We start from the raw sequence: 70844 nt of genomic DNA, 5'->3' as shown, positions 1-70844 counted from the left end.
AAGGACGGAAGGAAGGAAGGAGATTATAATGAGAGAGAGAGAGAGGGCCTGAGGTAAATCCTGCCTTAGCTCTTGGGTACCAGCAGCCCTGCTGCCTTTCGCCATCCCCTTGTTCCCTCCTCCAGACCTCTCCTGGTGTTCTCCAATCCTATTGCTGAGGATGCTTTGGTTACAAAGCCAGGTCTCCTTGCAAGGAGAGGGAGTGGGCCTCCCTCTGACTCACACACTTTGCCCTCCCGCACACACCATGAGCAACCTGGTCAAGGAGAATGAGCGCAAAAGCAGTGGGAGCTGGCCACGCCTACTCCCCCCCAAAAAAGTCAACCATAACCCTGATGCAGCCCTCAATGAAATCGAGTTTGACACCCTTGCCATAGAAGGATCCACACTCGGGAGAAACCATATCAATAAAGGAAATGTGGGAAGAGGTTCAATAGAAATACAGGTTTAGGCCTGCAATTGAGCCCAAAATTCCGATAGCTAAGTGAAACACTTGTTAAGTGAATTGTGCTCCATTTCACAACTTTTTTTCTCACATTTGTTAAGTGAATCATTGCAGTTGTTAAATTAGTAACACTATTGTGAGGTGAATCTGGTTTTTTCAATGATTTTGCTGGTCAGAAGTTTACAAAACGTACATGACTCAGGGACATTGTAACCATTATAAATAGAGTCAGTTGCCAAACATCTGAAGTTTGAGCTGGTTACCATGAGGATACTGCAGTAGTCGTTAAGTGAGAAAGTTACTTTTTTCAGTGCTGGTGTAACTTTGAACAATCACTAAATGAACTGTTGTAAATTGAGGACTACATATAGTTGACTATAATCCCATACAAATACCATTTGAGTAATAAAATAAATACTAGCTTGCATAACTTGCCTTTCTTGTGGAAACCAGAACAAGATCGATCCCTCATCCTGCTTGTGCTTTTTCTAAGATCAAATCATCAATGGTCTTTTCTGCATATAGAAATATTCCTGATTGTTTTTTCATTATATTGTTTGAAATATTCCAAAATATCAAACCCAATTATCATATTCTTCAACAACTCTTTTAGGTAAAAGAAAGAAAACCACATATCTCCTATAAGAGTTGTGGAGACCTTTTATTTTGAAAAAAAACTCCAAGATACAAAAGTGAAACATACAAACCACATGTAAATCCTTCCTGTTTGTCCTCTTATACTAGATGTTTAGTATATTGATACTATACGATCTTATCTCTAATATACTATTTTATATTACATACTGGTGTACATCTATACTATATTAATGCTATTTGTACTGCAAGCATATTTTTAACTATTGCTACTATATTTAAGGAATGGAATGGAATTCTTTCTTGCCCAAGTGTGATTGGACACACAAAGAATATGTCTCTGGTGCATAAGCTCTCAGTGTACATACAATAAATGTATTCTGTAGCAGTATACAACTATTGTGGCCCTCCAGCAGCCTGCATGGATCATGGCTGATCCCGACGATGAGGAGGCTGGTGGGTTGTGCCAGCAGCCGGCGCTCGTGTCAGACAGCCAGGAGGCTGAAGAGGATGTGGTGCCAGAGGCAGAGACTCAGCCAGGGCCTTCAGAACCTCCAGAGGCTCCTTCAAGTGAAGAGAGCGAAGTGGAGGAGCCTCTCCTCAATGCTCGAGCATGCAGGGCTGCCGAAAGGTAGGAGTGGCTACTCAGGAGGAGGAGGTCTCCTCGAGAGTAAAGTTTGAGGATAATTGGCCACTCCCTTAGCCTATTTAAGTCTCACGCAGTTAGTAATTTCTTGCTGGAAACAACATGTAATTATTACAGAGCATTTTGGAGAGTAAGTGTCTTATCATATCTTGTTTTCTGGGCTGGTTGCCAAAGGACCGTTGGTGTGTGTCACAATCCTTGGGAATCCGGAGCTAGGGCAGAACAACAACAGTATTTTTATTCTTATAAACACTGGACTGTAATTCCTTTCTGGGGTTTCCTCTGTTGTTGTTGTTTTTTTATTAATGGACAGCAGGTAAAGCGCTGGCACCTTACCAATATTGGGCTTTTGCGATGTCACACTTTATGACCACATCACCTAGTAATGGAAGTTCTGATCCAAATTCTATTACTTAACCAAGAACTTCAAGTACAGGTGGTCCACAATATATGACCACAATTGAGGCAAGAATTTATGTTGCTAAGTGAGAAATTTGTTAAGTGAGGCTTGCCCCATTTTACCATTCCTCTTGCCAGACTTTTAAGTGAAGTCACTGTAATTTTGAAATTAGTAACATAGTTGTTACCATATTTTTTGGAGTATAAGATACACTGGACTATAAGACGCACCTTAGTTTTTGGCGAGGAAACTAGGAAAAAAAATTTGCCTACCAGGTATTCATCAGGCTAGTGTCCTTAGTCTGGTCAGCTTCAGCACATTAGTTCGCTGGTTTTGAGCATGCATGTGCACTACGCTTACACGTGCGCTACGCTTGCACGCACCAGATTGGGGATAAAAAACAGCTTCTAAAGCACAGCTGATCTTCGGAGAGAGAAGCAATGAGAAAAATAGGCTAAGCGATCGCTTCACTTGCCAGCGCCTTGTTAGGGCTGACAAAAAGCTCTGAAAAAGCTATATTCGGAGTATAAAACGCACCCAAATTTTCAGCCTCTTTGGGGGGGGGAGTGCGTCTTATACTCTGAAAAATACGATAAATTAATCTGGCTTCCCCATTGATTTTGCTTTTCAGGTCGAAAAAAGTTGATCACGTGGCCCTAGGACACTGCAATTGTCATAAATGTGAATCAGTTGTCAAGCATCCACGTGTAAATCATGTGACCATAATTCAAGTGTGAAAAATGGTCATCAGTCATTTTTTTCAAAGCTGTTGTAACTTCGAATGGTCACTAGACGAACTGTTCTAGGTTGAGGACTACCTGTCTGGGAATTCAACATAATTTAACCAAAAGTAATAGAACAAGATCACATATATATCAACGTATCATGTGAAAAGAATTTTGGGATGACGAATTCTTCTCACAAGAGACCAGAATGAGATGTGAAATCCCTGTTCAAAAACACTTTTTGAAGCATTAGAGCCATGGTGGTGCAGTGGTTAGAATGCAGTATTGCAAGCTAATTCTGCTGACTGCCAGGAGTTTAATTCTGACCCGCTCAAAGTTGAATGAATCTACCACTCTTCTGAGACCAGTAAAATGAGAACCCAGATTGTTGGAGACAATTCAATTTAAATAAATTGGGTTTAATTGAAATTAATTGGATTTTAATTAGACTGGAATAAAATTAATTGTGGATATAAATAAAATTAAATATCATTCATATGGTTGTCCATGAGAATTTTAAAATTCTTTTTAATGAATTAGCATTAAACCCACAGAAAAACTTTTGGAAGGATTTGGAAGGGGGAGGAATACTTCAGGTTTTCAGAGACTCGGGCTACTTTGAAGCTATTTATTTAAATATTGCTCACTCATAGTTCTGGATCAAACTGGCGAAAGGGCACCAATTTTGGTTTTGTAGCCATTATATTATGTTTTTCTATTATAGAAGACTGAGAAAAATGGGCTCAAAAGAACCAGGCTTTGGGCAAGAGAGAGGTGTTAATTCTATTCTTTTAAAATAGCTTCTTAGGTCTACTTCCCTGTTACTTTCATTAATGTTTTGTTGTCTTTGTTGTCCTTGCAGTGTCACCTTCAAATGCACACTAATCTCTTCAAACCATGGGAGTCTTCAACTGTTAGCTGGAAGAAAATTGGTACTTTGTTTAGTCTGGTTGACTGACATTATCTTTCAACATCTTCCTCATATTTCCTGAGCTGTCTTCCCGACTGAAAAACCGAGACGAAGCCATTTTTCTTTTTTACCTCATGGAATTTGAGCTTTATTTGCACTTATCAAGATTTGCCTTCCTGCATTTTGTAATTCCACTTTTCCTCCAGTCACCTATGAAACACCATTCATCTCCATCATGGCACCTTCTTTTGAGGTAAAATTGCTAAAACGTGCATGAGTTTGAGCTTTGTCTCCATTTTGGAACTTGTTTCCTTTTGATGCCTCCTTTTTCAAGCAAGATCGTTTCTTCTGGATTCTTCTCATTTTTGCTGCCATCACTTGCTGTTTTGAACTGCTGTTAACTGCCCAGAGGCATGGATTTGAAAAGGCAGCTGAAATAATGGAAATAAAACAGCAATACAAATCTCAATCCTTAGACTACTAAATCCCCTCCTGAAACCTTAACTCCAGTATAGATAACATAATACTTCTAATACTTAATGTTCATTCATAAGCTATTTGATATTTTCTTGTCTGATACTTATTTTGAATATAATCAATCCATCTTCTCCATTCCAATACGTATCTTTCTTGTGTATAGTCCTTCAAATACGCTGAGATTTTCGCCATTTCTGCTGTTCATTACTTTCAGTATCCACTCTTCAGTAGTAGACAAAGTGTCCTTCTTCCAGTATTGCGCAACCAACAGCCTAGCTGCTGATATTAAGTTCAAAATCAGTTTAGTCTCTAATGCTGTACAATCCGTCGTTATACCCAATAAAAACAATTGAGTAAATTTCTACCTTTTTTTCAAAATATTCTGCATCACCCACCAAATTTTTATCCAAAATGCCTTGATTTTCTTAAAAGTCCACCATATATGATAATAAGTTGCATCATCAATTCACATCTCCAACATTTAGCTTGCAAATTCGGATACATACATGATAATTTTTTGGGATCTAAGTGCCATCTATAAAACATTTTATAAAAATTCTCTCTCAAATTTTGTGCTTGTGTAAACTTAACATTTCTGACCCAAATCTTTTCCCATGTTTCCATCATCACTGGTTCCTGAAAGTTTTGTGCCCATTTTATCATACAATCCTTAACCAATTCCGTTTCTGAGTCTATTTCCAATAATACATTATACAATCTTTTAATATGCATTTGGCTTTCATCTCTAATCTGTTTTACCAAATTTTCCTCATTTTGCATGACACCAATTTTCTGATCTTCCCTCCATCTAGCTTGAAGTTGACCATACTGAAACCAAGTATAAATTATCCCTTCTTCTTTTAATACATCTAAAGATTTCAGTTAGAGATTACCCCTTTCCATAAAAAGAAGCTCTTTATATGTAATCACCTCTGTTTTTTGTTCTATACTTACATTTTCTATTGCATGTCTAGGATTTGCCCATATGGGTATCTTATAATTTAACTTATATTGATACTTTTTTCAGACCCTCAACAACGCATTTCTGAGTACCGTATTATCCGGCGTATAAGACAACTGGGCGTATAAGACGACCCCCGAATTTTCCTGTTAAAATATAGGGTTTGGGCTATACTCGCCGTATAAGACTACCCCTCTTCCAACGCACACCAAATAAAAATTAAAAAACATCAACTGGCTCACCCACAATGTAAAAGCAGCTGTGCTAGACTCAAAATGGCCTGTGCAACAAGCAGAAACCTCACACAGACACAAAAAGCCCAAAAAAACAACTTTCACACTTTACACACACACACAAAACAACACAACACAACACAACACAACTGGCTCACCCACAATGTAAAAGCAGCTGTGCTAGACCCAAAATGGCCCCTGAAACAAGCAGGAACCTCACACAGCCACAAAAAGCCCAAAAACCCAACTTTCACACTTTACACACACAAAATTCCACATACAGCTTTGTGAGATTTTGTGTGTTTTGTGTAGTTAGAGTGAAACACTACAAAAACATACTAAATCTCAGAAAGCTGCACAAATATTATTATTATTTTTATTTTTATTTTTATATGAAAGCTAAATGTAAAACTTCCTAAACTTGAAATGGCTAGGTCTAAAAAAGAACAACTAAAAAAAAACCCAATTAACTATTTTTTTTAAAGATCCCAAAGGGGAAAAAAACTTACCCAATAGAACAGGGGTCTCCAACCTTGGCAACTTTAAGACTTGTAGACTTCAACTCCCAGAATTCCTCAGCCAGCTTTGTTTTGCTGGCTGAGGAATTCTGGGAGTTGAAGTCCACAACTCCCTGCCTGCTTGATTGCAGGCAGGGAGTTGCTTGCTGATGGAATGGATTCAGGCAAGCAAAGCAAGGCAAGGCAAGCAGCTAAGGTAAGCAAGCTGGAGGGGGAAAACTTTTTCCCTTCTCCATGGCTCTGGTGATCCCAGCTGAGTTGCCTGATTAGCAGATCGTCAGGGCTTGGATCGTCAGAGCCATTTAAGGCTCGTCAGAGCCTTTCGGGCTGGTCTGCCTGGTTACAGGAGAACGACACCCGGCGTATAAGATGACCCCCAACTTTTGAGAAGATTTTCATGTGTTAAAAAGTCGTCTTATACGCCGGAAAATACGGTATATGACTCTTAAACACTTTATCCACTTTTTTTTCATATAACAGATAAGTATGCCATCCATATAATAAATCATAATCTTCTATATTTAACATTCTCTCTTCTGTTAAATTAAACCAATCACTAATTTGTGATAAAACAGCTGCTTCATAATACAATCTTAAATTAGGCATTTTAAGACCTCCTCTCTCACGTACATCTGTATAATTTTCAGTTTAACTCTTGGTTTCTTCCTGCCCCAAATAAAAGTATTAACCCCTTTCTGCCATTCCCTCAAATTTCCATCTTTCTTAAGCACTGGTATCATTTGAAACAAAAATAAAAACCTAGGTAATACGTTCATTTTTATTACTGCTATCCTTCCCAGTAGAGATAGTTGTAGTTTTTTCCAGTTTTCCATTTCTTTCTGCACTTTTTGCCAAAGAACTTCATAATTGTTTTTAAATAATTTAGTGTTTGAGGCTGCAATATATACTCCTAAATACTTAACCTTTTTAAATATTTCAAACCCCGTTATTCTCCCTAAATCTTTTCTTTGAGATATGGACATATTTTTAGTTATCATCTTTGTCTTGTGTTGATTTACTTTAAATCCAGATACCTTACCATATTGACCTATTATGTCCAACATATGTGTCAAACTGTATTTCATTGAGGGCCGAATCAGCATTGTGGTTGTCCTCCAGGGGTCGGGGGTGTTGGTCACAGCCCACTGGGTGTGGCCCAGGGGAAGGGCCAGCATTACATTGCTCTTGTGGGTGGTGCCTGCGGAAGCGGAGTTGGGGAGGGAATCCAGCAATCTCCAGTGGATGGGCAGGGAGCAGGAGAGTTGTCCTATGGGATCAGGTGAGGCAGGGCAGCTACCGCCAGTGTGCCTTCAGATGCTTTTGGCTCCACATCTTTTCCCACTCTGCCACCAGCCCTGAAGCACACAGCCCCCAGCCCTGGTATAACTCAGGTTGAGTAGATTGCTCCCTCCCCCCCCCCACTCTTACACACACACCGAGGTTGGATTGGATCGCTCTTGCTCTATCGCTCTGTTTCGCTGTGGCAACAATGGTGATACTTCAGTGCCTGGCCAGCAGGGTGCTTCTCACTCAGTCACTTTCCCTCTTTCATCACCCCGCTGCTCCTCCTCCTCCTTCAGACAAGAGCTGTGCTTTCGTCTGTCCATTGGAGCGCAGTGCCCAGGATTTACTTTGATAGCGGCGGGGCTTGGGGGATGGTTAATTCCTGTTCGTTGTGTGGCAAAGGTGGGAGGCAATTCCTCCGAGACCAGACCAGCGTAGTGGGCGTGGGGTGGGAAACCGAGCGGCACTGAAAGCAGCTCTCTCTCTCTCTCTCTCTCTCTCTCTCACACACACACACACACACACACACACAGGTTTGATCAGATCGTTCTCTCACTCTCACGAAACCTGATGGCAGCAGAACCAGCCATGTTCTTCATGGCGGCTGACACTTCATCCTCCATCCCACCATCCCCTCACTTCATTTGCCTTCATTCTTCGCCACTTCTCCTTGCTCACTGCTGTAACTCAGGAGGATGAGTGACAAATTGATGCGACGGCCACAAAGTAAGGTGGTGGATCGGTGGAAAACGAAGCAAGGCAGAGAGTGCAGAGCTGCCCCATGCACCGGCTTACCTGAGGGCCCTGCAGCCAGGCCATCAACATCCTGACAATTGTCTGGCCTTGTGGCGGAGGTTAAAAAACCCTTTCCAAGACCCCGCGTGGCCACCAGCCCTCTTCTCTTTACCGCCGCAATGGAGCGAGAGGCTGAGCAACACATGTGGAGTCCTGGACCGGACTGCTGGAGCTGCTGCAAGACGAGGCAGTTGTTAGGATGCTGATGGCCTGATTGCGGGGTGTTTAGGTAAGCCGATGCAGGGCATGGGGGGCAGCTCTGCATCCCCTGCCTTGCTTCATCCTCCACCCCACTGCCACTCTGTGGCCGTCGCACCAGTGCATTGTTCATCCTCCTGCTCCGTTATGGTAGTGAGCAAGAAGAAGTGGTGAAGAACGAAGACGAAGCAAGGTGATGAGGGGGGTGGAAGATAAAGCAAGGCACAGGGTGCAGAGTTGCACCACCATCCCCGCACCAGCTTACCTGAGGGCTCTTCAGCCAGGCCACCCATGCCAAACCCTCACACCCCCATCCAACCCCAGGGCAGCCACATCCCTTCACTAACCTGCTTTCCAGCTCCGTTCGCCTCCGCCACGTGCAGGGAAACAAAAGAAGTCTGTGGGACTATGGTAAAAAAATAGTTCAGAGCTTCCAACTACTCACGAAAAAGAAAAAGATCTCAAAAAGTTGGAAGATCTGAACTATTCTTTTTACTGTACTCCCACAGACTTCTTTTGTTACGCTGCACGCAGTGGTGGAGAACTGGGCCTGTGTGCCATGCACCCATCACCTCCTGTACCAGGATGATGCAGGCCGGCTCCTTAGGTTCAAGGATGGCCACACGCGCCGGATCTGACCTTATTGCGGGCCAGATCCGGCCCCCGAGCCTTGAGTTTGACACCCCTGCCTTCACTTCCCATCCTGTGACTCTGCCAGACCTCTTATCTTCCCTCACTTTAGGGCTGAATTTGCCAAAAACTACATGATACTACCTGGGCTTCAAAGAGACGCTTGATCCTTTTGATGCTACACAGAGATATTCTCAATATTTACAACATCACAGATCGTTCTTAGACATTTAAAAAAAGGAAAGTCTACAAATCGCTGCGTGCAATATCAGAGGGAGCCTTTCCTTCTACTCCAATGACCATCATCCCAGCCCTACGCCATGGCTGGGTCCATCTGGCGTTGCATGAAAGATCCACCAGGGGGCTCCCCAGGTAGCTGTTGGAAAGGCAGGGGCAGCGGTCGCCCGCTTCAGGAGGGAACTGAGCGTGTGCTCTTTCACCAGGTCCGAGACCCACGTGGGGCATTTTGCAGAGAAGACTGAAAGTGCGTCTGTCCTTTCTACGCTGCCCAATTCTGCTCCCACCCCCGCCCCTCCCTTGCTACAAGTCTTAGGCCAAGCCATTCCAGAAGTCCAGGAGGCTCCAAGGAAAACTTGCATGGAGAGAGATCAAAACCTGACTCCGGTGTTCAATAAGTGGGGAGGGACTTTTTCTTCCACGGGTTGGACCGTGCGTGCAGACACGCAAAATTTCATCAAATTCGGAGTCCTGGAAAGTAGGGAACCCATTGTCCCATGTTCCCCTGCCGCCTCTGTGCATACACTGGGCAGACAGGGAAGAAATCAAAAGCTATGGTCCCGCTGCATTGCCTCCAGGAGGAAAATTGGAATTGCCAGACAAGTCAGAGCCATTTATAATTAGGCTAAAAGTGAGAAACTTCTTTCCAGGAGATGCCTAAATCCAGAGAGTAGATGGAGACGTGGGTCGCTGGGTCCCCGATGGCCCTGAGCTGCTATAACGAAGACTGGATGGTTCCAAAGTGGGATGTTCCTTCTCTGAGATGTGCCCACTTGTGTACCAAGTTTGAGGTAACTGAGGGTGGGGGCTATTGCCATCCAGAAATTCCCCTTGGCTTTCAAAGATTCTGCTCTGCAGACAAGTGAGATTTAAATGAAGTTGGGGAGTTAGTGGCTATGTGGTTGACCTAGCATGATACCCTGGAACATGATGATGCCCTGCGTGTCCTCTGGCATCGCTCGCAGGATCCTCCAGGGGGCTCCCTCGGTAGCTGTTGGAAGACCCGGGCAGCGCCCCCCTCCCACTCCCGCTTTCGAAAAAAACTGAGCATGCGCATTCTTCTTTTCCCGTCACAAGTGCCCCCCCCACCCCGAAAAGGCTGGGAGCGCATCTGGCTTTTCTACCGTGTCCGATCCGGTTCCCCTTCGCTGTGAGCCTTGGGCTGAGTTTTTGTAGAAGTCTAAGAGTTTGCAGGGAAATCTTCCACGGATGGAGATCCAGACGTTGTTACTGGAGGCGTGCATCGCGACCTGCAAAACTTCATCAGGTTCGGGGTTATGGGAAAGGGAGATCCCGTGGTCCCATGTTCCCCTGCTCACCCGCACCCCCATCCCCCGGTCCATGCACGGGCCAGGCAGGAGAGACAGCAAAGCTCCGGACCATCGCGCTGCTCCTTTTGGGGGATCATGATCGCAGAAAGAAAGGGATCGATTTACCCTCCATTTCATTGGGAAAAATCCTGCAAGGGGGCGCGGAGGGGGGGAGGGTGAGAGAGATCGGCTCTGCAAAACAAATTTCTACTTTCAAATCAGTCTTGACTCCTGGACGATTTCCTGCAAATTTCTTGCCTTGTTTTCCGAAGGGGATTCCCCCTCCTCCTCTTTCCTAGGCTGAGAGAAGCGCCCTGCCGAAGTCGCTCCTGCTGGCTTTGCATGCAAGGCTGCAACTCCGTGTGCAAGAAATTGGATATAAGGTGTGCAAGGACTGGAACTCGGTTTCCTGGTTTCCAGCCCTTTCACCACCACCTGGTTCTTCCAGCACATCACAAGATCCTCCACATCATGTTAATACATTGAGATATTCGTTCTGTATGCCTAGGACAATGGTTTCTTCATTCTGCCTTCTGGAGTTTCCCCAGGAGTTTCAGCCCGGAGTTTAATGGGATTCTCATCTCAACTGCTGTTTGTGAACTAAGACATTTAAGATTTCAATTGTGCTGAAGGCAAATAATAATAATAATAATAATAATAATAATAATAATAATAATAATAATAATAATAATAATAATAATAATAATAATAGAATAGGTAGAATTAGTGGGACATAATATTAGTATCAGTAGAATTAGTTTAACTGCTCTTTCGTTTATATAAAAATAGTTTTGCTTCTGCCAGTAATAGAATTAAGCACCACTTCTGCTTCTTTTTCTGTACCGCCCTGTGCCTGGTACATGTCTCAAACAAGAAGGGGGTTGTGTCCCTGGCAGGCCAAATACCTGTGTTGCTAAGCACCCAGCCCCCCTGTAGTCAATCTTCCTAATAATATAACCCCTTTTCTTTCTTTTTTTTCTTTTTCTTTTTCTTTTTCTTTTTTTTTTTTTTTGGAGGAAGAGGTTAGTCTGTATTCAGATTTGTCATCTCACCATATTGAACAGGCTGTATTTTGCATTTCAGATATATAAATTGGAAATCTTTCCTGGTTCCTCTGCAGTCCAGACTATCTTGTGTTCAAAGAGGGCTGAATAGCCTTTAGGTGTTTGGCCAGACTTCATCTGATTAGTAACACTTGGGAAGATCCATCCATCCATTTTGGAGCTGGATTAGAGACCAGAGAGAAGATGGAGGGACAAAGCCCAGCAGATACAGGTATTGGAAAAGGCCCTGCACCTACTCAACCTTGGAGCTGGGGGAAGAATGGGGCAAATTCTGGGCAGAAGAGCCAAGAAGAGGAAGTCAACAGTTCAGAGATCCAATATTGTCACTTCAGGAAAGTTCAGTTCCAGGAGGGGAAGAGTCCCCGAGATGTTTGCAGTCAGCTTCACCATCTTTGCCGTCAATGGCTGCAGCCAGAAAAACATACAAAGGCTCAGATGCTGGACTTGGTGCTCCTGAAGCAGTTCCTGGCTGTCCTTCCCCCAGAGATGGAGAAATGGGTGCAGGAGTGTGGAGCGGAGACCAGTTCCCAGGCGGTGGCCCTGGCCGAAGGCTTCTTGCTGACCCAGGAGGAGGAAAAGAGGCAAAAAGACTTGCAGGTGTGTGAATGTAGTTTTAGCAGATCTAAAGAGGAGCTCTCTGAACTTGTGAATTCCTTTTTTGCAGAGCTTTCTGGGATTATTAACTCCTGCGGACTGTTGTTCCATTTTTCTTCAAGAAATGAACAGTGAGGTCTGCTGGTTTAAAGGTGCAGTATGATTAATTCATTAATACTCTTTCTTTCTTTCTTTCTTTCTCACCTCACTTGTTCTCCAGAAATCCTTGGAAGCTGTGACTGAGTATCCTAAGGGGAGGAAAGATTCATTCAGGTCTTCTCAAGAGCTGCTGTTCAGGGAGACTTTATACAAAGATCAAAGTCAGGACACTATGCCAGGTAAAAAAAGCTCTTTCTGTGTCATGTAACATTTAGCTGATTTTTTTGTTCCTCTTGACTGGAATCTCTCTCTTCATAACAAATCTGCCTCCACCATTTTTCCCTGCCTTACAGAGGGAAGAAAACTGTCCTTGGAAATTTTAGAATCTCCTCCTCTTTGTGGTGGGGCTGAAGGACTGGCTGAACCATTACTTCAGGTAAGAAGGAAAAAGATCAGAAAATGTCCATGAATCTTGGATGGATTTCATTTTGTTCTAGAGTTTATTGTAATAAATTGCTGTTTCTAAGCAGTATGAATCTGACATCTGCATTCAAAACCGATATGCAGCCTTGGCTATCTCTCCCTTCTGAGGGGATCCTTTGTGAGATGCTTTCTCCACCTCTTTCGCTTTGCCATCAGATTTCATTGACCAAATTGTTGTCATCATTCGGGCTCTTTCTTCTGTCTCTCAGGGTTGTTCTCACATACCATTAAAAAAAATACTTTTTTTCCTTTTTAAAAACATTTGGGACAACCGTGACCTGGTGACTGAGAATCTCCATAGACATATATTATTACAAGTTATGTCATTCTGAATTCTGCAGAAGATGCCTATTTTGTTCACTGGATCTCTCTCTGTTGGTGGAAGAAAACTGGAAAATCATTCTTGGGATTATCTGTTAAAAGGAAAACTTGTTTCCTTGTTCAGGGTGTTGTGTCTTTTGAGGATGTGGCTGTGCATTTCTCCAAGGAGGAGTGGTCTCAACTGGACGCTGACCAAAAAGCTCTCCACGGAGAAGTCATGCTGGAAAATTCCAAGAATCTGGCTTCTCTGGGTAAGACCCCTGTCTTTGCTCAGAAACATAGAAACGTCATGAGGTGGGGGGCTTAGATGTGATTACTAATAAAACATCACTTATTTTTTATATCCTGCCTTTATTTTTTGTAAATAATAATAAAGGCAGTCGACAAACCCAATATTCATTCCTCCTGCTGTTTTCCCTACAACAAGAACCTTGTGACGTAGGTTGAGCTAAGAGAGACTGGCCCAAAGTCACCCAGCCACCATTCATCCCTAAAGGCTGAACTAGGACTCACTGTTTCTAGCCTAGTGTGTTAAATGTTTCCCCAAACTGAATTTATAGAAGAATGAAATTTATTGAAAGAAAAATTGGAAAACCGCATAGCATTCCTTTTTACATAAAGGAATTGGTTTTTTCAATGCTTTCTGCTCATAAAATACAACATATCATGCCACTGAAGATATTAGTGAGAATCTGAGGGACAGACTACACGTAGGTATGATGGCAACTCTTGAGCAAGGTTCTATTTACTAGGGTTCAGTATTCATACCTGCACACCTTGTCACTGGCTCCCCGATGGGCCTGAGTTGCTATAACCAAGACTGGATGATTCCTGAGTGGGATGTCCCTTCTCTGAGATGCCCCATTTGTGTACCAAGTTTGGCATCAGCCTAATTGAGGGTGGGGGCTATTGCCATCCAGAAATTCCCCTTGGCTTTCAAAGATTCTGCTCTAGAGACAAGTGTGGATGAGACTTCCAATGAAGTTGGGGAGCTGGTAGGTATGTTGTTGACTGAGTATGATACCGTGTCCAATGGACTTCAGGAGTTTGTGGCATCATGGAATAGTCCCAGGTCAAAGCTTGGATCATGGTTGTGTCTTATATTCATTTATATGTTATATAAGGATCAGTATTGATCCACTTGGATATGGGTCCTTGCTAAAATCTTAGTTAGAATCTTCATGTTTGCCAACAAAGCAGCCAAAATATATTAATGATTCTTTGGCTGAATTTCAGAAGAAAAGGTTTGATTGTTCCCTTTCTAACTACATTTCATTTTCATTTTTCTTTTTGAAGGCTTTAATGGGCAAGAGAATAAGAATTGCAAGGAGGAATGCCAATCCATCCATCAGAAAAGGGAAAAGGGGAAATTTTCAACCAAAAAGCAACCAAAGAGTGATGAAACAAAGCAATCACAAAGTGGAATTAAAAATGGTTTTCCTCGGGTCAGTTGGCTTCCTAACCGTACAAACATCAATACAGGAGAAATACCATATCAATGCATGGAATCTGGAAAGAGCTTTAATAAATCCGATCATCTCATTTGTCATAAAAAGACACATTCAGAAAAGAAACCATATACCTGCAGGATGTGTGCAAAGACCTTCTGTAATAATGACTCTCTTAGAACTCACAAAAGGAATCACAAAGGAGAACAACTTTACAAATACATGGATTGTGGAAAGAAGTTTACTCATAACAGTAATCTTAATTCCCATAAGAGGATCCACACAGGAGAGAAACCATATAAGTGCATGGAGTGTGGAAAGAGCTTTAGTAGGAAATATGACATCATAAGACATCAAAGGATTCACAGAGGAGAAAGACCTTATAAATGCATGGAGTGTGGAGAGACCTTTACTTATAGGATTAATCTTAATTCCCATAAGAGGATCCACACAGGAGAGAAGCCATATCAATGCATAGAACGTGGAAAGACATTTACTTGTACCAGTGATCTTAATTCCCACAAGACAATCCACACAGAAGAGAAGCCATTTCAATGTGTGGAATGTGGAAAGAGATTTAAGTGGAATTCAGCTCTTATCTCTCACAAAAGGATCCATACAGGAGAGAAACCATATCAATGTAAGGAGTGTGGAAAGTGCTTTGCTGATAGCGGTCATCTTAATTCCCACAAAAAGATCCACTCAGGAGAGAAGCCATATCAATGCATGGAGTGTGGAAAGACCTTCTGTTATAATCATTCTCTCATAAGACATCAAAGGAGTCACAAAGGAGAAAGACCTTATAAATGCATGGAATGTGGAAAGACTTTTACTCGTAGCAGTAATCTTAATTCCCACAACTTGATCCACACAGGAGAGAAACCATATCAATGCATGGAGTGTGGAAAGACCTTTTCTCAAAGCAGTAGTCTTAATTCCCACAAGAGTGTCCACACAGGAGAGAAGCCTTATCAATGCATGGAGTGTGGAAAGACCTTTACTCGTAGCCGTAATCTTAATTCCCACAACTTGATCCACACAGGAGAGAAACCATATCAATGCACGGAGTGTGGAAAGACCTTTGCTCAAAGCAGTAGTCTTAATTCCCACAAGAGTGTCCACACAGGAGAGAAGCCTTATCAATGCATGGAGTGTGGAAAGACCTATACTCGTAACACTTCTCTTAATACACACAAGAGGATCCACACAGGAGAGAAACCATATGGATGCATGGAGTGTGGAAAGACCTTTGCTTTTACCAGTCGTCTTGATTCCCACAAGAAGACACACACAGGAGAGAAACCATATCAGTGCATGGAGTGTGGAAAGACCTTTGCTTTTACCAGTCGTCTTGATTCCCACAAGAAGACGCACATAGGAGAGAAACCATATCAGTGCATGGAGTGTGGAAAGACCTTTGCTTTTACCAGTCGTCTTGATTCCCACAAGAAGACCCACACAGGAGAGAAACCATATCAGTGCATGGAGTGTGGAAAGAGCTTTAGTAGCAAATATGCTCTGATTCACCATAAAAGCATTCATACAGAGGAGAAGGCATATCAATGCATGGAGTGCAGCAAAACTTTCTGTTATTATGAATCTCTTATAAAGCATCAAAGAAATCACAAAGGAGAAAGACCATATAAATGCATGGAGTGTGGAAAGACCTTTACTTGTAGTGGTCATCTTACTTCCCACAAAAGGATCCACACAGGAGAGAAGCCGTATAAATGTGTGGAATGTGGAAAGGGATTTAAGTGGAATTCTGCTCTTACCTCCCACAAAAGGATTCACACAGGAGAGAAACCATATCAATGTAAGGAGTGTGGAAAGAGCTTTAATCATAGCGGTCATCTTAATTCGCACAAGAGGATCCACACAGGTGAGAAGCCATATCAATGCATGGAGTGTGAAAAGAGTTGTGATCTCACTTCGCATGAAAGAATCCATATTTGGGGGGGACACCATATGGATGCATGGAATGTGGAGAGCTTTACAAGGAGTAACACTCTTTACTTGCCGTAGAAGGATCCACACAAGAGAAACCATATCAATAAAGGAAATGTGGGAAGAGGTTCAATAGAAATACAGGATTATGACTGCAGTTGAGCCCAAAATTCTCATTGCTAAGCAAAATGAGTGAGTTGTGCTTTATTTTACAGCTTTTCTTGCCACATTTGTTAAGTTAATTATTGCAGTAGGTAAGTTACTAACACTATTATTAAGTGAATCTGGCTTTTCAATTGATTATGCTTCTGATTCTGGTCAGATTCAGGTCTTCAGAAAGTTACAAAAGGTGATTATATGACCCCAGAACATAAATGTGAGTGATTTATCAAATATCTGAATGTAAATCCTGTGACCATGTTTCAACAGTCATAAGTGTGAAAAATGGTTGTAAGACACTTTCCAGTACAGTTCTAACTTTGAACAGTAGTAGACGAACTGTTCTAAGTTGAGGATTACTGTCTGGGAATTCAACATTCAACCAAATGCAATAGAACAAGATAATGTATATATCAACGTATCGTGTGAAAAGAATTTCAGAATGATGAATTCCTCCCACAAAAGAAACCAGAATGAGAAGTGAAATCCGTGTTCAAAGACACTTTTTGAAGCATTAGAGCCATGGTGGTGCAGTGGTTAGAATGCAGTATTGCAAGCTATTTCTGCTGACTGACAGGAATTTGATTCTGACCAACTCAAGGTTGATTGAACCTTCCACTCTTTTTGAGACCCGTAAAATGAGGACCCAGATTGTTGGAGGCAATATGCCGATTCTATAAACCATTTATGGAGTGTTGTAAAGCACTATGAAGTGGTATATAAGTTTAAGTGCTATAGCTATAGCTATAGCTATTTTGTCTTTCTATGACATGATAATAAGGAAATCACTAAATTCATTTTAAATAAATTGGGTTTAATTGAAATTAATTGGATTTTAATTAGACTGGAATAAAATTAATTTTGGATATAAATAAAATTAAACATCATTGGTATGGTTGTCCATGAGACATTTTAAAATTCTTTTTAATGAATTAAAATTAAACCTACAGGAACTTTTGGAAGGATTAGGAGAGGTAAGAATACTTTAGGTTTTCAGAGACTCAGCTATTTTGAAGCTATTTATTCAAACACTAATCAAAAATTAAGTCAATTTTTCCCATTATAGAAGACTGAGAAAAATGGGCTCAAAAGAACCAAGTTTTGGGCAAAGAGAGGTGTTAATTTTATTCTTTTTAAATCGCTTCTTAGCTCTACTTCCCTGTTTTTTTCTTTCATTAATGTAAATAAACCTCTTTGTTGTTCTTGCAGTGTCACCTTCAAATCCACACTAATCTCGAAACCTTGGGAGTCTTCAGCTCTTTTGGTTAGAAGAAAATTGGTACTTCGTTTAATCTGTTTCACTGACATTGTCTTTCAACATCCTACTCATATTTCCTGAGCTGTCTTCCCGACTGAAAAACCAAAATGAATCCATTTTTCTTTTTGCCTCACAGAATTTGAATTTTATGTGTATTTCTCAAGTTTTGCCTTCTTGCATTTTGTAATTCCACTTTTCCTCCTGTCACCTATGAGACACCATTCTCCCATTCATCTCCATCATGACGCCTTGTTTTGAGGTAAATTTTCTAAAACTTCCATGAGTTTGAGCTTTCCTTCCATTTTGGAACTTGTTTCCTTTTGATGCGTCCTTTTTCAAGCAACATCTTTTCTTCTGGGAAAAATTCTTCCCATTTTTGCTGCCACCATTTGCTATTTTGAACTGCTGTTATCTACCCAGAGAAATGAATTTGAAAAGGCAACTGAAATAATGGAAATAAAACATCAATACAAATCTTAATTGTCCTAAACCAGGGGTGTCAAACTCCATTTTATTGAGGGCCAGATCAGTATTTTGGTTGTCCTGCCGGTAAGGGGGGGGCAGGGCAGGGGTGGTTGGGGCCAACTGGGCATGGCCCAGGGCCATGGCCAACATGACATTCCTCTCATGGGTGGTGACTAAGCAGGTTTGGGGACGTAGTCCAGGGGCCTGCAGTGGCTGGGTCGGGGAGCAGGCTCTTCCTGCGGGAAGAAGTGAGGTGAGGCAGCGACAGCCATTCTGCCTTCAGTTGCTTTCGGTGCCTCTATCTCTCTCTCTCACACACACACGCACACATACAGACTCACACCAGAGGTGGGATTCACATACGTTCCCTACCGGTTTGCAAATGTGAGCACCCGTGCTCGCATGCACCACCTCTGCGCATGCACACAGCCTTCTGTGCATGTGCAGTAGTCACGCATTATGTCTGGGGGGGGGCAGAGGCTCCCACAGTCACCGCTACCGGTTCATGCGATCTGGGAGAACCGGCTGAATCTCTCCACTGACACACACACATAAATAGAGGTTGGACTGGATCACTCTCTTGCTGTGTCTCACTGCAGCAGTAATGGCATCACTTCAGTGCCTGGCCGGCAGGGTACTTCTCTAAGGAAGACAAAATGAGGCGGTGGGAGAGTGGAAGATGAAGTGCGAAGCTGCCCCATGAACCAGCTTACCTGAGGACTCCGCAGCTAATCCATCAATGTCTTGACAACTGCCTTGCCTCATGGTGACGACTCCAGAAATCCCATCAAAGACCCCGCATGGTCAGCAGGTCGCTTCTTGCTCGCTGCCACAATAGAGCAAGAGGCTGAGCAACGCAAATGGGGTCCTGGACCGAGCTGGAGCAGCCACAAGATGAATCAGTTGTCAGAATGTTGATGGCCTGGTTGGGGGCGCTCAGGTAAGCTGGCGCAGGGTGGGGGAGGCAGTCCTGCACCCTCTGCCTTCCTTCATCCTCCACCCCCACTACATCGTTTTGTGGCTGCAGCACCAGTACGTTGCTCAATCTCCTGTTACGGCGGTGAGCAAGAAGAAGTGGCGAAGAACGAAGACGAAGCAAAAAGTTAGGGCGGTGGAAGATGAAGCAAGGCAAGGGGTGCCCCCCACCGACTTACCTGAGGGCCCTTCAGCCAGGCCACCCATGCCAAACCATCGCCCCCCACCCCCAGGGCAAACACATCCCTTCACTAACCTTTCCAGCTCCTCCATCACCGCATGCAGGTCAAGAAAAGTAGTCTGTGGGGATATGATAAAAAATAGTTCACATCTTCCAACTTCTCACAAAAAAAAAAAAAAAAGATCTTGCAAAGTTGGAAGATCTGAACTATTCTTTTTACCATAGTCTCACAGACTACTTTTGTTGCTCTGCACATGTTGACAGAGAATTGAGCCTGTGTGCGTGTGCTCCCACTGCCTCCTGTTTGCACGCACACAAACCTGGATGGCTTGGGCCAGGGTGAAGCAACATGGGCCGGCTCCTTACAGTTTCCAGGATGGCCATGTGGGCTGGATCTGACCTCATCACAGGCCCATGTGCCTTGAGTTTGATACCCCTGTCCTAAGCCTTCACTTCCCATCCTGTGACTCTGCCAGCCCTCTTATCTTTCCTCACTCAGGGCTGACTTTGCCAACAACCACGTGACACAACCTGGGCTTCAAAGAGAGGCTCTTGTTTCTTTTGAGCCTCCACAGAGATTTTCTCAATATTCACAAGTTCACAGATTGTTCTTAGACATTAAAAATAGGAAAGTCTAGAAATTTCTGCCTGCTGTAGACAGGCAATGTTAGAGGGAGCCTTTCCTTCTACTCCAGTGCCCATCACCCCAGGCCCACATGGAACATGACGATTTGTCCTACACCCTGGCAGTGTCCATCTGGCGTTGTACACAGGATCCACGAGGGGGCTCCCCAGGTAGCCATTGAAAAGGCACGGCCGCCCTAACCCGGTTCAGGGGGGAACTGAGCATGAGCTCTTTCACCAGGTCCGAGACCCTCCTGGGGCATTTTGCAGAGAAGTGTGAAAGCTCTTTCTACAGTGCCTGATTCTACTCCCCACCCCCACCCCTCCCTCACTACGAGCCTTAGGCTGAGCCTTTCCAGAAGTCCAAGAGGCTGCAAGGAAGCTTTGCACGGAAGGAGATCAAGACCTGAGTTCAGTAAGGGGGGGGGGTGGCTTTTCTTCCACGGGCTGGACCGTGTGTGGAGACATGAAAAACTTCATCAAATTCAGAGTCCTAGAAAGTGGGAGAGCCCCTTGTTCCATATTCTCCTGCTGCCTCTGTGCATGCACAGGGCAGGCAGGGAAGAAATCAAAAGTTGCAGCCCCGCTGCGTTGTCTCATGGAAGAAAATCGGGACCGTTAAAAACGTTGCAACCATTTAGAGTTAGGCAAAAAGTGAGAAACCAACTGCATGATTTAGTGTTGGAAATTCTCATCCAAATTCCATTCCTTAACCAAGGACTATATGTATAGCTCACTATCTTGATCCCTGTTTTACACCCATCACGGGCAGTGAGGGTAGTTGAGTGAAAACACAACGAATGGGGATTTTTATGCTTGTGATGGTGTGCTCGTGCTTACATCCTCATTCTTGCAAGTCAAGTCTTTTTCTCACTAGGACAGCCTGTGTGGGAAAACATTTGGTTCGGCCATGTTCACTTTGTAAAACAGATAGGAAAATCTGTAGCAGCCTGAATCTGAGGCTGTCTTGGGAACTTGTCTGGCAGCTGAACTTTGGAGAGGAGCTAAGAAACATTCCAATTTCTCTATCTGCCTTCTTTACCATGACTAGGAGCTTCAGGATACATAGCTATCATTATGGGCTTTGACTTTGAACCTACAGGAACTGGAAACATGACCCATCTAATGAAGCGACAAAAGGCTGGAATATAGCCATCCACGCAATCCTGACAGCCATGGTTTATTCTTATTTTATTAGTCATATTTCTATGCCGCCTACTCTCCGAGGACTCTGGGCGTCTTACACCAAAGACAGTATACTAAATAGCTATTGCCCCCAACAATCTGGGTCCTCATTTTACCCACCTCGGAAGGATGGAAGGTTGAGTCAACCTTGAGCCGTTGAGATTTGATCCGCTGATCTCCTGAACTAGCAGATTCTTGTGCCCCTACCTGCAAAAAGACATGTTCCTTTCCAGCCAGGATGGTTGGTCTGCATAATTGAGTCGTCATTTACATGTTGTTGACTGATGGTTCTGCATCAAACAGGTGAAAGGGCACCGATTTTGCTTTTGTAATCATGTCAAATTTTTCATAATAGAAGACCTGACAAAATTAGCTGGAAAAACACAGGCTTTTGGCAAGAGAAAATGTTAAATTCCATTCTTTTTAAATTGCTTCTTAACTCTATTTCCCCATTTCTTTATTTCATTAATGTAAATAAATTTCTTGGATCTTGCAGTATCACCTGCAAATACACCTACAAAACAGTGAACTCTTCATTTCTTTTGGCTAGAAAAAAATGCAACTTCTTTTACTCCAACGGTCTTAAGGTTCCTACTTATATTCCCTGGTGTATTCCTGAGTGAATACTTAAATAAAACTATTGTCTTTTCTTTTTTTTTGCCTCATAGTATTTGAACCATATATTTTCTTTTCAACATTTGCCTTTCCTAGTTTTGTAATTCCACCTTTTCTCCAGTCACACGTGAGATTTCAATGTTCCATTCTCCATTTCTCCATCATCGGACCTGTTTTGAGGTAAAATTTCTAAAAGGTCCACGAGTTTCAGTTTTGTCACCATTTTGGAACTTGATTTCTTTTTGGTGCCTTTTTTCTCTCAGGATTATTTTTATTATTGCAGGCTGCCTCTTAGTGCTTCCAACTCTCCTTGGCCGCCCAGAGACATGATTTTGAAAAGGAAGCTGTAATAATTGAACTCAGTAAAGACAGTCAATACAAGCCTTAATTTTCCTACCTTAATTTTCCCATCTTTTTCCTCCCTGTGTCTCTGCCAGCCCCCATATCTTCCATCACTTCAGGGTTGAGTTTGCCAACAACCACAACACAGAAGCTTCAAAGAGAGGCTTTGTTTCTTGTCTTTTGACAGCCCTGCCATTTCTGACAGGATTTTTGCTCATTTTTGAGGCCTCCTTCAGACCCTTCAGCAGAGAAGCTGCTCTTGAGGAAAGCGGTTTATGAGTCTCCACAGAGATTTTCCTCATTGTTGGCAAGACCACAGATGGTTCTTAGACATTAAAAAGAGGAAAATCTTTAAACTGCCGCCTCTGGAGACGACACGGCCTTTCTAGGCAGTCAATGTTAGAGGGACACTTTTCTGCTAGTTCAAAGCCCATCATCCGAGTCCCACATGGAACATGATGATGCCCTGCGTGTCCTCTGGCATCGTTCGCAGGATCCTCCAGGGGGCTCCCTCGGAAGCCGTTGGAAGAGCCGGGCAGAGCCCCCTCCCGCTTTCGAAAAAAACTGAGCATGCGCATTCTTCTTTCCCCGTTACAAGTGTTCTCCGTGCCCAACCCCCCCCCCTTTTTTTTTCCCCCAGAAAAGGCTGGGAGCGCATCTGGCTTTTCTACCGTGTCCGATCCGGCTCCTCTTCGCTGTGAGCCTTGGGCTGAGTTTCTACAGAAGTCCAAGAGTTTGCAGGGAAATCTTCCACGGATGGGGATCCGGGTTGTTACTGGAGGCGAGCATCGCAATCTGCAAAACTTCATCAGGTTCCGAGTTATGGGAAAGGGAGATCCCGTGGTCCCATGTTCCCCTGCCCTCCCCCCCAGTCCATGCACGGGCCAGGCAGGGGAGACAGCAAAGCTCCGGACCATCGCGCTGCTCCTTTTGGGGGGATCAGGATCGCAGAAACCAAGGGATCCATTTACCCTCCATTTCATTGGGAAAAATCCTGCAAGGGGGCGCGGGGGGGGGGTGAGAGAGATCGGCTTTGCAAAACAAATTCCTACTTTCAAATCAGTCTTGACTCCTGGACGATTTCCTGCAAATTTCCTGCCTTGTTTTCAGAAGGGGATTCCCCCTCCTCCTCTTTCCTAGGCTGAGAGAAGCGCCCTGCCGAAGTCGCTCCTGCTGGCTTTGCATGCAAGGCTGCAACTCCGTGTGCAAGAAATTGGATATAAGGTGTGCAAGGACTGGAACTCGGTTTCCTGGTTTCCAGCCCTTTCACCACCACTTGGTTCTTCCAGCACATCACAAGATCCTCCACATCATGTTTATTTATTTATTTATTTTATTTATATACCGCCCTTCTCCCGAAGGACTCAGGGCGCTGAACAGCCATAATAAAACCAATGTACAAAATAGAATTTAAGAGCAGATTAAAACAATTAAATCATAGGCCGAATTTAAAACTCTCATTTTAAAACCAATTTTAAAACCCGATTAAAATGTTAATGCATGGCTGGTTTATTCATTGAGATATTAGTTCTGTATGCCCTAGGACAGTGATGGCTAACCTTTTTGCCCTCGCGTGCCAAAAGTGCGGGGAGCATGGGGGGTCACGGGTGCAGATGCCCACATCCATAATTCAATGCGCCCTGCCCTCTCGCGCATGCACACGTGACCCCCCACACACACTTCCCCCTGCTTTTGGCACGCAATGGCACGGTAGGCCCGTTTTCCCCCCCTCCCTAGGCTCCAGAGGTTTCTAGGAGCCTGGGGAGGGCAAAAACAGCCTTCCCCATTCCCCCGGAGGCCTTCCGGAGTCCGAAAACAGCCAGTTTCCCGACTTCCGGAGGGACCGGAAGGCCTGAAAATCAGTTGGCTGGTGTACGCATGCGCGCTTCAGCTGAGCCAGGGCAACACTCACGTGCCCACCAATATGGCTCCGCGTGCCACCTGTGGCACCCATGCCATAGGTTCGCCATCACGGCCCTAGGATGATGAGCCAGGAGTTTGGGCCAGGAGTTTGATGGGGTTCTCATCTCAATTGCTGTTTGTGAATTTAGAGATTTAAGATTTTGATTGTGCTGAAGGAACATAATAATAATAGAATAGGTAGAGTTAGTGGGACATAATATTAGTATCAGTAGAATTAGTTTAACTGCTCTTTCGTTTATATAAAAATAGTTTTGCTTCTGCCAGTAATAGAATTAAGCATCACTTCTGCTTCTTTTTCTGTACTGCCCTGTGACTGCTACATGTCTCAAACAAGAAGCGGGTTGTGTCCCTGGCAGGCCAAATACCTGTGTTGCTATGCACCCAGCCCCCCTGTAGTCAGTCTTCCTAATAATATACCCCCTTTTCTTTCGTTTTCTTTTTCTTCTTTTTTTTTTTTTTGCGGAAGAGGTTAGTCTGTATTCAGATTTGTCATCTCACCATATTGAACAGGCTGTATTTTGCATTTCAGATATATAAATTGGAAATCTTTCCTGGTTCCTCTGCAGTCCAGACTATCTTGTGTTCAAAGAGGGCTGAATAGCCTTTAGGTGTTTGGCCAGACTTCATCTGATTAGTAACACTTGGGAAGATCCATCCATCCATTTTGGAGCTGGATTAGAGACCAGAGAGAAGATGGAGGGACAAAGCACCTCAACATCAGCAGATGCAGATGTTGGAAAAGCCCCTGCATCTACTCAACCTTGGAGCTGGGGGAAGAATGGGGCAAATTCTGGGCAGAAGAGCCAAGAAGAGGAAGTCAACAGTTCAGAGATCCAATATTGTCACTTCAGGAAAGTGCAGTTCCAGGAGGGGAAGAGTCCCCGAGATGTTTGCAGTCAGCTTCACCATCTTTGCCAACAGTGGTTGCAGCCAGAAATACACACAAAGGCTCAGATGCTGGACTTGGTGCTCCTGAAGCAGTTCCTGGCTGTCCTTCCCCCAGAGATGGAGAAATGGGTGCGGGAGTGTGGAGCGGAGACCAGTTCCCAGGCGGTGGCCCTGGCCGAAGGCTTCTTGCTGACCCAGGAGGAGGAAAAGAGGCAAAAAGACTTGCAGGTGTGTGAATGTAGTCTTAGCAGATCTAAAGAGGAGCTCTCTGAACTTGTGAATTCCTTTTTTGCAGAGCTTTCTGGGATTATTAACTCCTATGGCCTGTTGTTCCATTATTCTTCCAGAAATGAACAGTGAGGTCTGCTGGTTTAAAGGTGCATTATGATAATTCATTAATACTCTTTCTTTCTTTCTTTCTCACCTCACTTGTTCTCCAGAAATCCTTGGAAGCTGTGACTGAGTATCCTAAGGGGAGGAAAGATTCATTCAGGTCTTCTCAAGAGCTGCTGTTCAGGGAGACTTTACACAATGAGCAAAGTCAGGACACTATGCCAGGTAAAAAAAGCTCTTTCTGTGTAATGTAACATTTAGCTGATTTTTTTGTTCCTCTTGACTGGAATCTCTCTCTTCATAACAAATCTGCCTCCACCATTTTTCCCTGCCTTACAGAGAGTAGAAAACTGTCCTTGGAAATTTTAGAATCTCCTCCTCTTTGTGGTGGGGCTGAAGGACTGGCTGAACCACTACTTCAGGTAAGGAGGAAAAAAATCGGAAAACGTCCATGATTCTTGAATGGATTTATTTTGTTCTAGAGTTTATTATAATAAATTGTTGTTTCTAAGGAATAAGAATCTAACATCCAGTCATTCAAAACAGATATGCAGCCTGGCCTATCTCTCCCTTCTGAGGGGATCCTTTGTGACCCTTTCTCCACCTCTTCTGCTTCGCCTTCAGATTTCATAGATTGTTGTCAGAATCGGGCTCTTCCTTCTTTCTCCCAGGGTTATTCTCACATACCATTGCAAAAAAATACTGTTTTCTGCCTTTTCAAAAGAATCTTTGGGACAACTGTGACCTGGTGACAGAGAATCTCCATAGACATATACTATTACAAGTTATGTCATTCTGAATTCTGCAGAAGATGCCTATTTTGTTTACTGGATCTCTCTCTATTGGTGTAAGAAAACTGGAAAATTATTCTTGGGATTATCTGTTAAAAGGAAAACTTGTTTCCTTGTTCAGGTTGTTATGTCTTTTGAGGAAGTGGCTGTGCATTTCTCCAAGGAAGAGTGGTCTCAACTGGATGCTGACCAAAAAGCTCTCCACGGAGAAGTCATGCTGGAAAATTCCAAGAATCTGGCTTCTCTGGGTAAGAACCCCTTTCTATGCTTAGAAACATAGAAACGTCATGGGGCGGGGGGCTTAGATGTGATTACTAATAAAACATCACTTATTTTTTATATCCTGCCTTTATTTTTTGTAAATAATAATAAAGGCAGTGGACAAACCCAATATTCCTCCCTCCTGCTGTTTTCCCTACAACAACCTAACGACATGGGTTGAGCTGAGAGAGCCTGGCCCAAAGTCACCCAGCCACCATTCATCCCTAAAGGCTGAACTATACTTACAGTCACTTAGCTTCTAGCCTGGTGCCTTAACTGTTTCCCCAAACTGAATTTATAGAAGAAGGAAATTTATTGAAAGAAATATTGGAAAACTTCCATAGCATTTTACATAAAGGAATTGGTTTTTCTAATGATTTCTGCTCATAGAGTACAATATTTCATGACACAGAAGATTTTAGCGAGAATTTTAGGGACAGACTAACCATTGGGATGATGTCCCAATGAGGACCCGGATTGTGGGGGCAATAAACTGACTCTGCATAAAAAAGAACACCGCTTGGGGGGGCCGAAAGCGAAATGAGTCTTTGGCTGAATTTCAGAAGAAAACGTGTAATTGTTCCCCTTTCTTGCTACATTTCATTTTCATTTTTCTTTTTGAAGGCTTTAATGAGCAAGAGAATAAGACTTACAAGGAGGAATGCCAAGCCATCCATCTGAAAAAGGAAAAGGGGAAATTTGCAGATCAGATGCAACCAAAGAGTGATGAAACAAAGCAATCACAAAGTGGAATTAAAAATGGTTTTCCTCGGGTCAGTTGGCTTCCTAACCGTACAAACATCGATATGGGAGAAATACCATATCAATGCATGGAATCTGGAAAGAGCTTTAATAAATCTGATCATCTCATTTCTCATAAAAAGACACATTCAGAAGAGAAACCATATCAGTGCATGGAGTGTAGAAAGAGCTTTGGAAGGAAATATTCTCTGATTTACCATAAAACTATCCATACAGAGAAGAAGCCACATCAATGTATGAAGTGCAGAAAAACCTTCTGTTATTATGACTCTCTTATAAGACATCAAAGGAGTCACAAAGGGGAAAGACCTTATAAATGCATGGAGTGTGGAAAGACGTTTACTTATAGCATTAATCTTAATTCCCACAAGAGGATCCACACAGGAGAGAAGCCATATCAATGCACGGAGTGTGGAAAGGCTTTTAGGCAAAGTAGTAATCTTACCTCCCATAAGAAAATCCACACAGGAGAGAAACCATATCAATGTAAGGAGTGCGGAAAGAGTTTTACTCATAGCTGTCATCTTAATTCGCACAAGAGGATCCACACAGGAGAGAAGCCATATCAATGCATGGAGTGTGGAAAGACCTTCTGTTATAATCAATCTCTTATAAGCCATGAAAGGAGTCACAAGGGAGAAAGACCTTATAAATGCATGGAGTGTGGAAAGACTTTTACTCGTAGCAGTAGTCTTAATACCCACAAGAAGATCCACACAGGAGAGAAGCCATATCAATGCACGGAGTGTGGAAAGGCTTTTAGGCAGAGTAGTAATCTTGCCTCACATAAGAAGATCCACAGAGGAGAGAAACCATATCAGTGTAAGGAGTGTGGAAAGAGTTTTGCTCATAGCTGTCATCTTAATTCGCACAAGAGGATCCACACAGGAGAGAAGCCATATCAATGCATGGAGTGTGGAAAGACCTTCTGTTATAATCATTCTCTTATAAGACATCAAAGGAATCACAAAGGAGAAAGACCTTATAAATGCATGGAGTGTGGAAAGACCTTCTGTCATAATCAATCTCTTATAAGCCATGAAAGGATTCACAAAGGAGAAAGACCTTATAAATGCATGGAGTGTGGAAAGACCTTTACTCGTAGCAGTAGTCTTAATACCCACAAGAGGATCCACACAGGAGAGAAGCCATATCAATGCACGGAGTGTGGAAAGGCTTTTAGGAACAATAGTAATCTTACCTCCCATAAGAAGAGCCACACAGGAGAGAAACCGTATCAATGCATGGATGGACCTTTAATTGTGGAAAGATCTTTAATTGTACCAGTGATCTTAATTCCCACAAGTGGATTCACATAGAAGAAAAGCCATATCAATGTGTGGAATGTGGAAAGAGCTTTAAGTGTAATTCTGCTCTTACATCCCACAAAGGGAGCCATACAGGAGAAAAACCATATAAATGTAAGGAGTGTGGAAAGAGTTTTACTCATTGCAGTCATCTTAATTCTCACAAGAGGATCCATACAGGAGAGAAGCCATATCAATGCATGGAGTGTGGAAAGACCTTCTGTGATAATCAATCTCTTATAAGACATGAAAGGGGTCACATAGACCTTATAAATGCATGGAGTATGGAAAGGCCTTTACTTGTAGCAGTAATCTTAATACCCACAAGAAGACCCACACAGGAGGGAACTCATATCAATTCATGGAATATCGAAAGACCTTTACTCGTAGCACTACTCTTAATTCCCACAAAAGGACCCACACAGGACAGAACTCATCAATGCATGGAATGTGTTAAGGCCTTTACTCGTAGGACTACTCTTAATTCCCACAAAAGGATCCACACAGGAGAGAAACGATATCAATGTAAGGAGTGTGGAAAGACCTTTACTAGTAGCAGTCGTCTTAACTCCCACAAAAGGAACCACACAGGAGAGAAACCATATCAATGCATGGAGTGTGGAAGGAGCTTTAGTAGTAAATATGCTCTGATTCACCATAAAAGCATCCATACAGAGGAGAAGGCATATCAATGCATAGAGTGCAGCAAAACTTTCTGTTATTATGAATCTCTTATAAAGCATATTACTGTAAGGAGTGTGGAAAGACCTTCTGTTATATTCATTCTCTTATAAGACATCAAAGGAGTCACAAAGGAGAACGACCTTATAAATGCATGGAGTGTGGAAAGAGTTTTACTTATAGCAGTCATCTTTTTTTTTTTTTTATACACAAATAAAATATACAATCCTGCCACCATGGTATAATATGATTACATTGTCCATAAGTATAAAATCATTCCTTTATACATACATATTTGCCACCATATATATATACATCATCATATATCTATTCTATCCCACCTTTTCTGGACCCAATCGTACCATACTTTCCAACTGTTATAAAATTCTGAATCTTTTTTACCATTGATCAATCTAGTTAATCTATCTGATTCCGCACACTCATTAATTTTATATATTATTTTCAAATCTATCGGTAAGTATTGATTTTTCCACTCCTGCGCATACGCTAATCTTGCTGCAGTGATAATGTGAATCAACAAGAACCATATATCTGATTTAATATTCAAAGGTTTTGCCCCCAATAGGAAAATCTCAGGTCTTAGTTCCAAATTAATCTGTGTAATTTCCAAAATCCATTGCCGTATTTTTTTCCAATATTTAACCGCCTGCGGGCAGGTCCACCATTGGTGAAAATAGGTTCCATTGCTGTAACCGCACTTCCAACAGCAGGCAGATGTCCCGGGAAACATTTTAGCTAATCTCGCCGGGGGGGGATGCCACCGGTAGACCATTTTATATATGTTTTCTTTATATGAGGAGGCCATAGTTAATTTCATATTTTTCAACCAAATCTGTTCCCATTGCTGGAAGTCAAGGAGATATCCAAAATTTCGCCCCCATGCTATCATACAATCCTTCACTGCATCCTGTCCTATCTGCAGAGACAATAAATATGCATAACATTTAGATAATATCCCTTTCCCTCCTTCTAATAAGATCTTATCCAATTCTTGTCTTTTACGGTAGATTCCTTCACTATGTAAATCTTTTTTATACCTGGAGTGCACTTGAGAATAAGACCACCAGTCTATCTTATATCCTTGAAGAGTTAATAATTCTCGTGACTTCGGATTACCCTGAACATCCAAGAAGCCTTCATACGTCAAGGTTTTCTCCCCTTTATACAATGTCGGGTAAACCTGAGCTTCCTGCGCCGAAATCCAACATGGAACTATCCAACAGTTCCATGTTGGATATAGCAGTCATCTAAATTCGCACAAGAGGATCCACACAGGAAACCATATCAATGCATGGAGTGTGGAAAGACGTTTACTCGTAGCAGTAGTCTTAATTCCCATATAAGGATCCATGTAGGAGGAAAAACCATATAAATGTGTGCAATGTGGAGAGGGTTTTAAAAATACTTGTGATCTCATTTTCCATGAAAGAATCCATACCGGGGGAGGGGGGCCGATGCCTCCCATGATGAGGTCAGATCCCGCCCATGCAGCCATCCTGGAAACTAAGGAGCTGGCCTGCGTCAATTCAACCCGGCCCATACCATCCTAGTGTGCATGCATACATACAGGGGCCCAGATCGCCACCGCTGTGTGCAGGGCAGCAAAAATAGTATGTGGAAGTATGGTACAAAGAATAGTTGAGATTTTCCAACTTCATGAGATCTTTTTTTTTTGAGAAGTTGGAACATCTGAACTAATTTTTTTACCGTAGTCCCGCAGACTAGGTTAGCTGCCCTGCATGCCGCAGTGGTGAACAGAGCTGGAAAGCAGGTTAGTGAAGGGATGTGCTGCCCTGGGGGAATGTGGGGGTGGGAGGGCTTGGCATGGATAGCCTGGTTTAACGGCCCTCAGGTAAGATCGGGCTGGGTGGGTGGGCAGCTCTGCAATCCCTGCCTTGCTTTGTCCCCCACCCCCCCCTGCTTTTCTTCGTTCTTTGCCACTTCTCCTTCCTTGCTGTTGTATCAGAGCAGGATGTTGAGCAACGCACTGGTGCAGCCACAAAGAGAGGCGGTGGGGAGGTGAGAATGAAGCAAGACGGGTGCAGAGCTGCCCCCCACAGCCCACACTTGCTTACCTGAGCGCCCCGCTGGCCAGGCACTGAAGCGCCACTGCTGCTGTAGCAAGAAAGAGAGCAAGAGAACAATCTGATCTAATTTCTGTTTGTGTGTGTGTATGAAAGAGAGAGAGCGCGATCTGTGCCTCAACTAGGGCACTCAAGCTGGCGAGTGCTACCACAGCGAGACAGAGAGCAAGAGGGCAATCTGATCCAACCTGTGTGCGTGAGAGAGAGAGAGAGAGAGAGAGAGCAATCTGATCCAACGTCTTGGGTGGCCCGGCTGAAGCATGGTTCACACGCAGCCGCCAGCCCTAGTATAACTCTGAGGTTGGATTTGATCCCTCTCCCCCCACCTCTCCCTATCCCTACAGGAGAGCCCTTTTAAGGATTATGTATATAGAAAAGCAACTAACTTACCTCTGTTCTTAAACGCAAAAGCTGTTGCACATAAAAAACAGAGGGGCTCTTATCAACTATCAGAGCCATCATTTTGACAGTTTGCTGTACTGTTGTCTGTGGATGCCCCCACGAAATACAAGCATGGGATCAACTGAGCCTGGTTTGTTCTCAGTCTTTTAAGTGGCCACAAACTACTAGCAAAAGTGGCATTGATCAGAAGTCGAGGCATCAAGAAATATTTCCCCTTTTGCATTTGAGCATCCAAGAAGGAACAGGAAAGACAAAGGAAGAGAAGGAACGGGGAAGAGAGCAAGAGGAAAAAGGGGAAGGATAAAGAAAGAAAAGATAATGAAGAGGGAAGGAAAAAGAAAAAAGGGAAGAAAGACAGAAGGAAGGAAGGAGATTATAATGAGACAGTGAGAGTCTGAGATAAATCCTGCCTTAGCTCTTGGCTACCAGCAGCCCTGCTGCCTTTCGCCATCCCCTTGTTCCCTCCTCCAGACCTCTCCTGGTGTTCTCCAATCCTATTGCTGAGGATGCTTTGGTTACAAAGCCAGGTCTCCTTGCAAGGAGAGGGAGTGGGCCTCCCTCTGACTCACACACTTTGCCCTCAAACACACACCATGAGCAACCTGGTCAAGGAGAATGAGCACAACAGCTGGCCACGCCTACTCCCCCCCCAAAAAAAGTCAACCATAACCCTGATGCAGCCCCCAATGAAATCGAGTTTGACACCCTTGCCATAGAAGGATCCACACTCGGGAGAAACCATATCAATAAAGGAAATGTGGGAAGAGGTTCAATAGAAATACAGATTTAGGCCTGCAATTGAGCCCAAAATTCCGATAGCTAAGTGAAACACTTGTTAAGTGAGTTGTGCTCCATTTCACAACTTTTTTTCTCACATTTGTTAAGTGAATCATTGCAGTTAAATTAGTAACACGATTGTGAGGTGAATCTGATTTTTTCATTGATGTTGCTGTCAGGTTACAATCACTAAATGAACTGTTGTAAATTATAGTTGACTAAAATCCCATACAAATACCATTTGAATAATAAACTAACTTGCCTTTTTTGTGCAATAACTTGCCTTTTTTGTGCAAACCAGAACAAGATCAATCCCTCATTTCAGAATGATAAATTCCTCTCACAAAAGAAACCAGAATGAGAAAGTGAAATCCGTGTTCAAAGACACTTTTTGAAGCATTAGGGCCATGGTGGTACATTGGTTAGAATGCAGTGTTGCAAGCTTTTTCTGCTGACTGCCAGGAGTTTGATTCTGACCGGCACAAGGTTGATTGAGCCTTCCATTCATCTGAGACCAGTAAAACGGGGAAATATGTTGATTCTGTAAACCGTTTATGGAGTGTTGTAAAGCACTATGAAGCAGTATATAAGTTTAAGTGCTATATATTGCTATTTTGTCTTTCTATGAGATGATAAGGAAATATCTAAATTCAATTTAAATTGGGATTAGTTGAAATTAATTGGATTTTAATTGGAATGGAATAAAATTAATTTTGGATATAAATAAAATTAAATATCGTTGGTATGGTTGTCAATGAGACATTTTTAAATTCTTTTTAATTAAAATTAAAGTCAGGAAAACTTTTGGAAGGATTTGGAGGGGGGGAGGAATACTTTAGGTTTTCAGAGACTCGAGCTACTTTGAAGCTGTTTATTCAAATACTGCTCAATTATGGTTCTGGATCAAACTGGTGAAAGGGCACCAATTTTGGTTTTGTAGTCATTGTGTCAATGTTTTCCATTATTATTGGCATCCTTCAGTGTCAAGAGACTGGTATCGTCCTCTGGAAAGAGGTCCTAAAACAGCATCTAGTGTGACTAAAAAGGCCAATTCCAGATTGGCAATCCCCTCCACACTGTCCCCTGCCCAGCCCCAAGATTTCGCTGGTTCCAGGACTGCCTCTTTGCCTCAACCTGTTTTGGCTAACTATCGTCCAGTCTCCAACCTTCGCTTTATTGCGAAGGTTGTTGAGAGTGTGGTGGCGCGACAGCTTCCCCAGTACCTGGATGAAGCTGTCTATTTGGATCCGCTCCAGTCCGGCTTCAGACCTGGGTACAGCACAGAAACGGCATTGGTCGCGTTGGTGGATGATCTCTGGAGGGCTCGGGATAGGGGTTACTCCTCTATCCTGGTCCTGTTAGACCTCTCAGCGGTTTTTGATACCATCGACCATGGTATCATGTTGCGCCGGCTGGAGGGATTGGGAGTGGGGGGCACCGTTTTGTGGTGGTTCTCCTCCTATCTCTCCGACCGGTCGCAATCCGCGTTGACGGGGGCAGCGGTCGACCCCGAGGCGCCTTGTTTGTGGGGTGCCACAAGGGTCGGTCCTCTCGCCCCTCCTGTTCAACATTTATGTGAAGCCGCTGGGTGAGATCATCCGTGGTTTTGGGGTGGAGTTCCATCAGTACGCTGATGATACTCAGCTGTACATCTCCACCCCAGACCATCCCAACGATGCCTTGGAAGTGATGTCCCAGTGCCTGGAGGCTGTGCGGGTCTGGATGGGGAGAAACAGGCTTCGACTCAACCCTTCCAAGACCGAGTGGCTGTGGCTGCCGGCGTCCCGGTATAGCCAGCTGACACCATCGCTGGTTATTGGGGGCGAATCATTGGCCCCCACGGAAAGGGCCCGCAACTTGGGCGTCCTCCTGGACGCACGGCTGTCTTTAGAAGGGCATATGACGGCCGTGGCCAGGGGGGCTTTTTATCAGGTTCGCCTGATATGCCAGTTGCGCCCCTTTCTGGATCGGGACTCCCTACGCACAGTCACTCAAGCACTCGTCACCTCTCGTCTGGACTATTGTAACGCTCTCTACATGGGGCTCCCCTTGGGGTACACCCGGAGGCTCCAACTGGTGCAGAATGCGGCCGCGCGGGGGATTATGGGAGCGACTGGGCGCTCCCATGTGACTCCTCCTGCGCGAGCTGCATTGGCTTCCAGTGGACTTCTGGGTGCGCTTCAAGGTGTTGGTGATCACCTTTAAAGTGCTCCATGGCTTAGGGCCAGGGTACTTACGGGACCGCCTTCTGCCACCAATAGCCTCCCACCGGCCAGTTCGCTCCCACAGAGAGGGCCTCCTCAGGGTGCCGTCAGCTAGACAATGCCGGCTGGCGACCCCCAGGAGGAGAGCCTTCTCTGTGGTGGCACCTACCCTTTGGAACAATCTACCCCCAGAGATACGAATGATCTCCGACCTCCGGACCTTTCGTCGGGCCCTAAAAACTCATCTCTTTCAGTTAGCCGGTCTCTCTTGATTTTATGATTTTATGGTTGGTTTTAAATTTTGATATGGATTTTAAATTGATAAATTTTAAACTATGGGCCAAATTTAATTATTTTAAATCTATTTTTTAATCGCACTTATGTATAAATGTTTTTTATTTTGGCTGTTCACCGCCCTGAGTCCGAAAGGAGAAGGGCGGTATAGAAATTCGAATAATAAATAAATAAATAAATAAACCTGCTGAACAAGTGTCTCTTCGAATTGGAGAAGGCCATGCTGCATCTTTAGCCTCCAAGATGAACGATCAGTGGTCTAGGTTTCCCAGTTGTTAATGTCCATTCCCAAGGCCTTTAGTCCCTCTTGCAGATACCCTTATATCGCAGCTGTGGTCTCCCTCTGAGGTGCTTTCCCTGTACTGATTCTTCATACAGGAGATCTTTCGGAATCCAACCATCAGCCATTCTCCCGACATGCCCCAGCCAGCATAGACGTTGCTGTTTCAATACTGTATACCATACTAGAAATATACATGTATATTTGTATGCTAGAAATATGTATATACATGTATATTTCTATATACATAACGTGCTGGCATGTATACGTGCTGGCAAGTATACATGCCAGCACGTTCCAAGACTGCACTATTTGGAATTTTGTCCTGCCAGGTAATCAAGCCCACAAGAGCATCAGGAGGAAGCAGACTTAACGACATTTGCTGTTGTGGCTCATGAGCGGCCTGTGCAGCTAGTAGCTGATTCCAACAGCGAGGAGGCTGGTGTGGTACTGCGCCAGCAGCCTGTGCAGCTGGCACTCGAGTCAGACAATGAGGAGGCTGGAGAAGATGTGGTGCCAGACACGGGGATTTAGCCAGAGCCTTCAGAATCTCCAGAAGCTCCCTTAAGTGAAGAGGACGAAGAGCAGGAGCCTCTTCTCGATGCACGGGCGCACAGAGCTGCCAAAAGGCAGGAGTGGCTCTTCAGGAGAAGGTCTCGAGAGTAAGGCTTGGGGCTAATTGGCCACTCCCTTAGCCTATTTAAGGTGGAACGCCGACTGAAGTAATTTGCAGGGAACAGCTTCGTTCACATACCTTCGTGTCTTGTCTTGCTTATCTTACCAACTTCCTGCAAATTGCTTCTGGGCATTCTGCCAACCACAGTAAGCTTTCAGTATTATTCTTTGAATTCTTGGCGGCTGTTAAGGCAGTTAATTAACAGCCGTTGTTGTAAAAAACTGGTTTATTTAGTAAACTAAGGTTTGAACGGACTTTCTGTGTGCTGCGTTCTTTGGGGTCCGTAGCTGGGGCAGAACATTTGCAAGGATTCTTTCAAAGCTTGTAAGTCCTCCTCTTCCAAACATGTGTCTGCCAGGGGAGGGTTCTAAAATTTTTTACTACCGGTTCTGTGGGTGTGGCTTATTCTGTGGGTGTGGCTTGGTAATGTGACTGGGTGGGCGTGGCCAACTTTTTTTTTTCCTTTTACTTTTAAAAGCATTTTTTTTACAACCTTAAGAGGTTGCAGAAAAAAATGCTTTTAAAAGCTTCTGACGATCAGGCTAATCTGCTGGGATCGCCAGAGGCTTTTAAAGAGATTTTTTTTCCTACAACCTCTTCAAAAAATCCCTTTAAAAGCCTCTGAGGATCCAAGCTGAGTTGCTTAATCAGCAGAAGCTTGAAGAGGTTGCAGAAAAAAAATGCTCTTAGAAGCTTCTGGCAATCAGGCAAATCTGCTGGGATCGGCAGAGGCTTTTTTTCTTTTAAAAGCCTCTGCCGATCCCAGCAGATTTGCCTGATCATCAGAAGCTTCTAAGAGCATTTTTTTTCTGCAACCTCTTCAAGCTTCTGCCGATCAGGAAACTCATCTTGGATTGTCAGAGCCATTTAAAAGAAAAAAGCCTCTGCCAATTAGGCAACTCAGCTTGGATCATCAGAGGCTTTTAAACTGATTTTTGGAAGAGGTTGTAGGGAAAAATAATCCCTTTAAAAGCCTTTTTTTGTTTTGTAAAACTCTTTAATAAAAAAAAAGAAGCTTTTAAAAGCATTTTTTCTACAACCTCTGAAGAGGTTGCAGAAAAAATACTTTCAGAAGCCTCTGACAATCCCAGCTGAGCCACACGATCATCAGAAAAAATACTTTTAAAAGTAAAAAAAACCAAAGCCACTGATGAGGTGAGCAGGGTAAGTGAGCGGCGACTGGGCAGGGGACTGGTTCTGGGGCGTGGCCAGCCAATCTTATTACCGGTTCTCTGAACTACTACATTTTTTTTACTACCGGTTCTTGCGAACCGGGAGCAACCCACCACTGGTGTCTACCACATAAAGACTAGGGGTGTCTGAGGGCCACGCTGGACTATATATTCTATTGTAGAAAACTGGGGCATAAGTTCTGCTAGCTGATTCACTTCAGATATGCCTGCATATGTTGAAGAAAACTGGTTCCTCTGAAAGCAGAAGTTACAAGCCCAAAGCTTGGCTCTGTAATCAACTTGACAGAGTGGATTGAGAACAGTTTTGCAGGTTGGTCTACTGCATAAAACAGGCTCATACTGGACAGACGGTAAATCGAACCATTCTTTCAAAGGTGTTAGAAGACAAGCCAATGGAACAACCATTCTGGTGGCCTCCAATCTGCTGGAAGGCCAAACATTCCAACTGAAGTGAACGTCATCACGCTCTTCATTTTGCTGGATAAATTCTAGGTAAGTCGCCATAGAATTGTATTTCTCTCGACAGCTCACAAGACACGGACTCCCCGCTTCAGCGCTTCCTCTTCTCCCTTCGCCTCAAAGACAGCAGTTCCCTCTTCACTGCCTGGACCTGCTTCCACGGCTAAGTCATGCCTACGTCGCTAAGGCGTGGGCTTAGCCATGGGCTCAAAAATGGGCTCAAAAGAACCAGGCTTTTGGCAAGAGAGAGGTGTTAATTCTAATCTTTTAAAATCGCTTCTTAGCTCTACTTCCATGTTTTTTTTCTTTCATTAATGTAAATCTCTTTGTACTTGCAATGTCACCTTCAAATCCACTTCAAACTATGGGAGTCTTCAGTTCATTTGGCTAGAAGAAAATTTGAATGTTGTTTAGCCTTTCATTATTTTTCAACTTCCTACTCATATTTCCTGAGCTGTCTTCCCTACTGAAAAACCGAAATGAAACCATTTTTCTTTTTTGCCTCATGGAATTTGAGCTTTATTCGTACTTATCAAGATTTGCCTTCCTCCATTTTGTAATTCCACCTTTCCTCCAGTTACCTATGAAACACTAATCTCCCATTCATCTCTCCATCATGGCGCCTTGTTTTGAGGTAAAATTGCTAAAACTTCCATGAGTTTGAGTTTTGTCTCCATTTTGGAACTTGTTTCCTTTTGATGCCCCTTTTTCATCCCATGGGATGAGGTGAGGCAAGGCAGCTACAGCCGATTTTGGCGCCACTCAGTTTCCTACACCACCCCCGCCACGCTGGTCTAGTCTCCTGGGGGTTCGCCTTCCACCTTCTCCACCGCACCATGAACTGGGATTAACCATCCCCCAATCTAGTCCAATGCCCATCATCCGAGTCCCACATGGAAATGATGATGCCCTCCATGTCCTCTGGGATCACTCGCAGGATCCTCCAGGGGGCTCCCTCGATAGCCGTTGGAAAAGCCGAGCACCGCCCCCACCCCCTCCCGCTTTCGAAAAAAACTGAGCATGCGCATTGTTCTTACCCCGTCACAAGTGTTCTCCGGGCCCTCCCCCCCCCTTTTTTTTCACTCCCAGAAAAGGCTGGGATCGCATCTGGCTTTTCTACCGTGTCCGATCCGGCTCCCCTTCGCTGTGAACCTTGGCTGAGTTTCTCCAGAAGTCCAAGAGTTTGCAGGGAAATCTTCCACGGATGGAGATCCAGATGTTGTTACTGGAGGCGTGCATCACAACCTGCAAAACTTCATCAGGTTCGGAGTTATGGGAAAGGGAGATCCCGTGGTCCCATGTTCCCCTCCCCCACCCCCACCCCACAGTCCATGCACGGGCCAGGCAGGAGAGACAGCAAAACTGCGGCTGCTCCTTTTGGGGGGATCGCAGATAGGAAAAATCCAGTCTTGACTCCTGGACAATTTCCTGCAAATTTCCTGCCTTGTTTTCCGAAGGGGATTCCCCCTCCTCCTCTTTCCTAGGCTGAGAGAAGCGCCCTGCCGAAGTCGCTCCTGCTGGCTTTGTATGCAAGGCTGCAACTCCGTGTGCAAGAAATTGGATATAAGGTGTGCAAGGACTGGAACTCGGTTTCCTGGTTTCCAGCCCTTTCACCACCAACTGGTTCTTCCAGCACATCACAAGATCCTCCACATCATGTTAATACATTGAGATATTCGTTCTGTATGCCTAGGACGATGGTTTCTTCATTCTGCCTTCTGGAGTTTGGGCCAGGAGTTTGATGCGGTTCTCATCTCAATTGCTGTTTGTAAACTTAAAGAGATTTAAGATTTCGATTGTGCTGAAGGGACATAATAATAATAGAATAGGTAGAATTAGTGGGACATATTAATAGTATCAGTAGAATTAGTTTTACTGCCCTTTCGCTTCATAAATATTGTTTTGCTTCTGCCAGTAATAGAATTAAGCATCACTTCTGCTTCTTTTTCTGCACCATCCTGTGCCTGGTGCTTGTCTCAAACAAGAAGTGGGGAGGGTCACTGGCGGGGTTCAGACATCGGGCAAATACCTAACCCCCAGCCCCCCTGTAGTCAATCTTCCTAATAAGATACCCCCTCCTTACAGATATTGCTGGATTTCTTTTTCTTCTTTTTTTGGGAGGAAGTGGAAGAGGTTGCTCAGTATTCAGATTTGTTACCTCACCATATTGAACAGGCTGTGTTTTCCATTTCAGATATATAAGTTGGAAATCTTTCCTGGTTCGTCTGCAGTCCAGACTATCTTGTGTTCAAAGAGGGCTGAATAGCCTTTAGGTGTTTGGCCAGACTTCATCTGATTAGTAACAGTTGGGGAGATCCATCCATCCATTTTGGAGCTGGATTAGAAATTAGAGAAAATGGAGGGACAAAGCCCAGCAGATACAGGTATTGGAAAAGGCCCTGCAGCTACTCAGCCTTGGAGCTGTGGGAAGAATGGGGCAAATTCTGGGCAGAAGAGCCAAGAAGAGGAAGCCAACAGTTCAGAGATCCAATATTGTCACTTTAGAAAAGTGCAGTTCCAGGAGGGGAAGAGTCCCCGAGATGTTTGCAGTCAGCTTCACCGTCTTTGCCATCAGTGGTTGCAGCCAGAAATACACACAAAGGCTCAGATGCTGGACTTGGTGCTCCTGAAGCAGTTCCTGGCTGTCCTTCCCCCAGAGATGAAGAAATGGGTGCGGGAGTGTGGAGCAGAGACCACTTCACAGGCGGTGGCCCTGGCCGAAGGCTTCTTGCTCAACCAGGAGGAGGAAAAGAGGCAAAAAGAATTGCAGGTGTGAGAATGTAGTCTTAGCAGCTCTAAAGAGATTCTTAATTTGTGAATTCCTTTTTTGCAATGTTTTCTGGGATTATTAACTCATATGGCCTGTTGTTCCATTTTTCTTCCAGAAAATGTGTTTGGAGCAATTTTTCCATTCTGTTTCGAATTTCGGCGATGGATAGTGGGATCTGCTGGTTTAAAGGTGCAGTATGATAATTCATTAATACTCTTTCTTTGTTTCTCACCTCACTTCATCTCCAGAAATCCTTGGAAGCTAAGACTGGGTTTTCCAAGGGGAGGAAAGATTCATTCAGATCTTCTCAAGAGCTTTTGTTCAAAGAGACCTTACACAAAGATCAAAGTCAGGACACTGTGCCAGGTAAGAAAAGCTCTTTCTGTGTAATGTAACATTTAGCTGATTCTTTTGCTCCTCTTGATTGGAATCACTCTCTTTATAACAAATCTGCTTCCACCATTTTTCTCTATCTTACAGAGAGTAGAAAACTGTCCTTGGAAATTTTAGAATCTCCTCCTCTTTGTGGTGGGGCTGAAGGACTGGCTGAACCACTACTTCAGGTAAGGAGGAAAAAGATCAGAAAATGTCCATGAAACCTGGATGGATTTCATTTTGTTTTAGAATTTATTATAATAAATTGCTGTTTCTAAGCAATATGCAGCCTGGCCTATTTCTCCCTTCTGAGGGGATCCTTTGTGAGATGCTTTCTCCACCTCTCCTGCTTTGCCAGATTGTTGTCAGCATCGGGGCTCTTCCTTCTGTCTACCAGGGTTATTCTCACATACCATTACAAAAAAAATATTCTTTTCTGCCTTTTCAAAAGAATCTTTGGGACAACCGTGATCTGGTGACTGAGAATCTCCATAGACATATATTATTACAAGTGATCTCATTCTGAATTCTGCAGAATATGCCTATTTGTTCACTGAATCTCTCTTGATTAGTGGAAGTAAACTGGCAAATTATTCTTATGATTATCTGTTAAAAGAAAATCTTTTCTCCTTGTTCAGGATGTTGTATCTTTTGAGGAAGTGGCTGTGCATTTCTCCAAGGATGAGTGGTCTCAACTGGATGCTGACCAAAAGGCTCTCCATGGAGAAGTCATGCTGGAGAATTCCAGGAATCTCTTTTCTCTGGGTAAGAATCCCTATCTGTGCTGAGCAACATAGAGAAGTTATGGGGTGGGGGCTTAAATATTATTTCTGATAAAAAAAGCACTTATTTATTTATATCTAAATAAGCAGACATACCCTGTGACGTGGGTTGAGCTAAGGGAAACTGGCCCAAACTCACCCAGCCAGCATTCATCTCTTATGCGCACCTACCCTCTGGAATCAGCTCCCCTTGGAGGTTTGGGTGGCCTCTGACCTTCGCTCTTTCCGCCATGACCTTAAAACATGGTTGTTTCGCCAGGCTGGCCTGGACTGAAGGGGTTTAAATGGGAATTTTAGATTCTTTTATCGTTTGAATTTTAATCTGGACTTGTTGCTTTATTGCTGTGAGCCACCCTGAGTCCTCGTGGAGAAAGGGCGGCATATAAGTCTGAATAATAATAATAATAATAATAATAATAATAATAATAATAATAATAATAATAATAATAATAATAATAGTAACCTGAACAGTTGAACAGGCTAGCATTAGTTCATTTATGCTGAACAGTTTCTAGCCTGGTGCCTTAACCATTTGACCAAACTGAATTTATAGAAGAAGGAAATTTATTGAAAGAAAAATTGGAAAAATGCATAGCTTTCCTTTTTAACATAAAGGAATTGGTTTTTTTTAATGCTTTCTGCTCATAAAATACAATATTTCATGCCACAGAAGATATTAGCGAGAATCTGAGGGACAGACTACATATAGGGATGATGTTATCTCTTGAGCATGATTCTACCTACCAGGGTTCGGTATTCATACCTGCACTTGGTCACTGGCTGCTATAACCAAGACTGGATGTGTCTTGCATTCATTGTGATGTGATCCAATCCTGTTTGATGAGGATCAGTAGGAATACATTTGGAAATGGGTCCTTGCTAAAACCTTAGTTTGGAATCTTCGTGTTTGCCAACAAAGAATCCAAAATACATTAATGATTCTTTGGCTAAATTTCAGAAGGAAAGGTTTGGTTGTAATTGTTCCCCTTTCTTGCTACAATTCATTTTCATTTTTCTTTTTCAAGGATTTAATGGGCAGGAGAATAAGACTTGCAAGGAGGAATGCCAAGCCATCCATCAGAAAAGGGAAAAGGGGAAATTTGCAGATCAGATGCAACCAAAGAGTGATGAAACAAAGCAATCACAAAGTGGAATTAAAAAAGGCTTTCCTCAGGTCAATTGGCTTCCTAACCGTACAAACATTGATACGGGAGAAATACCATATCAATGCATGGAATCTGGAAAGAGCTTTAATAAATCCGATCATCTCATTTCTCATAAAAACATACATTCAGAAGAGAAACCATATACCTGCAGAGAGTGTGGAAAGTCCTTCCGTACGAATGACTCTCTTAGAACTCATAAAATGATTCACAAAGGAGAACTTTACAAATGCATGGAGTGTGGAAAGAACTTTACTCGTAAGAGTAATCTTAATTCCCATAAGAGGATCCACACAGAAGGGAAACCATATCAATGCATGGAGTGTGGAAAGAGCTTTAGTAGGAAATACGCTCTGATTCACCATAAAACTATCCATACAGAGAAGAAGCCATATCAATGCATGGAGTGCAGAAAAACCTTCTGTTATTATGAATCTCTTGTAAGACATCAAAGGAATCACAAAGGAGAAAGACCTTATAAATGCATGGAGTGTGGGAAAAGCTTTACTTCTAGCAGTAGTCTTAATTCCCACAATTTGATCCACACAGGGGAAAAGCCATATCAATGCATGGAGTGTGGAAGGAGCTTTACTTGTAACAGTCAACTTATTTCCCACAAGAAGATCCACACTGGAGAGAAGCCATATCAATGTATGGAATGCAGAAAAACCTTCTGTTACAATCATTCTCTTATAAGACATCAAAGAAGTCACAAAGGAGAAAGACCTTATAAATGCACGGAGTGTGGGAAAAGCTTTACTTGTAGCAGTAGTCTTAATTCCCACAAGAAGATCCATGCAGGAGAGAAGCCATATCAATGCACTGAGTGTGGAAAGACCTTTATTCGTAACAGTTATCTTGAGTCCCACAAGAAGATCCATACAGGAGAGAAGCCACATGAATGCATGGAGTGCAAAAAAACCTTCTGTTATTATGAATCTCTTATAAGACATCAAAAAATCCACTCAGGAGTGAAACCATATCACTGTAAGGAGTGCGGAATGAGCTTTACTCATAGCAGCCATCTTAATTCTCACAAAAGGATCCACACAGAAGAGAAGCCATATAAATGTGTGGAATGTGGAATGGGTTTTAAGTGGAATTCTAGTCTTACCTCCCACAAAAAGATCCACACAGGAGAGAAACCACATCAATGTAAGGAGTGTGGAAAGAGTTTTGCTCGTAGGAGTCATCTTAATTCTCACAAGAGGATCCACACAGGTGAGAAGCCATATCAGTGCATGGAGTGTGAAAAGACTTTTCATTGTAGCAGTAATCTGAATTCCCGTATAAGGGTCCATGCAGGAGAAAAACCATATAAATGTGTGCAATGTGGAGAGGGCTTTAAAAATATGTGTGATCTCACTTTCCATGAAAGAATCCATACCGTGGAGAGGGGGGAAACTGGAAACTGTAAGGAGCTGGCCCGTGTCACTTCAGCCCGGCCCATGCCACCCTCGTGTGCATGCATGTGCACAGGGGCCCAGATCACCACCGCCGTCTGCAGGGCAACAAAAGTAGTCTGTGGAACTACATTAAAAAGAACAGTTGAGATCTTCCAACTTCGTGGGATTTATTTATTTATTTTGTGAGAAGTTGGAACATCTGAATTAATTTTTTTACTGTAGTCCCACAGACTAGGTTAGATCCCCTGTATGTTGCAGTGGTGAACAGAGCTGGAAAGCATGTTAGTGAAGGGATGTGGCTGTCCTGGGGGGATGTGAGGGATGAGGGTTTGGCATGGGTGGCCTGGTTGAAGGGCTCTCAGGTAAGGTGGGGCGGGGTGGGTGGGGCAGCTCCGCAATCCCTGCCTTGCTTCATCCTCCCACCCACGCCTTTCTTTGTTCTTCGCCATTTCTTCTTGCTTGCTGCCGTAACAGAGCTGGACATTGAGCAGCGCACTGGTAGGGCGGCCACAAAAAGAGGTGGTGGGGAGGTGTAGGGTGAAGTAAGACCCCCATAGCCCACACTGGCTTACCTGAGCACCCCGCCAGCCAGGCACTGAAACGGCGCCACTGCCACTGTAGCAAGATAGAGAGCAAGAAAACAATCCGATCCAACCTCTGTGTGTGTGTGTGTGTGTGTGTGTGTGTGTGTGTGTGTGTGTGTGTGTGTGTGTGTGTGTGTGTTTTCATAGGCTTTTAGAGACTCAGGCTAGTTTAAAGCTATTTATTTAAATATTGGTCAGTTATGGTTCTGGATCAAACTGGTGAAAGGGCACCAGTTTTGCTTTGTAGCCATTATGTCAATTTTTTCCATTATAGAAGACTGAAAAAAATGGGCTCAAAAGAACCAGGCTCTGGGCAAGAGAGAGGGGTTAATTCTATTCTTTTTAAATTGCTTCTTAGCTCTACTTCCCTGTTTTTTTCTTTCATTAATGAAGATAAATCTCTTTGTTGTTCTTGCAGTGTCACATTCAAATCCACAGTAATCTCTTCAAACCATGGGAGTCTTCAGTTCGTTTGGCTAGAAGAAAATTTGAATGTTGTTTAGTCCGGATGAGTTACATTCTTTCAACTTCCTATTCATAATTCCTGAGCTGTCTTCCCTACTGAAAAACTGAAACGAAGCTATTTTTCTTTTTTGCCTCATGGAATTTGATCTTTATGTGTATTTCTCAAGATTTGCTTTCCTGCATTATGTAATTCCACCTTTCCTCCAGTCACCTATGAGACACCATTCTCCCATTCATCTTTCCATCATGGCACCTTGTTTTGAGGTAAAATTTCTAAAACTTCTTCTCATTTTTGCTGCCAGCACTTGCTGTTTTGAACTTCTGTTAGCTGCCCAGTGGCATGAATTTGAAAAGGCAGCTGAAATAATGGAAATAAAACATCAATACAAATCTTAGTTTTCCTAAATCAAGGGTGTCAAACTGTATTTCATTGAGGGCCGGATCAGCATTGTGGTTGTCCTGGGGTGGGTGGGTAACGTCCTGGGGTGGTTGACAGGGCTGGGGCGTGCCCAGCATGACATCACTCGTGGGTGGTGCCTGTGGGGTTGGGCAAGGAATCCAGGAGTCTCTGGTGGGTGAGGCAGGGAGCAGGAGTCTCGTCCCACGGGATGAGGTGAATCAGGGTAGCTACAGCAAGTATGCCTTCAGCTGCTTTGGTGCCACTTAGTTTCCCACCCCACCGCCGCCAGGCTGGTCTGGTCTGGTCTGGTGGGGGGATTACCTTCTGCAGAGACCAGTTATTAACCATCCCCCAAGCCGCGCCACCAGCCCTGAAGCACACAGCCACCAGCCATAGTATAACTCTCCGAGGTTGGATACAATCTCTGTTCCTCTCCCCTCCCGCTCATACACATATACACACACACAGGTTTGATCAGATCATTCTGTCGCTCTCTCACCCCACCTTAGCAACAGCACCAGCCATGCTCTCCACAGCAGCTGGCACTGCTTCATCCTCCATCCCCCCATCACCTCACTTTGTTCATCTTCATTCTTCGTCACTTCTCCTTACTCACCACCGTAATGGAGCAGGAGGATGACGCACTGGTGCGGCAACCACAAAGCAAGGCGATTGGTGAGTGGAAGACAAAACCAGGCGGTGGGGGTGGTGGAAAACGAAGCAAGGCTGTGAGTTTGAAGCTTCCTCAAGCACCAGCTTACCTGAGGGCCCTACAGCCAGGCCATTAACGTCCTTACAACTGCCTAGCCTTGTGGTGGTGGCTCCACAAACCCCATCCAAGACCCTGCTTGGCCACCAGCTTGCTTCTCATTGCTCACTGCTACAATGGATCAAGAGGCTGAGCAACAAACGTGGGATTCGGGATGAGGCTGTTGGAGCTGCCGGAAGACAAGGCAGTTGTCAGGATGTTGATGGCCTGGTTGCGGGGTGCTCAGGTAAGCTGGTGCAGGGCATGGGGGGCAACCCCCGCCTTCCTCCACCACACACTGCCTCATTGTGGCCAACGCACTAGTAGTGCATTGCTCAGCCTCCTGCTCTGTTACATTGGCAATCAGGACTTATTTAGTGGCGATATGGGCGGCAAAATGCTCACATTTTTCTGCACTTATTGCATCCGCTGATTCACGGCCAGGCGCCCTATTTAGGGTGACTCGCTCCCTCCTTAATGTAGGGGGAGTGGAGGAGCCCTTGCAGGGTAGAGCTGCAAGGCGCCCTATTTAGGGTGACTCGCTCCCTCCTTAATGTAGGGGGAGTGGAGGAGCCCTTGCAGGGTAGAGCTGAGGAGTTTGTACAGTTTCTGTCGGATAAAGTCGCTCAGATTCGGATGGACCTGGACTCTGATTGGGCAAATCCAACCGAGTTGACGGGGGCAGGTCTTAGTCCCATTGTGTGGGATGAGTTTGAGCCTGTGACTCCTGAGGAAGTGGACAAGGCTGTAGGAGCGATGAGTTCCTCCACTTGTTTGTTGGACCCGTGCCCCTCCTTGCTGGTTTTGGCCAGTAGGGAGGTGACACGAGGCTGGCTCCAGGCTTTAGTTAACACGTCCTTGAGGGAAGGGGCCTTTCTGCAACCATTAAAGGAAGCGGTTGTAAGGCCCCTCCTCAAGAAGCCTTCCCTGGATCCAGCAGAATTAAAGAACTTTCGTCCAGCCTCCAACCTACCCTTTGTGGGAAAGGTTGTAGAGAAAGTGGTGGCACTTCAGCTCCTGCGGTCATTGGAGGAAACGAATTATCTAGACCAGTGGCTCTCAACCTTCCTAATGCTGCGACCCTTTAATACAGTTCCTCATGTTGTGGTGACCCCCAACAATAAAATTATTCCTAAAACAATTGAAAATATGTGTTTTCTGATGGTCTTAGGCAACCCCTGTGAAAGGATCATTCGACTCCCATAGGGGTCCCGACCCACAGGTTGAGAACCACTGATCTAGCTGGCTTCAGGCCTGGCTACAGCACGGAAATTGCCTTGGTCTCACTGATGGATGATCTCTGGTGAGCCCAAGATGGGGTCATTCCTCCATCTTGGTGCTACTTGACCTCTCAGCGGCTTTCGATACCATTGACCATGGTATCCTTCTGGGGCGACTAAGGGAGCTGGGAGTGGGAGGCACCGTGTTATGGTGGTTCTCCTCCTATCTCTCTGGTCGGCCGCAGTCGGTGTTGGTAGGAGGACAGATGTCAACCCCTAGGCCCCTCGTTTGCAGGGTGCCTCAGGGCTTGTTCCTCTCTCCCCTCCTACTGGAGGGGATGAGATCATCCGACGACACGGGGTGAGATATCAGCAATACGTGGATGATACCCAGTTGTATATCTCTACCCCGCGTCAATTCAGTGATGTGGTGGATGTGATGTGCCTGGAGGCTGTGAGGGTCTGGATGGGAGTCAACAGGCTCAGACTTAACCCAGACAAGACCGAGTGGCTGTGGGTATTGCCTCCTAAAGACTATGTCGATTGTCCATCCTTGGTTCTGGGGGGGAGGGATTGCAATTTGGGTGTCCTCCTAGATTCACAGCTAAGATTAGAGCAACATCTGACTGCTGTGGCTAGGGGGACCTTTGCACAGGTTCGCCTGGTGCACCAATTGCGACCCTACTTGGATCGGGACGCTCTCCTCACGGTCACTCATGCCCTTGTCACCTCACGGTTAGATTATTGCAACACGCTCTACATGGGGCTACCCTTGAAAAGTGTTCGGAGACTACAGTTGGTCCAGAACGCAGCCGCGCGAGCTGTCGTAGCTGCACCTAGTACACCCACATTACACCAATTCTCCACGAGCTGCACTGGCTCCCTATTGGTCTCCGGTCACAATTCAAGGTGTTGGTTATTACCTTTAAAGCCCTACATGGCTCAGGGCCAGGTTATCTTCGAGACCGCCTTCTGCCGCATAGCTCCCAGCAACCGGTAAGATCCCACAGAGTTGGTCTCCTCCGGGTCCCGTCAGCTAAACAATGTCAGCTGGCGGGCCCGCCGGGAAGGGCCTTCTCTGTGGCTGCCCCAGCTCTCTGGAACCAATTACCTCTTGAGGTCTGGACCATCCCCACCCTATTGGCCTTCCGAAAAGCGGTGAAGACCTGGTTTTTCCGGCAGGCCTGGGGCCGTTGATCTCACTCTTGTGATCTGGCGAGATCCGACCATGAATGGTGTGAATGAGTTTTTAATGTTTTTAATTTTTCAATGTCTTTTTATAATGATTTTTTAAATGTGTTGTGAGCCGCCCTGAGTCTTCGGAGAGGGGCGGCATATAAATTTAATTAATTAAATTAAATTAAATCAAGGAGAAGAAGTGGAGAAGAATAAAGATGAATGAAACAAGGCGTTGGGTGGAAGATGAAGTAAGGCAGAAGGAACAGAACTCCATCCGCCCTGCCCCGATTTACCCGAGGGCTGTTCAGCCTGGCCACTTATGCCAAACCGTCACCCCTGATTGTGCCATCAACCACATGACACAACCTAGACTTCAAAGAGAGGCTCCTGTTCCTCTTGAGCCTCCACAGAGATTTTCTCAATATCACAGATTGTTCTTACACATTTACAAAAAAAAGGAAAGTCTAGAAATTGCTGCCTGCTGCAGACAGGCAATGTCAGAGGGAGCCTTTCCTTCTACTCTACCGTATACTTAGTAATACCATCATTTAAATTCTAATTTTCCCTCTTACTATTCTTATTATATAAAAATGTGTATTTTATTAATCCTCCCCTCTCTAGTTTCCATCCCTATTCTAACTTTGATTATGCCACTACTGTATTTAAACATATTCCCTTTTTAACCATCATCTCTTACCCACTTTAAAGCTTTCATTGTTCGTTTCTTAGCTTGCCTTCCCTATTCCTCTCTTGGATCTTTATTTCTGTCTGCTTCCATATCTTGGCACATCTTGATTGATTTACCATTAAATCGATATAGAAAGCCACTCATCTCAATCACTGATTGTGACCTAACACAATTATGTTCTGAATTGTACAGAGGTTGTTTTCAATGTTGCAAGCAGCCATCAAAATTATGTGCTTTGTAAAAGTGTAAAAAATGATCATAAGTCACTTTTTTCAGTGCCGTTGTAACTTCAAATGGTCACCAGATGAACTGTTCTAATTTGACGACTACCTCTCTGGGAATTTGACATAATTCAAGCAAGAGCAATAGAACAAAATTACATATATATCAATGTATCACATGAAAAGAGTTTCAAGATGACAAGTTCCTCTCACAAAAGAGACGAGCATGAGAAGTGAAATCCATGTTCAAAAACACTTTTTGAAGCATTAGAGCCATGGTGGTGCAGTGGTTAGAATGCAGTATTGCAAGCTATTTCTGCTGACTGCCAGGAGTTCGATTTTGACTGGCTCAAGGTTGATTAAACCATTCTTCTAAGACCAGTAAAATGGGGACCCAGATTGTTGGAGGCAATATGCCAATTCTGTAAACTGTTTATGGAGTGTTGTAAAGCACTATTAAACAGTATATAAGTTATAAGTTTACAGCTATACTATATATTGCTATTTTGACTATGACATAAGGAAATCTCTAAATTCAATTTAAATAAATTGGATTTAATTGAAGTTAATTGGATTTTAATTATAATGTAATAACAATTTTGGATATAAAGAAAATTAAATATCACAGGTATGGTTATTCTTAAGACAATTTTAAATTCTTTCTAGTGTATTAAAAATTAAACCCACAGGAAAACTTGTGGAAGGATTTGTGAATGGGATGAATACTTCACGTTTTCAGAGACTCAGGCTAGTTTATTCAAAAAATGGTTGTTTATGGTTCTGGATCAAACTGGTGAAAGGGCACCAATTTTGGTTTTGGAGCCATTATGTCAGTTTTTTCTATCTTTTTTCAGTCTACAGATGACTGATAAAAGTGGGCTCAAAAGAAGCAGGCTTTTGGCAAGAGAGAGATGTTAATTCCATTCTTTTTAAATTGCTTCTTAACTCTACTTCCCAGTTTCTTTCTTTCATTAATGTAAAATATCTTTGTTGTTCTTGCAGTGTCACCTAATCTCTTCAAACCATGGGAGTATTTAACTCTTTTGGCTAGAAGAAAATTGGTACTTTGTTTTGTCCAATTGACTGACATTGTCTTTCAGCTTCCTACTCTTATTTCCTGAGCTGTCTTCCCTACTGAAAAACTGAAACAAAGCCATTTTTCTTTTTTTGCCTCATGGAATTTGAACTTTATATGTACTTCTCAAGATTTGCCTTCCTTCATTTTGTAATTCCACCTTTCCTCCAGTCACCTATGAGACACTATTCTCCCATTCATCTCTCCATCAAGGTGCCTTGTTTTGAGGTAAAATTTCTAAAACTTCCATGAGTTTGAGCTTTCTCTTCATTTTGGAACTTGTTTTCTTAACCTTCTTTGTCAGAAGGTTGCAAAAGGTGATGACATGACCCTGGGACACTGGAGCCATCATTAATATGAGTCAGTTGCCAAGCATCTGAATTTTAACCACACGATCATGGGGATGCTACAAAGGTTATAACTGAAAAACGGTCATCAGTCACTTTTCAGTGCCATTGCAACTTTGAACGATCACTAAATGAACTGTTGTAAGTTGAGGACTACCTGTACAAATTTTCTTAAGCCTTCACTTCCCATCCTGTGATTCTGTCAGCTCTCTTATCTTCCCTCACTTCATGGCGGAGTTTGCCAACAACCACATGACACAACCTGGGCTTCAAAGAGAGACTCCTGTTCCTTTTGTGCCTCCACTATTTGTGCCTCAATATTTACATAGTGGAGTTGGGAGGAAGGGAATAAGAGGAGGAAGTTTTTGGCGAGGAGGAGGAGATAAGCCATGAGAGAGGAGGGAGGTTATTTTGGTTCTGCAGAAAAAGCCAGAACGGGAGGATAGGAAAAGCAGCCCGGAAAATAGGAGGTCTGAGGATAGGAAAGGAGGCTTAAGGGGGAAATGGAGAAAGAGGCTTGGGGAAAGGGAGAGGGAGTGAAGGCAATAGGATAGGAGAGGCTTCTGTTGGGCAAACCTGAGGGAGAGAAGGGGATAGGAGAGGAAAGGTTTCTGTGGGGCAAGCAGAGGAATCCACGAAGGAGCAGTGGCCATGGAAGGAGAACCCAGCAGGCAATTCAAGAGAGGGAGAGAGGAGAGAAACAGAGAGGAAGAATGGCCGCCCAGCCACATGAATACTATCTCATCCTATGACCCGCCTGCTGGGAAAAGACTGACCATCACCCCAACACGTGACCTGCCTTCTGAGAGAAGACTGACCATCACACTACATGACCCGGGCAGTAGAAATGCCTGAGCAAGGGACCAATGTGGATCGGCGGCCATACCAAGAGGGCCAGGAGAACCTGGACACCAGCGGTCATTTCGGGGGTAGCGCTACAAGTGGGGGCTAGTCTGGGACTTCCTCCTGGCGTTTCTCCACGGGAGTGGTGGTGTCCCATCTAGAGACGAGCCAAGTGAGCAAAATGGACTCCGCTACCGTCACTAAGTGATGTGAGAACCAGAACTGTGAGATAGAGACAAGTTTAACAATTGACATCCCTGGGGATGCTTGGTCAGAACAGCAAATTCTACAGGCGGTGAGGGCCCATGTCTCAGACCAGAGGATATGTGTTATAGATATGAAGGTGGTCCAGGACTCTTCTTACTCTTATGTGCTATTGGAATGGAAGATGAGGATCCCAGACTGCTTTGGGTTGAATTAACCAAAAACATAATGGCAAGGGTGGTACCTCATGGTCCATGGTCTTTCTTCTCCTATCCCCTTCTCTCCCACAGGGTTGCCCCACAGAAGCCTCTCCTGTTGCCTTCACTTCCTATCCCTTTCTCCATTTCCCCCTTAAGCCTCCTTTCCTATCCTCTCAGGCCTATTTTCCAGACCTCTTTTCCTATCCTCTCCTTCTGGCTTTTTCCCCATAAAAAACCCACTCCTGACTCCTCTCTCACTGCCTCTGTTTCTCCTCCTTACTGGCAAAAACTTGCTCTTATTCCCTTCCTCCCCCCCCACCACACTACATTTACAAGATCACAGATCGTTCTTAGACATTAAAAAAACAGGAAAGCCTAGAAATTGCTGCCTGCTGTAGACAGGCAATGTCAGAGGGAGCCTTTCCTTCTACTCCAATGCCCATCATCCCAGGCCCCCATGGAACATGATTTATCCTACACCCTGGCAGGGTTCATCCCGGCGTTGCATGCTGGATCCACCAGGGGGCTCCCCAGGTAGCCGTTAGAAAGGCAGGGCTGCCCTCACCCGCTTTAGGAGGAAACTGAGCATGCGCTCTTTCACCAGGTCCGAGACCCTCCCTTGGCATTTTGCAAACAAGGCTGAAAGTGCGTCCGCGCTTTCTACAGTGCCCGATTCTGGTTTCCCCGCCGCCGCCCCCTCGCTACGAGCCTTAGGCCGAGCCTTTCCAGCAGTCCAAGGGGCTGCAAGGAAGCCTTGCAGGGATGGAAATCAAGACCTGACTCCGGAGTTGAGTAAGTGGGGAGGGACTTTTTCTTCCACGGGCTGGACCGTTCGTGGAGACACGCAAAACTTCATCAGGTTCGGAGTCCTGGAAAGTGGGGAGCCCCTTGTCCCATGTTCCCCTGCCGCCCCTGTGCATGCATGCACGGGCGAGGCAGGGAAGAAATCAAAAGCTACGGTCCCGCTGCGTTTCCTCCAGGAGGAAAATCGGGACCGCCAGAAAAGTCGGAGTCATTCAGGATTAGGCGAAAAGTGAGAAACCTCTTTCCGGGAGATGCTTGAATCAAAATGTTAGGTCGTAGCTGGTTTATTGATCCGGGTATTATTCTGTTTGCATTGCATCGTGGTTTGTTGATTGCGATTTCTCAGCTACCCATAGCGGTTTGGGCCAGGAGGTTAATGAGGTTCTGCTGTCTAGTAGCAGAACTTCCAGTATCAAGTTATACTGGACTTTCAAATATTGATTATTTACCTGTTAAATCGATTGAGAAAGCCACTCATCTCAATGGCTGTTTCTGACCTGAGACATTGATCATCTGAATTCTACAGAGGTTGTTTTTAATGTCACAAGTAGCCATCAAAATTATTTGAATAAATAAATAATAAAGTAGCAATTAGAAATCAAAAACATGTTTTAAATGTATGCATCCAAAGTTTTTAGTCCTTGATCGAAGTTGATGCAGAAGGTTACCAGAGAATTTTTTTTTCATACGCAGATACGTTAGTCTACCAACTAATAAGATTTCCTAACTCTTTCCAGATATAGGTGGGTTCATAAGAATGTTTTATGTGGGTTTTCTGGATGCTCAGTTGTTCTTGAAGTTTATTTTGTTTCCCATTTCAGATATATAAGTTGGAAATCTTTCCTGGTTCCCTTGGAGTCCAAAGTATCTTGTGTGGGAAGAGGACTGAATGGCCTTTAGGAGATTTGGCCACTGATTTTTACTAATAAGTTTTACTGATTAGTAAAACTTGGGAGAGTTTTACTAATCCATCCATCCATCCATCCATTTTGGAGCTGGATTAGAGACCAGAGAGAACATGGAGGGACAACTTCCACCAGATGCAGGAGTTGGAAAAGGCCCTCCAGTTACTCAGCCTTGGAGCTGTGAGGAAAATGGGGCAAGTTCTGGGCAGAAGAGCCAAGAAGAGGAAGCCAACAGTTCAGAGGTTCAATGCTGTCACTTCAGAAAAGTGCAGTTCCAGGAGGGGAAAAATCCCCGAGATGTTTGCAGTCAGCTTCACCACCTTTGCCATCAATGGCTGCAGCCGGAAAGACACACAAAGGCTCAGATACTGGACTTGGTGCTCCTGGAGCAGTTCCTGGCTGTCCTTCCTCCAGAGATGGAGAAATGGGTGCGAGAGTGTGGAGCGGAGACTAGTTCCCAGGCGGTGGCCCTGGCCGAAGGCTTCCTCCTGGCCCAGGAGTCGGAAAAGATGCAGGTGTGAGAATGTAATCATTTCAGCTCTAAAGAGAATCTTTCTGAATTTGTCAATTCCTTTTTGGTAGAGTTTTCTGGGATTATTAATACCTAAAGTGAGTTGTTCCCTTTTTCTTCCAGAGGCTATGTTTGGGGCAATTCTTCCATTCTCTTTCAAGTTTGGCAAATCGACATTTGGGTCTGCTAGTTTAAAGGTGCACTATGATAATTCCTTACTGTTTTTCTTTGTTTCTCCTATCACATCATGTCCAGAAATCCTTGGAAGCTATGACTGAGTATCCCAAGGGGAAGAAGGATTCATTCAGATCTTCTCAAGAGCTGCTGTTCAGGGAGATCTTACACAAAGATCAAAGCCAGGACATCACTCTAGGTAAGGATAAGTATTTCTGTGTGATGTGAGAGTTCAACATTTATCTGATTTTTCTGCTCCTCTTGATTGGAATGTCTCTCTTTAACAAATCTGCTTCCACCATTTTTCTCTTTCTCACAGAGAGTAGAAAGCTATCCTTGGAATTTTTTGAATCAGTTCGTCTTTGTGGTGGAGCTGAAGGATTTGCTGAACCGCTACTTCAGGTAAGGAGAAAAAAGATCGGAAAATGTCCATGAATCTTGAATGGATTTCACTTTGTTCCAAAGTTCAATGTAATAAATTGCTGTTTCTAAGCAATACAAATCCAATATTAGACTCAAAATTCATATTTAGTTTAGCCTATCTTTCCCTTCTGAGGGGATCCTTTGTGAAGCACTTTGTCCACTTCTCCTGGTTCACAGTCAGATTTTATTGAACAGACTGTTGTAAGCATCAGGGTTCTTCCTCCCTGGATCGCCCAGGGTCATTCTCACATACCATTACAAAAAAATACTTTTTTTAAATTTTGCCTTTTCAAAAGCATCTTTGGGACAACCATGACCTGGTGACTGAGAATCTTCGTAGACATATCCTGTTACAATCTCTTCCAGCACACTCATGAAGGTGTGGAGTTTGGTTACATTTCCCCCTCAGTGGATAAAGTAAACCACTGGCAAAAAATGTCAGGTGGGTTTTCCCAGTATTTGGCATGGCCCACCATAGAAATAATTGTAGCCACTGATAACTAGTGAATTTAAGACCCAACTACCAATTGACCAAGAAAACTATTTTAGTTGGCTACACTGAAAGGCATTCCAAATACTTCCAACGTGATCCAATGTGCTTCAGTTGTGCCGTCAGTCAAAAGCACTGAGATCTCATTCTGAACTCTGCACAAGATGCCCATTTTGTCCACTGGATCTCTCTCCTTGAATTGTAGAAGAAAACTATCAAATTATTCTTGGGATTATCTATTAAAAGGAAAACTTCTTTCCTTGTTCAGGGTGGTTTGTCTTTTGAGGAAGTGGCCGTGTATTTCTCCAAGGAGGAATGGTCTCAACTGGACACTGACCAAAAAGCACTCCATGGAGAAGTCATGCTGGAGAATTCCAGGAATCTGGCTTCTCTAGGTAAGAATCCCTATCTGTGCTCAGAAACAAAGAAAAGTCATGGGGTCCGAGAGGAGGGTTTATATGTTATTAAAAAATAGGTTAAGTGAAATAAGTGATTTAAAGAAATCATTTATTTATATACTGCCTTTATTTTTTGTAAACTCCTGCTGTTTTCCCTACAACAAGAACCTTGTGACATGGGTTGAGCACAAAGTCACCCAGCCAGCATTCACCCTAAGGCTGAACTACTCATTGACCTAGTTTCTAGCCTGGTGTCTTAAGTGTTTGACCAAACTGACTTTATGGAAGAAAGAAATTTATTGAAAGAAGACTTGGAAAACTGCATAGCCTCTCTTTTTACATAAAGGAAATGGTTTTTTTTTTTTAATGCTTTCTGCTCATAAAATACAAAATATTCATTTTCATGCGACAGAAGATATTACTAAGAATCTGAGGGATAGGCTGCACATAGGGATGGTGTGGGCCTCTTGAGCAAGGTCCTGCCTATTCCTAAATCTCATCTCTACGTCCCCGATGGTCCTGTGCTGCTAAAACAAAACTATATGGGTCCTGAGTGGGATGTCTCTTCTCTGAGATGTGCCCACTTGTGTACTAATTGAGGGTGGGGAGCTATTGCCATCCAGAAATTCCCCTTGGCTTTGAAAGATTCTGCTCTGCAGACAAGTGGGGATGAGACTTCCAATAAAGTTCAGGAGCTGGTAGGTATGTTGTTGACCCAGCATGATACAGTGTCCAATGGACTTCAGGAGTTTGTGGCACCATGGAATAGTCCCAGGTCAAAGATTATATCAGGGTTGTGTCTTAGATTCATTGTGATGTGACCCAGTCATGTTATATGAGGATCAGTAGGCATACACTTGGAAAGGGGTTCTTGCTAAAATCTAAGTTTGGAATCGTTATGTTTCCCACCATAGCAGCCAAGGTATATTGATGATTCTTTGGCTAAATTTCAGAAGAAAAGGTTTGATTGTTCTCCTATTCTTGCTACAATTTTCTTTTTTCTTTTTTAAGGCTATAATGGCCAGGAGAATAAGAATTGCAAAGAGAAATGCCAAGCGAGTCATTCAAAAGAGGGGAAAGGGAAACGATATCAATGCATGGAGTGTGGAAAGGCCTTTACTCATAGCAGTAGTCTCCATTCCCATAAGAGGATCCACCGAGGAGAGAAGCCATATCAATGCATGGAGTGTGGAAAGACCTTTAGTAGGAAAAACGTTCTGATTCAGCATAAAACTATCCATACAGATGAGAAGTTATATCAATGCATGGAATGTGGAAAGTCCTTCTCTTATAATAGCTCTTTCATAATCCATCAAAGGAATCACAAAGGAGAAAGACCTTATAAATGCATGGAGTGTGGAAAGACCTTTACTTGCAGTAGTAGTCTCAATTCCCATATGAGGATCCACAGAGGAGAGAAACCATATCAATGCATGGAGTGTGGAAAGAACTTTATTTCTAGTGGTTGTCTTAATTCCCATAAAAGGATCCACACAGGAGACAAGCCATATCTATGCAAGGAATGTGGAAAGACCTTCTCTTATTATAGCTCTCTTATAATACATCATAGGAATCACAAAGGAGAAAGACCATATGAATGCATGGAGTGTGGAAAGGGTTTTAGCAGTAGTAGTCATCTTAACTCCCATAAAAGAATCCACACAGGAGAGAAACCGTATCAATGCATGGAGTGTGGAAAGACCTTCTGTTATTCTAAGTCTTTTATAAGGCATCAAATGAATCACAAAGGAGAAAGACCTTATAAATGTATGGTGTGTGAAAAGAGCTTTACTTGTACCAGTCATCTTAACACTCATAAGATGATCCACATAATAGAGAAGCCATATCATTGTGTGGAGTGTGGAAAGACCTTCTGTTACAATCGTTCTCTTATACTCCATCAAAGGATTCACAAAGGGGAAAGACCATATCAATGCATGGAGTGTGGGAAAACCTTTACTTGCACTAGTAATCTCAATTCACATAAGAGGATGCACACAGAAGAGAAACCATATCAGTGTAAGGACTGTGGAAAGATCCTTACTTCTACCAGTAGTCTTAATTCCCACAAGAAGACCCACACAGGAGAGAAGCCATATCAATGCATGGAATGTGGAAAAAGCTTTAGTAGGAAATACGCTCTGATTCACCATAAAACTATCCATACAGAGGAGAAGCCATATCAATGCATGGAATGTGGAAAAACCTTCTGTTATTATGACTCTCTCATAAGACATCAATGGAATCACAAAGGAGAAAGATCTTATCAATGCATGGAGTGTGGAAAGAGCTTTAGTTGCAGCAGACATCTTGATTCCCACAAGAGGATCCATTCAGGAGAAAAGCCATATAAATGTGTTGAATGTGGAAAAGGCTTTAGGTGGAATTCTGCTCTTACCACCCATAAAAGGATCCATACAGGAGAAAGACCATATCAATGCATGGAGTGTGGAAAGACCTTTACTAGTAGCAGTAGTCTTAATTCCCACAAAAGGATCCACACAGGCGAGAAGCCATATAAATGTGTGCACTGTGGAGAAGGCTTTAGACGGAGTTGTGATCTCATTTTGCATAAAAGGATCCATATGGGAGAAAAAACCATATAATTGCATGACGTGTGGGAAGAGCTTTGCAAGGAGTAACACTCTCACTTGCCATAGAAGGATCAACACACGGGAGAAACCATTTCAATAAAGCCAGTGTGAGAAGAACTTCAATAGAAATACAGGTAGTCCTCAGTTTATGACTGCAATTCATCCCAAAATTTCTGTTGCTAAGCAAGATAGTTATTAAGTGACTTTTGCCCCATTTTACTACTTTTCTTGCCACATTCATTAACTGAATCTTGTACCCTAATCCTAAGTATCTTTTCGGTTAAAAAAAATTCCACAGCATTATTAGAGGTTATCTGATATCTCTTGCCTCAAAATTGGCCGAAGTATCTTGACCTAGCCCTTTTTCTGGCTGTTCTACTTTTTCCATCCCTGCTTGTCTGAGGAAGGCTTCAGTGAGAAGTTTGATTGCTGCACTCAGGATGTTAGTTGATGCTTACAAAGTCTTGCAATCTTTGAGGGCCAAATTTCCTTCCTTTAGCAGCTAAGATTTGTTTTCCTTCACAGTGCTTAATGAGTCCGTTTGTCAGAGGTTTTTTTTTAAGCCATACCCAGTTTGAGCTGAAAACATCCATCAAAAGTACTGGATTCTAGACAATTTACGTTTTCTGTCACCGAGTAAGGATTGTGGAGATGTTTTATTTTAAAAAAATATCCAAGATACAAAAGTGAAACGTGCAAATTCTTTCTTTGCTTTTGTCTTGTACTAGATCTGTAGTGTAGTAAACATCCAAACAATGTGTAAGTTTTTTCTGTGTTTTGTTTTCTTATAATAGATTTTTAGTATATTTGTACTATACAATGTTCTCTATAATATACTATTATTAATACGCTATTATAGAATATATTATTGTTCATATACTAAATAACCAGCGATTGGATTCAAATAATTTAACCACCAGTTCTCTGCCCTAATGACTGGTTGGGTAGGCGTGACTAGGTGGTCATTTGACTGGGTGGGCGTGGCCAAATCAATGTCACTCACATTGCAGGGTGCCTCTCCTTGCCCGACCTCCTCACCTCTCCTAGCCGCTCCCCTCAAACGTCTCAACATATCTATAGTTCTGTAAAAATTTTCATCTTTTTTCAACTTGATTAGCTGCAGCCTGCTGATATATAAAAGGACTTGGAATAAATAAATAAACCAAAGTTTGGTGCTACTTTCATTTATTTCATACCATGTGCTCTGCCATACTATAAACCTCTTAGATCCAGCAATGTATTACACCACCTTTAGTTATATAAATGTACTGAAATGCTCCCTATAATTGCTGATCAGACGTATTACTGTGTGGAAATGTGGGGGCATTCCTCCATAGTGAATTGACAGTAACATTTCTCCAATCTAACCCAAGCAATCACAATAAAGAAGCAACAAATATGATGGAGCTGATTCCTGGCAACTGTTTAATGAGATTTTATTATTTAGTATAAACTGAAATTCAGTTTATTTTTAAATAGTTCATTTGGTTTTCACTGTGTTCCAATATTAAATTTTAATTACACTCCTTTGAGGAGAGGCAATCTCTAAGTTTCCATGAATGTGTAACCAAGCATCCATCCATCATCTTTGGGATTTCTATGGAATATCTTCGCTGGGTGTGATTATAATTAATTCCTTTACTTAAAAATCACTTGTAAAGGAATAAGACTCTGCAGAAGGCAAATGCATACATGCTTTAAATAAAAACCTACAATTTATTTGCAACCTTTGTTATTCATATGACAAAGGGTTATGTATAATTTAAATAAATACTTGCATAATTCTTCCTGGACAAGGAGTTGAGCAAAAGAAAACAAGGTGACTCTATATCCTAAATAGAAGATTGAAACCTGAATACAGATTATGGTAATAACAAATGAATTTGTAATGGCACAAATACACTTCTGCCTGGAGGAAATAGACTATCACTGACTCAATGTTTACAGTTATCAAAGTTGTTTACCCAAAGAACATTTAAAATGTTCTTTCTTAACTGAAATTTTTGCATGTAGACATTTATTTATTTATTTATTAAATTTTTATACCGCCCCCTCTCCCGAAGGACTCAGGGCGGTGAACAGCCAGAATTAAAAACACACAATACAAATATTAAAATACATTAAAACAAATTAAATTATCTTTGGCTTCTCCAATTTTAAAACCCCTTACCCATAAAATGATTTGCTGGAAAAATGTCACAATCCAAATACTAATATTCTTTATTATGGCCCAAAGAATTTGATTTGATATCATTTATGCTTTCCAGGCAAAAACAATATTAATTGCCTCAATCTTATTTTAGAAAATAGATCATACATTCAATATTACCTTCTGCCAGGTAAAGGTCAACTGAGCCAAGTAGGGCATCCAATCTACTTTTCTTCATAGTCCAAGGTTTCATTTTATACATCTGATAATGGGGGGGAAAGAACAAACTATAGTTTATGACTTAAGATACCTTGAATCCTCAAGCCAAGGAAAACTGATGTCAAACTTGTATTGAGTCTCTGTGGCACAAGGGATTAACATGTATGGCTGTTAACCAGAAGGACGGTAGTTCAAGCCCATCCAGGGACTGATTAGTTGAACAGACAGCTCCAGGTTCTCGCAGAAGCTCTTTACAAGAGGTGAGGATTTGGCAATCTCATCAAGACAGAATGCAGAACAAACTTCTAGGCAGTCTTTCTGAAATCAGCTATCTAACTTTCCAAGAACTGAACATTTGCTGACAGCCACATCCACTGAAATAGGAAATCCCTGATAAATCAGTGTCTCTCTCCCAGGTGAAAGCTCCAAGCTGCATATATGACCCAGAGGTGGGTTGCAGCAGGTTCTGACCCGTTCTGGAGAACCGGTAGCAGAAATTTTGAGTAGTGCAGAGAACCGGTAGTAAAAATTCTGACTGGCCCCCGCCCCTTCTATTCTCTGCCTCCCGGGTCCCAGCTGATCATGAGGAAATGGGGATTTTGCAGTAACCTTCCCCTGGATTGGGGAGGGAATGGAGATTTTACAGTATCTTTCCCATGCCATGCCTGTTTTGCTTTTAGTTTCTTTTGCTAGTCCTCTGCTAGTGAAAATGCCCTCCTCGGCTCCATTTTCACTGGCAGAGGGCTCTAGGAGGTTGTTGCCGCCAAAAATGGGGCCCAAGGTGGCTGGGCACAGAGCCCCTGAGCTACGTTTTCACTGGCAGAGGCACTGTGGGCCGGTCCTTCGCTGTTACCAGAGCAGCCCCATGGGTCAGATCTAAGCACCCTGCAGGCTGGATTCAGCCCGCGGGCCTTGAGTTTGACACAACTGATATAGAGTTTAGTTTGCCTCTTTCTCTCTTTCTGCCAAGTTAGAGATTCATGAGAATGAAAGTAACTTCAGTGTGGTCACATTGCAAATAAACAAGCAAGGAGACCTTTGGTTTATTGATAATCAAAATAAAACCTAATTTTTTTATTATTATTTTTTTTGCTTTAATTTATATCCCGCCCTTCTCCGGAGACTCAGGGCGGCTTACAATGCGTTAAGCAATAGCCTTCATACTTTTGTATATTTATACAAACTCAGCTTATTGCCCCCACAATCTGGATCCTCATTTCACCTACCTTTGAAAGGATGGAAGGCTGAGTCAACCTTGAGCCCGGTGAGATTTGAACTTGCAGTAATTGCAAGCAACATGTTAATAACAGTGTTTAGTCCACTGTACTACAGGCTCTAATAAAATATGAAATTAAGAAAAATTACTTCAGAAAATAACTTCAGTTTCTGACAGACAGAGGTAAGGAGAAGCAGCTCTTGGATGTTGTTAGATCGGGCAAGTGAGGAGCCAGGAGCCAGGTCGAAGTGAACAACAACTCTTTAATAGACAGAATCCAGCAAATGTACAGTAGGACAGCTCTCCTTATATAGCTTCTTACCCAGGGTGCTAGCCAATAATCATCGAGCTTTTTCCCCCGCTTAATTTTCCCTCCAAAATTAGATACATAACAGATGTGGAGATCATTATACTACCAACTCAAGGAAATTTATTTGGTCAAAGGCCTATTATTTGAGAAACACATGACATATACATATATCAATGCATCCTATATGAAAAAAGCTTCAGGATGAAGAATTCCTCTCTCACAAAATGAACCAGAATGAGGGGAAGCCCATCAAATGCATGTTCAAAAACACCTTTTCAAGCATATTTTTGCCTTAGCAATGGCATGGTTATTCGTGAGACTTTATTAAATATTGTTTCGTTCTAACTGTAAAAATTAAAACCATATGAAAACTTTTGGAAGGGTTTATGCGGGAGGATACTTCAGACTCTCAGAGGATCAGGACATTTTGAAACTATTCAAACATTATTCACTGATGCCTTTTTAGATACTTTTGGCCTGGATGATTGAGTCTTCATTTGCGTATTGCATTTCATTTGGGGTAAGCTCCTGCAATCAGTATGGTAGAGTTAGTACATTCCAACGACTCTCTGACTATGCCTAACTAAAAATTTTCATTTTGACTGTAGAAGTTATTTGGATGAGTAACAAAACATCAAATTTAATAAACTTTGGTCCAGTTATCATGATTTAAACTTTTTAGATACTTTTGGTCTGGATGATTAAGTTTTCTTTTACATATTGCTCACTGAAGGTTCTGGATCAAACAGGTGAAAGGGCACCAATTTTGATTTTGTAATCATGTCGATTTTTTCATAATAGAAGACTGACAAAATTAGACAGGTGGTAATTAAAAGGAGTTTTGATATATAAAGAAATGGGCTGAAAGAAGCAGAGCAAAAATGAGAAGTTACAGCCATTATTTTTAAATTGCTTCTTAACTCTATTTCCCCATTTCTTTATTTCATTAATGTAGATAAATCTTTTTGTTGTTCTTGCACTGTCACTTCCAGATCCAGTCTAATCTCTTCAAACTAGGGAAGTCTTCATTTCTTTTGGCTAGAAAAAATACACCTTCTTTTACTCCAAAGGTCTTAAGGTTCCTACTCATATTTCCTGCAGTGTATTCCCAATTGAACACTTAAATAAAACTATTTTTGTCTTTTTTTTTTTTTTTGCCTCATGGTATTTGAGCCTTATGTTTACTTTTCAACATTTGACTTTCCTAGTTTTGCAATTCCACCTTTTCTCCAGCCACACATGAGATTTAAATGTTCCATTCACCATTTCTCCATCATGGCACCTTGTTTTGAGGGAAAATTTCCTAAAGGTCCACAAGTTTCAGCTCTCTCTCCATTTTGGAACTTGATTTTTGGGGGGATGCCTTTTTTCCTCAGGATTGTTTCCTCAGGATTATTTTTATTATTGCAGGCTGCCTCTTGGTGCTTCCAACTCTCCTTGGCTGCCTAGAATCATGAATTTGAAAAGGGAGCTGTAATAATTGAACTCACTAAAGAAAGTCAATACAAATCTTAACTTTCCTAAGGCATATTTTTCCTCCCTGTATCTCTGCCAGCCCCCATATCTTCCATCACTTCAGGGCTGAGTTTGCCAACAACCACAAGACAGAAGCTTGTCTTTCAAAGAAAGGCTGTTTGTGTTTTGACTGCCCTGCCATTTCTGACAGGATTTTTGCTCGTACAGACCCTTCAGCAGAGAAGCTGCTCTTGAAGAAAGCGGCTTTTGAGTCTCCACAGAGATTTCCTCACTGTTGGCAAGACCACAGATGGTTCTTAGACATTAAAAAGAGGAAAATCTTAAAACTGCCGCCTGCTGGAGATGACACGGCCTTTCTAGGCAGTCAATGTTATTAGAGGGACACTTTTCTGCTAGTGATAATGCCCATCATCCGAGTCCCACATGGAACATGATGATGCCCTGCGTGTCCTTTGGAATCGCCCGCAGGATCCTCCAGGAGGCTCCCTCAGTAGCCGTTGGAAGAGCCGGGCAGAGCCCCCTCCCGCTTTCGAAGAAAACTGAGCATGCGCATTCTTCTTTTCCCATCACAAGTGTTCTCCGTGCCTCCCCCCCCTTTTTTTTTTCACCCCCAGAAAAGGCTGGGAGCGCACCTGGCTTTTCTATCGTGTCCCATCCGGCTCCCCTTCGCTGTGAGCCTTGGGCTGAGTTTGTCCAGAAGTCCAAGAGTTTGCAGGGAAATCTTCCACGGATGGAAATCCAGACGTTGTTATTGGAGCGTGCATGGCGACCTGCAAAACTTCATCAGGTTCGGAGTTATGGGAAAGGGAGATCCCGTGGTCCCATGTTCCCCTGCTCACCCGCACTCCCATCTCCCGGTCCATGTACGGGCCAGGCAGGGGAGAAAGCAAAGCTCCGGACCATCGCGCTGCTCCTTTTGAGGGGATCAGGATCGCAGAAACCAAGGGATCCATTTACCCTCCATTTCATTGGGGAAAACCCTGCAAGGGGGCGCGGGGGGGGGGAAGAGATCGGCTTTGCAAAACAAATTTCTACTTTCAAATCAGTCTTGACTCCTGGACAATTTCCTGCAAATTTATTGCCTTGTTTTCCGAAGGGGATTCCCCCTCCTCCTCTTTCCTAGGCTGAGAGAAGCGCCCTGCCGAAGTCGCTCCTGCTGGCTTTGCATGCAAAGCTGCAACTCCGCGTGCAAGAAATTGGATATAAAATGTGCAAGGACTGGAACTCGGTTTCCTGGTTTCCAGCCCTTTCACCACCAACTGGTTCTTCCAGCACATCACAAGATCCTCCACATCATGTTAATGCATGGATGGTTTATTCATTGAGATATTAGTTCTGTATGCCCTAGGACGATGGTTTCTTAATTCTGCCTTCTGGAGTTTCCCCAGGAGTTTCGGCCAGGAGTTTGATGGAGTTCTCATCTCCATTGCTGTTTGTGAACTAAGATTTATGATTCCGATTGTGCAAAGGTTGCTTTTTACTTTGCAAGCAGCCATCGAAATTATTAGTATAAATAATAAGGCACTAGAATTCCCAAACTTTTCTAAATGTATTTATCCAATATTTTCCGTCCTTGTTCGAAGCTGATCTAAAAGGGTGATCCTGAATTTACTGCAGTAGTCAGTCTTCCTAATAAGATACCCCCTCCTTACAGATATTGCTGGATTTCTATCTCTTTTTTGGGGGGAGAAGGAAGAGGTTACTCAGTATTCAGATTTGTCACCATATTGAGCAGGCTGTGTTTTCCATTTCAGATATGTAAACTGGAAATCTTTCCTGGTTCCTCTGGAGTCCAATGGCCTTCAGAGATTTGGTTAGACCTCTTGTGATTAATAAGGCCTTTGGAAATTCATCAGTCCATTTTGGAAGTGAGACCAGAGACTTAGAGACCAGAGAGAAGATGGAAGGACAAAGCCCAGCAGATGCAGGAATTGTAAAAGGCCCTCCAGCTGCTCAGCCTTGGAGCTGTGGGAAGAATGGGGTAAATTCTGGGCAGAAGAGCCAAGAAGAGGAAGCCAAAAGTTTAGAGATCCAATATTGTCACTTCAGGAAAGTGCAGTTCCAGGAGGGGAAGAGTCCCCGAGATGTTTGCAGTCAGCTTCACAGCCTTTGCCGTCAATGGCTGCAGCCAGAAAGACACACAAAGGTTCAGATGCTGGACCTGGTGCTCCTGGAGCAGTTCCTGACTGTCCTTCCCCCAGAGATGGAGAAATGGGTGCGGGAGTGTGGAGCGGAGACCAGTTCCCAGGCGGTGGCCCTGGCTGAAGGCTTCTTGCTAAACCAGGAGGAGGAAAAGAGGCAAGAAGAGTTGCAGGTGTGAGAATGTAGTCTTAGCAGCTCTATAGAGGAGATCTCTGAATTTGTGAATTCCTTTTTTGCAGTTTTCTGGAATTATTAATTCCTGTGGCCTGTTGTTCCATTATTCTTCGAGAAAATATGTTTGGGGCAATTTTTCCATTCTGTTTCGAGTTTCAGCAATGGACAGTGGGGTCTGCTGGTTTAAAGGTGCAATATGATAATTCATTTCTATTTCTGTGCTCTTTCTTTGTTTCTCCTATCACATCATGTCCAGAAATCCTTGGAAGCTGTGACTGAGTATCCCAAGGGGAGGAAAGATTCATTCAGATCTTCTGGAGAGTTGAAGTTCAGGGATCAAAGTCAGGGCACCATGCCAGGTAAGAAAAGCTCTTTCTGTGTGATGTAACATTTAGCTGATTCTTTTGCCTGGAACCTCTCTCTTTATAACAAATCTGCTTCCACTGTTTTTCCCTCTCTTACAGAGAGTAGAAAACTGTCCTTGGAAATTTTAGAATCACCTCCTCTTTGTGGTGTGGCTGAAGAATTGGCTGAACTACTATTTCAGGTAAGGAGGAAAAAGATTGGAAAATGTCCATAAATCTTGGATGGATTTCATTTTGTTCTAGAATTTATTATAATAAATTGCTGTTTCTAAGCAATATGAATCTGACATCTGGTTATTCTAAACTGATATGCAGCCTTGCCTATTTCTCCCTTCTGAGGGGATCCTTTGTGAGTTTGCTTTTAAAAACATTTGGGACAACCGTGACCTGGTGACTGAGAATCTCCATAGACATTATTACAAGTGGTCTCATTCTGAATTCTGCAGAAGATGCCTATTTTGTTCACTGGATCTCTCAATTGGTGGAAGAAAACTGACAAATTATTGTTGGGATTATCTGTTAAAAGGAAAACTTGTTCCCTTGTTTAGGATGTTGTGTCTTTTGAGGATGTGGCTGTGCATTTCTCCAAGGATGAGTGGTCTCAACTGGATGCTGACCAAAAAGCTCTCCATGGAGAAGTCATGCTGGAGAATTCCAGGAATTTATTTTCTCTGGGTAAGAATCCCTATCTTTGCTCAGAAACATAGAAATGTCATGGGGTGGGAGGCTGAGATGTGATTACTGATAAAACATCACTTATTTATTTATATCCTTCCTTTATTTTTTTAGAAATAATAAAGGCAGCGGAGAAGCCCAATATTCCTTCCTCCTGCTGTTTTCCCTACTACAACCCTGTGACATGGGTTGAGCTGAGAGACACTGGCCCAAAGTCTCCCAGCCAGCATTCATCCCTAAGGCTGAACTATACTTACAGCTTCTAGCCTGGTGCCTTAACTGTTTCACCAAACTGAATTTATAGAAGAAGGAAATTTATTGAAAGAAATATTGGAAAACTGCATAGCTTTCCTTGTTACATAATTTTTTTTTTTTAATTTGATTTATATGCCGCCCTTCTCCGGAGACTCAGGGCGGCTTACAATGCGTTAAGCAGTAGCCTTCATACTTTTGTATATTTATACAAAGTCAGCTTATTGCCCCCACAAACTGGGTCCTCATTTAACCTACCTTAGAAAGGATGGAAGGCTGAGTCAACCTTGAGCCTGATAAGATTCGAACCTGCAGTAATTGTAGGCAGCTGTGTTAATAACAGGGTGCTTTAAACCACTGTACTACCAAATTTCAAAAAATTGGTTTTTTGAATGCTTTCTGATGATAAAATACAACATTTCATGCCATAGAAGATATTAGCGAGAATCTGAGGGACAGACTACACATAGGGATGATGTCATCTCTTGAGCATGATTCTACCTACCAGGGTTCAGTATTCATATCTGAATCTGGTCAACGGATCCCCAATGGGCCTGAGATCCTATAACCAAGACTTTCATTTTAATTTTTCTTTTTGAAGGCTTTCATGGGCAAGAGAATAAGAATTGCAAGGAGGAATGCCAAGCCATCCATCTGAAAGAGGAAAAAGGGAAATTTGCAGACCAGATGCAACCAAAGAGTGATGAAACAAAGCAATCACAAAGTGGAATTAAAAAAGGCTTTCCTCGGGTCAGTTGGCTTCCTAACCGTACAAACATCGATATGGGAGAAAGAGCATATCAGTGCATGGGATCAGGAAAGAGCTTTAATAAATCCGATCATCTCATTTCTCATAAAAACACACATTCAGAAGAGAAACCATATACCTGCAGGCAATGTGGGAAGACTTTCTGTAACAATGACTCCCTTAGAACTCACAAAAGGAATCACAAAGGAGAACAACTTTATAAATGCATGGAATGTGGAAAGAGCTTTACTTGTACCAGTAGTCTTAATTCCCACAAGAGGATCCACACAGGAGAGAAGCCATATCAATGCATGGAGTGTGGAAAGGCTTTTAGGCAGAGTAGTCATCTTAATTGCCACAAGAGGACCCACACTGTAGAGAAGCCACATCAATGCATGGAGTGTGGAAAGGGCTTCAGTAGGAAATACGCTCTGATTCACCATAAAACTATCCATACAGAGAAGAAGCAATATCAATGTATGAAGTGCAGAAAAACCTTCTGTTATTATGACTCTCTTATAAGACATCAAAGGATTCACAAAGGAGAAAGACCTTATAAATGCATGGAGTGTGGAAAGACCTTTATTTATAGCAGTAGTTTTAATACCCACAAGAGGATCCACACAGGAGAGAAACCATATCAATGCATGGAGTGTGGAAAGGCTTTTAGGCAGAGTAGTCATCTTAATTGCCACAAGAGGACCCACACTGTAGAGAAGCCATATCAATGCATGGAGTGTGGAAAGACCTTCTGTTATAATCATTCTCTTAGAAGACATCAAAGGAGTCACAAAGGGGAAGAACCTTATAAATGCATGGAGGGTGGAAATACCTTTCATAAATCCGAGCATCTTATTTCTCATAAAAAGACACATTCAGAAGAGAAACCATATACCTGCAGGGAGTGTGGAAAGACCTTCTGTAATAATGACTCTCTTAGAACTCATGAAAGGAATCACAAAGGAGAACAACTTTACAAATGCATGGAGTGTGGAAAGAACTTTACTTGTAAAAGTAATCTTAATTCCCACAAGAGGATCCACACAGAAGAGAAACCATATCAATGCATGGAGTGTGGAAAGAGCTTTAGTAGGAAATACGCTCTGATTCACCATAAAAGCATCCATAAAGAGGAGAAGCCATATCAATGCATGGAGTGCAGAAAAACCTTCTGTTACAATCATTCTCTTATAAGACATCAAAGGAATCACAAAGAATCACACAGGAGAGAATTCATATAAATGTGTGGAATGTGTAAAGGGCTTTAAGTGGAATTCTGCTCTCACCTCCCACAAAAGGATCCACACAGGAGAGAAGCCATATCAATGCATGGAGTGTGGAAAGACCTTTGCTTTTAGCAGTCATCTTGAGTACCACAAGAAGACCCACATAGGAGAGAAACCATATCAGTGCATGGAGTGTGGAAAGACCTTTGCTTTTACCAGTCATCTTGATTCCCACAAGAGGATCCAAGCAGGAGAGAAGCCATATAAATGTGTGCAATGTGGAGAGGGCTTTAAAAAGATCTATGATCTCATTTCCCATGAAAGAATCCATACGGGGGTGAAAACCATACGAATGCATGGAGTGTGGAAGGAGCTTTGCAAGAAATAACGCTCTTTACTTGCCATAAAGTACTTGCTCTTTACTTTACACGCAGGCGAAACCATATCAATAAAGGAAGTGTGGGAAGATGTTCAATAGAAATACAGGTTTATGCCTGCAGTTTGAGCCCAAAATTCCCATTGCTAAGCGAAACAGTTGTTAAGTGAGTTGTGCTCCATTTTATGACATTTTTGCCACATATGTTAAGTCAATCATTGCAGTGATTAATTTAGTAACACTATTGTTAAGGGAATCTGGCTTTTCCATTGATTTTACTGATCAGAAGGTTACAAAAAGTGATCACATGACCCAGAGACATTGCGACCATTATAAATGGGGTCAGATGCCAAGCATTTGAAGTTTGATCAGGCTACCATTGATGCTGCAGTGGTCGCAAAGTGTGAAAAATGGTCATGTCATTTTTTTTCAGTGCTGGTGTAACTTTGAACAATCACTAAATGAAGTGTTGTAAATTGAGGACTAGATATAGTTGACTAAAATCCCATGCAAATACCATTTAAGTAATAATCAAAATAAATACTAGCTTGCATAATTTGCCTTTCTAGTGGAAACCTGAACAAAATGGATCCCTAATCCTGCTTGTGGTTTTTCTAAGATCAAATAGTCTGTATATAGAAATACTAGCTGAATAACCATGCTGTGCTAGAAAACTATGTGATCGGGCTTGATAAATCAACACTTACATCTTGAAAATTAATGAGTAGTTATAATCGTCCTCTCCTCTCCCCTTCTCTCCCTCAGGCTTTCCCCACAGAAGCCTCCCCTATCCTCTCCCCTTCTCTCCCTCAGGCTTGCCCCACAGAAGCCTCCCCTATCCTCTCCCCTTCTCTCCCTCAGGCTTGCCCCACAGAAGCCTCCCCTATCCTCTCCCCTTCTCTCCCTCAGGCTTGCCCCACAGAAGCCTCCCCTATCCTCTCCCCTTCTCTCCCTCAGGCTTGCCCCACAGAAGCCTCCCCTATCCTATCCCCTTCTCTCCCTCAGGCTTTCCCCACAGAAGCCTCTCCTATCCTTTCCCCTCCTCTCCCTCAGGCTTTCCCCACAGAAGCCTCTCCTATCCTCTCCCC

The 70844-nt window shown here is 43.2% G+C and overlaps 3 protein-coding genes across 6 annotated transcripts in view; all 3 read left to right on the top strand.

Moving 5' to 3' along the window:
* The window catches only part of LOC139311901 (zinc finger protein 721-like), a 25456-nt gene extending 7330 nt beyond the window's left edge, over positions 1 to 18126 (top strand). Inside the window, exons 7-8 of one of the 2 annotated variants that reach the window (XM_070936423.1) lie at positions 14595 to 16254; positions 17688 to 18126. In XM_070936423.1, the coding sequence (XP_070792524.1) occupies positions 14595 to 16254; positions 17688 to 17710 (1683 nt within the window). In that variant the 3' untranslated portion in view covers positions 17711 to 18126. Of the gene's footprint in view, positions 1 to 3672; positions 4458 to 14594; positions 16255 to 17687 lie in introns of those variants that run through there. The other variant, XM_070936422.1, reaches the window with a different exon arrangement.
* A 6414-nt stretch (positions 18127 to 24540) lies between these two features.
* Positions 24541 to 58455, top strand: LOC139311895 (zinc finger protein 721-like). 3 transcript variants are annotated; one of them, XM_070936416.1, is made up of 11 exons: positions 24660 to 25162; positions 25375 to 25492; positions 25607 to 25689; positions 26180 to 26306; positions 30582 to 30610; positions 39813 to 40229; positions 40478 to 40595; positions 40710 to 40792; positions 41243 to 41369; positions 42412 to 43937; positions 56908 to 58455. In XM_070936416.1, exons 1-11 carry the CDS (start codon positions 24740 to 24742, stop codon positions 58438 to 58440), a joined length of 4584 nt encoding a protein of 1527 aa, XP_070792517.1. In that variant the 5' UTR covers positions 24660 to 24739; the 3' UTR covers positions 58441 to 58455. The 3 variants fall into 3 exon arrangements, with proteins under 3 accessions (XP_070792515.1, XP_070792517.1, XP_070792516.1); XM_070936415.1 differs by lacking the exons at positions 24660 to 25162; positions 25375 to 25492; positions 25607 to 25689; ... (1 more) ...; positions 30582 to 30610; positions 56908 to 58455 and adding exons at positions 38671 to 38721; positions 44958 to 45399 and having other exon boundaries at positions 39654 to 40229; positions 42412 to 43770; XM_070936414.1 differs by lacking the exons at positions 30582 to 30610; positions 39813 to 40229; positions 40478 to 40595; ... (2 more) ...; positions 42412 to 43937; positions 56908 to 58455 and adding an exon at positions 26944 to 28480 and having other exon boundaries at positions 24541 to 25162.
* A 7138-nt stretch (positions 58456 to 65593) lies between these two features.
* Positions 65594 to 69395, top strand: LOC139311907 (zinc finger protein 431-like). Its single transcript, XM_070936432.1, has 5 exons — positions 65594 to 66112; positions 66371 to 66473; positions 66579 to 66661; positions 67028 to 67154; positions 68008 to 69395. Exons 1-5 carry the CDS (start codon positions 65594 to 65596, stop codon positions 69393 to 69395), a joined length of 2220 nt encoding a protein of 739 aa, XP_070792533.1.
* Positions 69396 to 70844: the final 1449 nt, after the last annotated feature.

The sequence above is a fragment of the Pituophis catenifer genome, unplaced genomic scaffold, assembly GCF_029215685.1.
Source record: "Pituophis catenifer annectens isolate HBS135680 unplaced genomic scaffold, rPitCat1.0.hap2 SCAF_2, whole genome shotgun sequence".
Classification (NCBI taxonomy): Eukaryota; Metazoa; Chordata; class Lepidosauria; order Squamata; family Colubridae; genus Pituophis; species Pituophis catenifer.
This window is presented reverse-complemented; position numbering and strand designations above follow the sequence as displayed.

What these genes read in the sequence shown, in the direction of transcription:
- LOC139311895 (XM_070936416.1), top strand. Translation starts at nt 24,740, where the DNA reads ATGGAGGGACAAAGCACCTCAACATCAGCAGATGCAGATGTTGGAAAA. An exon ending in CAAGAATCTGGCTTCTCTGG is followed by an intron (nt 26,307 to 30,581) that starts GTAAGAACCCCT and finishes CCGCCCATGCAG; the next exon opens with CCATCCTGGAAACTAAGGAG. An exon ending in AAACTAAGGAGCTGGCCTGC is followed by an intron (nt 30,611 to 39,812) that starts GTCAATTCAACC and finishes TAGAAATTAGAG; the next exon opens with AAAATGGAGGGACAAAGCCC.
- LOC139311907 (XM_070936432.1), top strand. Translation starts at nt 65,594, where the DNA reads ATGGCCTTCAGAGATTTGGTTAGACCTCTTGTGATTAATAAGGCCTTT. An exon ending in TGGCTGAACTACTATTTCAG is followed by an intron (nt 66,662 to 67,027) that starts GTAAGGAGGAAA and finishes TCCCTTGTTTAG; the next exon opens with GATGTTGTGTCTTTTGAGGA. An exon ending in CAGGAATTTATTTTCTCTGG is followed by an intron (nt 67,155 to 68,007) that starts GTAAGAATCCCT and finishes TTCTTTTTGAAG; the next exon opens with GCTTTCATGGGCAAGAGAAT.